Consider the following 72089-nt stretch of genomic DNA (forward strand, 5'->3'; position numbering starts at 1 on the left):
AGGGTCAAATTCTGTTCTGATCAGCAAAAACACATCTGTTTGTTGTAGTAGAAAACAGAGATGGTCAGGTGATTCGGACTTGGCCGTTGTTGGTTGAGGTTGAGAGTTGAGGCAGAGTGTTAGGTGTGTTGCTCTCTCTTTGAGGGTGAAAGAAGTGGATTATGTTAGGTCAGCTCTGGCCAGATCAAAGCAAAAGTCTGACAAGAACCGAGAAACCTCTGAGAAATATATGCAAGCAAGCATGCACACACACACAAATACGCACACACACACACTTTGGCAGAGGACTGCCTGTCAGAATGCCAAAGAAACTACTCTTTGAGCTCTCCATAAATTTACTTTGAAGGAGTTCTGACTGGGTAATGGCTTGTATGAAAAATACTGTCACGAGAGAAAAAATATACACACATGCCCACACTGCACAAACAATCTCAAAGCCCCTTATTTATAATCGCGATTGTGACAAAAGAATTGGAAGGAAACACAGCACCACTGGCATTAATTAAAGAGAATCATATTTTATGAAGCAATTCTCAGGAAGTAAGTGCAGCACTGACCCTCCAGCCCCACCCCAGACAGACAATGTCAAATAAACTAACACATTTAAATTAGGGCATAGACCAGACCAGTCTGGGCTAGGAGCAACATCACCCTACTAGCAACCCGCCTTAGCAACCCGTAAGTAGGCCTATAGTGTTGGCGAGGTTACTAGAGCAGAACTGGGCCTTGTACAATGGTGAAAACACACACACACACACTGGTTTCCGTGGGTATATGTGCCCTGTCACTGTGGTAGGATAAGCTTTTCGTGGTGCAACATGCAGACCCTAGACCCGGTGAGTACAACGTGTGGCACTCCTGTATTTCCTTGATATAATTCATGGCAGATGCAGCCAATGAAGACCCTGTTTGAATTCTGGAGCACCACACGTATTGCTTCCCAGGTAACGGGCCAATAGAGAGAGGGGATGAGCTTGAAGCTGCACCAGGATCTCTTACAAACTCAGGCACTAGACTAGCCTGGAGCACACTGCACTAGGCTGGACTGGACTGTTCAATGCATACCATTTGATGAGACAGTAAATCTGATAAATCAAAGCAGATTAGGACAACAAGGTAAATCAAAAGAGGAGCAAGTCAGCAAAGTAAAACAAATTGAACCTGACTACTCTAAACAGGAACTGATGGATCAGAACAGGACAGCGCAAAGCAGAGTGCAGGACTATATATATCAAACCCAAGGGACAGATAGCTCAGAACAAGCAGGACAGTTGTGAATGTATTTAACTTCCTTGGGCAACCAAATCTCTGAACCAAATTTTACACAAAAAACTCAAGAAGATTCAAGAAATTAGCTAGAGTAGCTGAGTATGTGGCGTGCATTGTGTGTGAGTGTTTGTGAGGCCACACGTATGTCTTGTGTGGGATGATCAGAATACTTGAGGCGATGCTTTAGATTGCAGCTTAGTGAGGGCTAGAGGAGGATGAGGATCATTGGCTGAGTGATGTGCGCATTGTGAGTTAAATATGCATGCACAGCAAAGTGTGTGCATGTTTTTCAGAAATAGCGGGAGATGGAAAACAGAGGGAGAGCGAGGGACAGCACCACAGAATCATGCTGCAGTGGGTTTTTACACATGATTAGTGCACATGCGATACACATACATGGCATGTACCCTCTCAACAAAAAACACAGAAATACACAAGTATAGACACAGAAACACACTTCTGTCCTGGCTGGTTTGAGGCCATCAGTGATATGAAGTTTTTGGGATAACATGCAGGGGAGCACAAACTGATGATTTAAAGATTAGGTGATCAACACGATATCAATACTTAATCATAGCCACTTCAAGCCAAACCAGTCCAGTCTAGATCAGCATAGCCAGCAGACGCGTCACAACCATGTTGCCCCTCAGCACTCTTCCAAAGTGAGCTTTTAAATATTTCACCTCCCACTGATTAAGGTCAGGATTGAGCAAAGGGGAGCATAGCAGATCTTTGACCAGTGCTTTGGGGAAAGTGAAGGACATTATACTATATTACCCAGCAGGCACCAGGTGGTGGCGGTGCAGAGGACACCATGGCAACGCCATGAAAATGCCATGGCAACACCATAGCAACTGTGGCCTCATTTGCCCGCTGGTGGTGTGGTACAGCCCAGACTTGCTACAGTGGCATGGTCGTCAGATACACACTTCAGTCACATCAGTAATAGTAACATTGTTCATTAATTATTTCATCAATCAATTAATTGATCATCATCATCAACAATCAGTCAAAAGGAGCAAGAACACAGTATCTACTGGTCTCTGTTTTTTGCTAAGTGAGAGACAGACAGAGGAATGAGCTGATTTAAAAAGGAAGTGATCAAAGGAAAAAAGCAAAGGTCAATGGATGGGTTAATTAACAAAGAGATGTGATCACCATATGATAAAACTTTAAAATAGGAGCGGTGGAGGATGTTCATAGCTTGTTAATGAAAACCAGGAGAAAGAAGTGCTGAGGAGAGCAGGATGAAGCAAAAGAGACAGCAGACTGTGTGAGAGAAACATACTGATGCGTAAAAGCAGTGAGTGTCAAAAAGTAATGTTAGGTAGTACGAGAGGAGTGACAGACTGATAGCTATAGTAGATACAGATGAATAGAGAGTTTAGACTTTTACTTGTCTTTTTTGTCACAGGCACTAATGTCTTCACAGTCATATAGGAGGAATCGAAATTCGAAAAATGATTTCAGTGTCTAGAATCGCTACAAAGCTAAAACATTTAAAACTATTTCATCTAACACTTCCTCCAAATATACCAAACTTAACTAATATATATATATACCTGTATGTATATATATGTATATATTTATTTGTACATATATATTTCTTTATAGATAAATGATAGAATTCAAATGATAATTGAATACAATAAAATATCTCAGTTAAATCACAGTATAACATGGTACATTCTCAAAAACATAGTATATTTTAATATATTCTTTTTTCTCAGCATAAAATAAAATAAATAAAACAAAATAAGCCAGAGGGTTTTTAAGAGTCACTTCTGTTCATGCAGTCACAGACTTAAGTATTAGCGCCTCAATAGAAATCAAAAATGCTCAATGACATACCAGGTTTAAGCCCTGTTGATTGGTTGAAAATGACAGTGTTCTACTACACAGGAAGCAGTCAAACTGTTGCCGTGGTTTCCACTGTTGGGGTGCAGAGTAGAGCGAGCTTACTACCTCACTGAAAGGTGGCTGCCCTGGGTCCTAAGCATTTGCTACAATTGAACTACACAACCCTCCCATGACAAATCTTTGAGATTTCATTCAGCTAAACATGCAATGATTCTGGGGCTTTCCAAAGGATGGGAAAAGACAAAAGCATTTCTCTAAAAACAAAGACAGATTGTTTTAAAAATTGCCCCACGCAGACCTAGAAAAAAACCAATCCATGTGCAGATAAAAGGTACAGTCTGCCCTCATTGAAAGACAAAGGAGTTAAAAGGGGAATTGAGAAGGTCGACTAACTCTTCGATCTGTGACGACATGCACAAACACAACGCACAGTCCCTCACATAGCAGGTCAACCCCCCCTCCCCTCCCCTCCTTCTAGCCATTATCAACAGCATCCAAAAAGCTACAAAGTCTAAAAGTAGGTGTTCTTTTGCTACATCATGTCAAAGCTACATTCAACTACAATAGAAGAAGAGCTGGGCTGTGGCTGGTCTTAGTGTGAGAAATGAGGTGGATATGTTGACCTTGTGAAAATGGAGAGTGTACGCATTGCAATGTTGGCAACATTGGCACAGTTCACACAGTAGATGGCTTTTGGCACAGTGTACAGAAGGTACAATGCTACAGTTCACTATTCTCTCTTGAACACATAGCATTTCGTATTCATGTTGGTCAGCCCGAGCCAGGTGCTGTGGACTTAAACTCATTTATTACAATCACATCTGACCAAATTATATGAAACCTATCCTACCTATAAGAAAATCATTGAAGATGTTGAGCAGCTGACTCCAGCTGAAACAAATGATCTCATTTTAAACTAGAGGAAAAACAATTACAATGTCGCAGATGCAAACAGATGTGCCATTGCATCCTTGTCACATTGAAGGTGGGAATATTGCTCAAAGTCAAACAGTCATCTGATAATCTTGATAACAGAACTTATTACTGACTGCCTTCAGTGAAGTCTCAGCTATTATATGCACCTCAAATGGGAACATTCACAGTATATCGCTCAGTTTTATGTGCCAAAAGGTAATAGTCAAGTAGTAAGTACAAGATAATTTCCTCAGCACAAGTATCTGTGTACTTTGTTATTTTAACCTTGGTTACAGTGAATTGTGTTGTATAATTGCAACATGAGTTAACATCAAGTGAATAGTTTTCCACATATCAGCAAAATATGTTACCTGTAGATTGTGCAGTTACAACTGTGGCACAAATGTCTGAAAAATACAATGAAGAATTGTGCTTCATATAATCCATCATCTACAAACTCTGCCAAGATACAGCATAGTAGTGAAGTACAATAATATCCTAAGAGAGCTTTTACAATACACTGCACTTGGTATTAATTCCGCTTACTTCCTCTGGATAAATCCTGACGGGCCACTTTCATAAAAATAATAAAGTTCATAGCTGCACACCCCTTGCTCTGCATCATGTGGCTACAATTATTCAACTCACCAGAAGCCTCTTGCACAATTGTCTCCAGCGCTTATTTGAATATTATGCAGCCATCTAGTGCCAATTACAGATATTGCACCAATCATCCTCTTGATCCACTTACATGATGGTGAATTATGTGTTGTTCACGTGTGGAAAGAAAAAATGGGGCTTTATCTATGGAAAGAAATTACTTGAAAACCAATCTTGCTTAAAAGCTCTTGAGTGGAAATTTGGCACTACTATTGAATCATTCCCACTTCCAACACTAGCCACATCCAGCCTCCTCTTTATTAAAACACTAACACAGTGAGAGAAATATATTGATAGAATAAAAAAGGGGTATGGGAGAAAAGTCTGAGTAAGAAAGAAAAGAAAAGACAGACATAAAAGAAAATCTGCTACATGTCTTTTTTGTTCTTATTGTTATTTCTCTTTTAAAGTTCAGTTTGTTGTTTCAAATACTTTGATACTCAACTGTGTTCGAGCTCTGGTTGGACCAGAGGTGACATGACAAGCTCCAACAGGGAGGAGGAGAAGTGGTTCCTGTTCAATCTGATTGGTTAAAAGGGTTTCTAGTAAAATATGACATCACGTAGATGGTCCTGGGGTAGAGCTAGATGGGTCTGATGGTGTCATGAGGTCACTGTGGGCAAATAAATAGCACTGTCCTTACTGCCCAGTGAAAGGTGATCAGGCAGACAGAGTGCATGAGAGAGCTGACTGCATTGCTTTTCATATCAACTGATTTACAAAAGGGAAGAAGAGGGGGCAGTCTCTCCAACACCAAGAAGCAGTCCACCAATCCAGTTCAAAAGCCAACAGCCAAAGAGGACAGGGAGCCAAAGGAGTCTATTGACCAAACGATGGTCTCTTTTGGGAGAGGGTGGGTCTCTCCACATCCCACCGAGGTGTGTTCTCAAAGCCAGAGGGAGGGAGACGTTTTGAGCATATATCTGTGTGTGTCTGTGTGTGCTCGTGCATGTGTGTGTTTGTGTGTACAAATATGACATCATTACTCACAGGTTGGAGACTACTCTTATCCATAGTTGTGACTCGGGGAGGGGAGGAGAACCGAAGATGACATCACAAAGCTCATTTCTGAGCGGAGAAGAAGTTCAGGAGCTGCAGTCCCCGGCGATGCAGTCTCACCTTCACTCTCGTCGTCATGGGAACCATCCAAACGGATGTAGCTCACCCTGGTGTGGCGTCTCACTGTCGCCCTCACTAGAACGCGTACAATGGAGCGGGTGGCGGTCGTGTTGCTCTCACACAGAGTAGTGTTAGCAGTAGAACTACTGTCCATATTAGTTCCCGCAGTGATGGTCGCTAATTGATTACCTATGGTCATCAAAGCAGCCATATCTCTGGTGTTATTCCTGGCTCCGGCTGCCATGGCACCACGGTTCTCAATAGCAGTGGTGCTCGCTCCCACGTCTCCCTCTCTCTTCTCCCCCTGTCATACCTCGCTCTCCAGGCTGGAGAAGTGGGCCGACCCTCGGCGTGAGCAAAGGCTCTTGGCTTTGAGTGGCAGGTGGGGGGAGTAGAACCTCCGTGGCTGTGGCACCGAGCGCAGTCTCTGATACTGGAGTTTGGCACTGGCCGAAGCCTGAGCCTGGCCCTGGCCTACCATCCCTACCCCTGCTGGTGGTGAGACAGAGGATGAGGAGGGCGGAGGCGGGATGGGCATCGGGAGGGAGGTGGGAGACATGGATGGTTGCTGGGGTGGCGACGGTGAGGGCTGTGGTGGATGGTCTATGGGTTGTGTGCTGAGGCTGAGGTTAGATTGGCTGCCTGATTTGGCCTGACTGGGATCTGGTTTGGGGGGCAGAGGCTTGGGGCGAGAACCCCCGCTGAAGCTGTGGCAGTGGGGGAGAAGCTCTTCCTGGCTATGGGAAAGCGCCGTGGCTCCTCTCTTGGAGTGGGAGGTGTGTGAGCGGCTGTGGGGGTGTGGGTAAGGATGGGGTTGGGGGTAAAGGCTACAGGAACACATGGTGGCCCGTCCCGCTTCTTCCCCTCTGTCCCTAGCTCGCCCCTTGCTCTTCCCACCTCCACTCTTCCACTTTTTCTCTCCCTTCACAGGGATCTTGTCCATAGACCAGTATCTTCTAGGAGGAGGGAAGGCTGCGGGGGGCGGAGGCCACTGCGAGCCGAGCCCTCCACTCCCCCCCCCTGATCCCCAACCTACTCCTGGCCCTGAGCCCCAGAAATCAGCACCAATCCATCCCTCTGCCCGAGTTCCTAGTAAGGAATCATCCCGACTGTTGATACTGCCCCCTTTCTCTCTGGAGGGGTAGGTACCAAAGAACCAGCCCCCTCCGCCTATGCCCCCTATTCCAGCGCTGCTTCCCCCTGCACCTCCTTCCCAGTATCTTTCAAAACGTCCAAACTCCCCTGATGAGCCCTCATCTGAATAACTGTCCTCTGCCCTGGCCCTGTCCCTCTCTGACTCAGATACTGCCCCCCGACCTGCTCTCCTTCCCCTCTCCTCCACCCGGTCCCTCACTCTCTCCCTCTCTTCCTCTTCCTCATCATCATCATCATCATCCTCATCATCCTCAGAGTCCCACTCATGGAAGGACAGCCCTTCTCTTGTCTGTGCTTTCTCTTTTTCATAATGCATTAACAAAGGACGCCTCTCTCCGAGCCTACCACTGTCCTCTCTTTCCATCCCTCCACTTCTTCTCCGCTTGGAGGACGGAAGGAGTGGGTGGAGGGATGTTGGAGGAGTATTAGAATCATCTCCTCTTCCATTTACCCAAAATTTGACTGATGCAGGGAGTTTGTTGAGGTTAGGGTAGCGCTTATTGGGGGTATGATGTCTGGAATGAGGGCGTGAGGATTTGGGACGCCTCTCCCTGCTTCTACTGCTGTCTTCCTGTTCCCTGTCGTTGCCCTCGTCTCCTCCTTCTCTCCTACTTCTCTCCCTCTCTCCTTCCCATGAATCCCGCCCCTTCTCCCCAAATGTGCTCCGGTACTGGGCAGAGAAGGAAGAGTAGTCTTGTATTCCTCCTTCCCTCTCTCCTTCTGCCTCTCCTTCCCTCTCTGGCTCTACATCTCCCTCCTCTGGCTCAGAGCGCCTTCCCCCAGTTGATTTCTTCCTTTTCTTTGTCTTCAGGGCCTTCTTCTTCTTCTTTTTCACCTTTCGCCGCTTCCTTTCTCTCTCTCGCTCTCTTTCCCTTTCTTCCCTCTTTTTCCTCTTTTTGTTCTTTTTCTTTTTCTTCTTCTCTTTCTCCTTCTCTTTTCTCCTCTTCTTCTCCCTTTTTTGCCTCTCAGCATCTCCACCCGCTCCACTCCTCTCTCTCTCACTCCAGCTCGCCCACCACTCTTGGAGCTGAGACAGTTGGCTTCCCCCTCTCTCCCTCTCCCGTTCCCTTTCTCTGTCACCCCAGGATGTGCGTGGTTTCCTGGGGGGTATGGGTGGTGGCAGGCGCCCGTGGCTGAAGGAACGAGGCCGGATGATTGAGCGTTCCCTCTCCCTCCCTCTGCCAAGGAGGAGGCTTGACTCTTCCGTTAGCTCCTCATCATCATCATCATCCTCTCCATCTAATCCTCCAGTCCTGTCTCGTGTGCTCCTGGAGGAGCTGTAAGAGTAGGTGGGAGAGGTGGAGCGAGAAGATGAGGCAGATGAGGACGTGGATGTGGATGAGGTGGTCGACGAAGAGGATGAAGACGTATAGTGCAAGGAAGCAGAAGGAGAAGGAGGGGTATAAGAGGGGCTGAGGGGAACTGGCACAGGAAGTGAGAGCGGGGGAGAGAGGGGGCGTGCCCTCCTCCCTCCTCCCTCCCTCACTCCATCACGTGCTCCTCCCCTCCGCCCCAGGGGCAGAATGTTCTCGTATAGTGGCCCTCCAGGCTCTTTGGGCTTCTTGGGCCTGCGCTTTCTCCAAAAGGATGAGGGGAGAGGGGGAGAGGGGTGTGGCAGCGGGGGTGTAGGAGGCAGAGGGGCCTGACTCTTAGAAGGCAGTCTGGGAGTGCCCAGAGGTTTAACGACCCCTTTCCCCTGACCTCCGCTGCCACCTCCCACCACCCTCTTCCCCACCCCGTGGTCCATGCCCTTCTCTGAGTAGAAGGCCACACTAGCTGGAGGGGGTTGGGGGTGGCCCCTGGGCATAGTCTTGGGGGTCTGGGACCCTGCTTGCTGCTCCATGCAGGGCCCCAGTCCCTCAGGGTCAATGGGACCATAGTATCTCTTATAACCATCAAGTCCCCCACCCCCTCCAGCAGTTGAAGCCCAGTTAGATGGGACTTTCTGAGCAAAGGGTCCCATGTCAGTGATGGCCCCCCTTACAGCCATTGGGTTGGTGGCTGTAGCAGATTTGGGCAGCCTCCAGCGATCCACCACAGCCAGTCTGCGGTCTGGCCGAGGTAGGAAAGTGGAGCAAGGGAGGGGTGCACCGGCAATGGGGGTGTTGGAGGGACCCAGTGCTGTCCCAGAATGCACCACGGTGGGAGGAGAGCCCGGTAGAGGTGTTTTGTAGACGGGCTGCGGTTGCTGCTGTTGCGGTGGTTGCTGCTGTTGCGCCATGACAATGGCTGGGTTTGTCATAGACGTTGAGACAACATGTGGCTGGGACGGGACTGTAATCATTGCAGTGTGGTGATGAGTAGGCAAAGATTTAGCTCCACCTGGCGCTGTTTCATCCTCAAAGCTACAGCAGCTATACATGCCCTGAGAAAAAGAGAGCACAAATCAGAAACACAGAATCAGAGATTATTCGCAGAGTAACATGAAATGAAATAGAATGAACAGTATTTCCTGAAATGAAAAATGAAATTAATAAAATTTTGCTTTAGAAACAAAGGTGCAGCATAGATGTGTACAGATGCAGATATCATGCTACACACAAAATAAATTGTATAACTGTACATGTACAAGAGAGATAGAGAGAGGGAGAGAGAAAAGAGGGCAGTGGATGAGAATAGAAATCATAAAACAGCAATCCAAATAAGTCCCAGTAATCAAAATAAATGCAAGATTGCTATTTTTCAGATAAAAATCCATTCCTATTTACAGTGCAATAGTGCATTGTTTGGTTAATGAAATTGCATACACAAATGCATAAATTACAACCACAATGGTGAAAAGGGACAAATTGTTATCAGTGAAGCGACAATAATCACATGCATATGGTGTGGGCTGGTTCTGTCAAGGTCACTGTCAAAGGAACAGGATATCCAGGGTGTGAGCAGAATTGAATTTCAATTAATCTCCCGAATTGACTGAGTGGAATTGAATTGACCTCGGACCTCACACTTTCTAACACTCACACTCAGTAACAGATAAGGGCACACACAGGCGGGAACACACATGCTGACACATGTGTGTGCATACGGTTACATGCACAGCATTTTGGTTTCAATCATGTTGTCCTGTTGTAGTGTAATGTAGCTTTAGTGCACTAAATTGTAGGACTTCTCCATGGTTGCCACAAAGAGGGGTTTTATTGGGATAAAAGTTAAAACATTAGCAGTGGACATAAAATTTTGAGGCGCTGAAACACTTTTCAGTAAGAAATTTAGTGTGCTAGTGCAGAAAAACATTGCACACACAGAAACAAAAGCACTTACCCTGCTGATTGCCAGGAGAAAGTCCAATTTGCCAGAACTGGTGGCCATGCAGTGGCGCAGCTTCCAGTAGACCAAGTGTTCCCAGGCAAACACCAGCAGACTGAGGCCCATAGCCACCAGTAGCATGTAGAAGACCCCAGCCATGTTGTCAATATCCAGTTTACTGCTCATCACCTCAATTTTGTCATTATGGCAGATACCAGACAGCCAGAGGCGCTCCAGCATTTCAATCTCATCTGGAAATGGGACAGGTGGGGGGCAAGGATGAGGAAAAGAGGCAGGAAAAGGGAAGCGGACAAGGTTAAAATGGGGAAAAGTAGAGAGGAGGAAAGAAAAGAGAGAAAATGGAGGGAGGATAAGAAGAGGATTGAAATGCACAACAAAAAAGATAGATAGATAGATAGATAGATAGATAGATAGATAGATAGATAGATAGATAGATAGATAGAAGGGCCAATAGATAGTGACAAGGGACACACAAGGAGACAGAAAGGCTAAAAGCTATAAGCACTAAAGTACAGGTCTACAGTATTGCTCAGTTTGCCCATTATCCAAGGTGACTCCTCAAGGTCAAAGGTCACTAATACCAAAAGCAGCACTGTGTCCAAAGTAACAAAGAGAGAGGGGACTGAGACAGAGAGAGTCCAAAACAATGAAGTAGCACTGAGAAGTAAAATGGCACAGACAACCTAATCTCAACACTGTAACCCAGAGTAAATGAGGAGGAGGGGAATGGGAGACGAGGAGCCACAGTCAGGTGCTTGGATAGGTTGAACAAGCATGGAAGAGAGGGAGAAAGATAATGAGAGAGTTGGGAAGAATATTTTGCAAAGAGAGAGAGGAAGCGGCATTCTTTCTCCGTCCACGAGCGCGTCAGGGGAAATGAGACAGACACAGAGACAGAGAGAGTTAGAGGGAGCTGGAACAAGGGAAGCAGAGATGGAGGACGAGAGGCTGAGATTGTGTCATTATGACAAACAGCGGGAACACTCCTCAGCTTGAAGAGGATGAGAGGAGAGAAAAAGAGGGGGAAAATGTGAAGAGAGAGAAAAGCGATAGGAAGGGACAGAGACACAGGCAGAGGGAGAAGATCATAATCATTTAATTGTGCTGGAGGGATGGTCCGAATCTCCATCAAGGTGGTAAGCTCAGGGGGATTCAAGATTCCCATCTGTTAACCTACCAGGAACCAGGCAAGACCGCTTTACCCACTACCCTGCCTTTTCATTTATGATCTCTCTGGCCTAATGAATCCGAGCTGCCCTGCTAAACCTGCGATTGGCTGCGGGGGTTGCTGGTGTAACCATAGTGATGGACAGCCAGAAGATGCAGCATATGATTCATGATGGAATTAAAGAGGTGTATTCTCCAACAGAACTGGTAATGAGAGCAGGATGAGCAGCACTGCAATAACCGGGTCTGAAGGTTGCTACTGTCTCTGAACTATTTCAAGTCAAACGGCTAAAGCTGGGTTTAAAAGCTGACAAGTCACGCATCCACTCACAACACTGCACTGCTCTGCGAAAAACTCCAGCTCTAGCATTTTCATTTGTGCCATCATTAGCCGTGCTTGCATAGCTTAGATGAAGCCGACTCAGTCATCTGTGTGATCTGGCTAATGTGTCTCCTGTAGAACATCATTAGCCAATCAGCCGTGGCCTCAAGCTACAGCAACAGATGGACACAGTGCTACTACAGCCCACTGGCAGACTCAGGTAACAACTCCCCATCTCAGATTCATACAGACATACATTCCAAGACACAAAGGTCTGCTTTTAACTCCGGAGTATAGCCCCATTGAAGAGGATTTATCGGTGTCATTGACCTTCAGTAGCAGCTGTGTGTCCAAACTGGAGCCTGATGTGAAAACAGCAAGTGTCTTAGTGTCGGGTACAGATAAACAGGTAGTCTCATGTCTGTCCTCCACTTCACAAGCCCCAGTCGAATCCTTTCTCTAAGCTCTAAGTCTCATCTCCTGGCTTTCCTGCCATTTGACTTCCAGTGATTCATCTTTGGCTTCTCCCTCTTTTACAATCCGCCTCTTCCTCCCTCCCGTAGACCTTTGTGATGGCAGTTGTCTCTACCTCTCAGTCGCAGCCAGCTCAGGCCTGCCAAATCTGACAGGTGTGTCAAATCCACACTCCACCTCTGTCGTTCCTGGCAGGTCAGGTCAGGTAGAGCTGGCACGCTGCAAACACAGAGCTGGCATGCACCACAAAGACATTATTTAATAAAGAAAACTGTATTTGTGTGTCTTCATGTGTGTGTGTGTGCATATGTAAATGTGCTAGTGCCTATGTGCATGTTCGCATTCTGCAGTGTGCCAGAAGTGGCATAATGCCAGACATGTCCTGAGACGCTGAGCTCCACAGTTGTTGAGCAGTAAACCATGACCCGTACAATCCCGTGCTTTTATCACAACATGACAAACCTCTCGGCATTCATTGCAAGACTTCTGAAAAAAAAAACACCCTGCCAGCCAAGAGCTGCAAATCCAGCTTCTCACATTTTTTTTAATATCTACTCACTGAATAATATATTCTTGGAATCAAAATCCTGATACTATGCAAAAAATAGAAGTGGATCTGATAAGAGTGGAAAAATGAAATATTGCTACTCAGCAGTTTTGCCTTTATCAGAAACAAGTTGTAGTGAGATCAATGGACCATCTCTTAAAGCCGTGGTATGAATCACCAGAGGCAGCAACAAGGAGAACAATACACTCACAGGGTTGACAAAGCAGTGGCGGACTTCTCTAGTGCCCCTCTATCCTCTAATGCAGTTGTAAAATGATATGACTCAACACGACATGGCACAATAATGATGTAACACTCTGACATGATTTAGCCCAGCTGAAGGTGTGATGCTGAGTCCTTGAGCCGCAGGGCGATTGTTGAGATGCAGCCTTTGAGGGCACGCTGAATGTGAGTCCCCCCTCCTCCTTCCCTCCACATCCAAACAAACTAATCCTCTTCCTTAGTAATCCACTCCAACAATGCCAGCCTACAACTACAACCCTCAGCATTCAACACCACCCAGTAACTAGATCCATCCTGGGTACACAGCTGATGTTAAGGGCTTTTGCTACACAGAAGAGAAGCAAGGACAAGGGCAAATACCAAGAATTAAAAGAAACAACAGACATAGCATGTCAAGGCTGTCTGGGCTCTCTGTTTTTCATGCACACACGCATCCTTTTCCAGGTCCAACTATTCAGCTCCAGACGCCAGTCTTATTTAATAGATCTTGGCACCAAATTGGCATTATCAGTGTGTAAGCAGCTAAAGTGTCTGCGTGCCAGAAACAGCTAAAGGGCTTTGTCCGCCACGCCATAAGCAAAGCTGATTTAAAACACGAGGAAAAGCCAAACAAGCAGCATCCGATTGAGACAATAAATGTGTGTGGCGGACTGTGTAAAATGACAATCAAGCATTAGTGTACTGACAACTATTGCTAAAAACAGCTTCTCTCTGTTAAACAAGGAACCATCCTCCAGTGGATTAATCCCAGACAGTGTGCAGCAGACAAACAGCATACTAATAATGCTCTCATAGCTATCAATTATTCAATTATCTGATCTGTTTTCTATATCTTTTTTTGCTTCAGTGCACCCTTTCCACACCTCATGTTCCAGGTGTTTTCAGCTGTTTCTCTTTGGTTACTTTTTCCTCACACTTCCTCACTCTCTGTGTCAGTCTCAGCTAATCTGTAATGAGTATAAATCTGTCACCACACAAGTTGTGATGATCCTTTTTTTACAACATTGACTCACACAAGTAAATCCTTTTTTTCTTTTACCAGCCCGAGCGGGAAAAAGGGGACAGAGAGAGTGAAAGTCAGATAGATTGAGAGGAGTGAAAACGGGGAGGGGCATGTGCACTTTCACCAACAGAATCAAGTCATTTCAGCAATGCTTGAAACGAACAAAATTATATTCCTCTTGTTTCCACCTCCCCTTTTCTTTCCCCTCCTGTCTTGCAGCCAATAAAGAGGCCAACAAACCTCTTAACCATCGCCATCAGCCCTCTCCTACACACTATTATTCCCTCTGTCACAATCAAAACACCTTACGGCCATTGCTCTCTTCACACCTTATACCCCCGCCCCAACCACTACTCAACATCCACTCATTCATCTACCCCCTGTGTCCTCCATCCACCCCCCACCCTCGTGCTACTCTGTCGCTCGTTTCTCTCTCCTGTCATTTTACCCATAACCTTCCCTTTGCCCCTCCATTGTCCTAATTATTTTCCTCTCTACCCTCCCCTCCCCACGGTTCTTACCATCTCCCACCAGCTGCAGCAGGGCCAGGTCAAGAGGACGTTTCCAGCGTGAGTTTTTGTGCAGGGCGATACCGTAGCCTGTGGTGGCAAAAACCTTCCCCGAGCCTATGGTCATCACCTTGGCAAGAGGACAATGTGCAGATATTAAAAAAACTGACCAAGAGGCAAAAATGTATATGTAGTTCGTGAGCAAAAGTGCCTGTGTGGGTTAGTCCTTACCTTACAACCTTCGTCCTTCCTGGCCATATAGTTCAATACTGCAGCATCATAAATAAAAGCATCCAGTTTCCTGTAAAGGGATCAAGGGAGAATTCATTCATCATTTAATGGGAGAGAGGGAGCAGAGGGATGGAGAGGCTGGCTGAGGCAGGGGAGGAAGTATAAAGGTGGATCTCTGCGATGTACCTGGGAAGAGAGTTGGGGTGCAAAAATATATGGCAGACAGGCGCACAGAATGATAGAGAGGGCATGAAAAGTTAAATCATAACAAGAAGAGGGAGGAAGGGTGGAATAGTAAAGCAGGCTTGGCGGAAAGAGTGAAAACACAAGGAGAATAAAATAAGGCAGAGATCAGGGAAAGATGTGTGAGTAAGAGGGAGCGGGGAAGGTGGTGGAAGAGGCGGAGGGGGAGGAGGAGGAGGAGGAAGGGGATTTATACGGTGCGAAGAGCGCAGTGACAGGGAGAGAGAGAGAGCGGGGGGAAAGATTTACACACTTCAGGAGGAAAAGACATGGGATAGAGCCAGAGAGTGATGAGGATTATAAAGTTTAAATACAGACACACCGAGAAGGCACACTGGGAAGGAGAAAGAATGGACCAAAAAAGAGAAGGAGAAAAGAGAGGAATGGTAAGATAAAAGGGCAGATGAGGAGTGACAGGAAGGGAAAGATAAGCACCGAGGAAAAGAAAAGACAGCAGGAGAAAAGCAAAAGTTTTTCATTTTTGTGCATGTTAACACTGAGTTATAATTGTGGTGTCAAGGCAATGGGGAGGGAGAGACGATGACAGAGGCTTAGGATAAAGTAAACTGGGATTATCCAACACATGACGGGTGATAGAGATTCTACTAGAAACTGAAGAGGGAAATGCTGCATGCACTGTGTGGGTGGGTGGAGATAGCGGTGAAGGTGGAGAGAGAGAGAGAGTAAAGGTGAGAGAATCTGTGGAAAGCAGGAAGTGTGACAAAAGATGTGAAATGTTAGTCAGAGTGGAAAAGAATGCCACTGTGTATGATGGTGCTAGTGCAGAAATGAAAAAAGCCTGGCAGCAGGTATGACTCCACCAAAAGCAAAATAATATAATAACTGTGCATATTAGGAGGATTTTCATTAGATGGTTTGATGTAATTACTGGAAATAGGTTTTGTAGAATGGACCTCGTGGTGAGGTTGTATTGTCAACTGCAGTTTCAAAGGTAAAGAATGGACTTTCAATCTCAACATTTAAGCAAACCTACTGTAGACAAGAAATCCTCTAAGTGCTAACATCTACAACTCAATAACAACAACAATGACAACATTATCTTCTCTAGGGAGATTGTGTGATACAGTCGCTCCAAAACAGCTACTGAATGGACTTTGTGGTGAGACTGTATTGCCAACCAACACTGAGATCTGATTGCAATAGGGCCAGAGTTTTTAGTTTCATCATGTTTCATCAGAAGACAAAAATTCTTCTTTTGACCATTTAGTGGCGCTACATTTACTTGCACCTTATCTGACGGCAGTAGATGGGGATGTTCTAGGAGAAATATAACATTTTAGTAGCCAATGCTGTCGTTAAGTCTAACCATGACAAGATTTAATAATTTATTTGACTGTAGTTTCATCACCACCTTTCATCAACATGCACAGCGACCTAAGGAGTCAACTATTTCCAAAAAAAAACATTGAAATTATGCAGATTTATTGTTGGAAGGCAACAAGTTGAGTTGACTTTTATTTATCTATAAACAGATTTTTGTTTTGGTTAAATTCATTAAGCATAATAAGAATAAAAAAAGCATGCAAGCATTTTGCATCCTTCATCATCCTTCGAAGGTCTATTCTGTTGTGTAAATTGGGTCTTTTTAAATGTTTTCTTTTCAAACGTTGAAATCTGTACTTTATCATTTGTTACATGAGCATCTTGGTTGTTGTTGTGTCTTGTAAGCCTATAGGGGCAAAATGGTTTTATGTCTCAAGCAAACAGCAATATAGTTTTATATTTGCTTGAGGAAAAGTTTGAACAATTTTAACAATTTCATAGATTTAACAAACAATAATTTGCAAAGCATGCATGAATGGAATTTCAGGTACTGGAAAATAAAAAGTAAGATGTGGAGAAAGACAAAGACGTTGTAGGATTAATGTAAATATGAGGGAACGAACAAACTCATGATGTAGCAGACAGACCCGGTCTTGAGGTTCATTATGGCGTCCTCCACTCCTCTCTGGTTGTATTTGCCCATGTACTGGTGCATGTCTGGGTAGTTGGAGCGGATGTTTTTTTCTGTGCTCCCGTTGGGCACCGTGCCAAACTTCAGAGGTGGGTATTGCTCCTCAGGATGCTGAAACTAGCGGAGCAAAGGGAGGCGAGGGAGGGAGACGGAAGGGGCATAAGACACACCAGGCTGTGCACCAATCTGTCTGACCTATTTCTGTCCACTTTCCAGACTAACTTACAACACTCCATGCACAGTCAAACCTTTGAAAAAAGGGCAGCCTGTGGACTTAAAGTAGTATTTAGAATTCTTTTAAGTATTCAAGAACTGTGGTAATTGAGTTAGGTTAAATGAGATTTTGTTCATTTCTAAATTCCTGTGCTTTAATCAATTTAACATTCAAATGCATGGGATTTGGCCCACTCTAAGACTTTAATTCTCCTTCTGCTTTCCCTACTTAATCAGTATTCAAGTGATGAGGTACCTTCTTGTCCGAGAGGCCTGACACTGTGTCAATGTACTCCTCCTGGATCATGAAGGCAGCCAGGTTAGCAGTGTAGGAGGCCAGAAAGATGACAGCAAAGAAGGCCCAGATCAGCACCATGATCTTGCTGGTGGTTCCTCTGGGGTTCTCCACTGGCACAGAATTATTGAAGACAATAGCCCACAAAAGCCATACAGACTTTCCTATAGTGAAAGTAGACCCTCCAGCTTCTGGCCAAAATGATGACGAGGGAAAAAGAGAGACAGAGAGAGAAAAGGACAAGGATTTTTGAGCGTAATGACCGTAATGGTCATAAAATGAACTTTTTTCTAGACAGCAATCCAGCCAGTACACGGCACAATAGTGTATTCAGTGGCGTCTGACTGCAGATGAAGCGGCCGATTCAAATTAAACTTCCCTGAGTGATCTGTAAAATGGGTTTACTACATATGAAAATACCTAGCAGGCTTTTTGACACCAAAGCTCATAACGCGGTGACTATACATTTCAAGGATGGCAGCTTTCATTTCAGCTGCTACGTGATCTTACAAATAATTAAACCACATGGTGAAAATCACCATTCAAAGGGCTCAAACACTCCTGCCTTTATACGACAGGAGTAAAGGAGGAAGGAAGGAGAGAGACAGCAGTGAATGAGAGGGATAGATGGGAGGATGACAGAGAGGTAAAATTATGTAGAGCACAGCAATCATGCAGTAAAAGAGGCGAGTCGGGTTGGGTATTGGACCGAGGCATCAGGCATACTGAATATCACAGGGGTACAAACTATGCTGTTGAATAATAAATGGCTGCTTCAATATCGAGAATACTTGGATGCAGTTCAACATACTGTAAGTATAACTTCCTCTTCACCACACTCACAGTTAAGGATTCAGGGCAGCACATTCAAAATGTACCGATGGACATTTTGAATGTGACAACTGACCAATCAGACAGCAAGAAAACAAATTCAATAGAAACAAAAAAAAAGTTCATTATCATACAAAAAAAATCATTTTGACTTTGAAATCTTTTAACCCCATTCCATGAGTGAGTTTGTCCATTTGACTCGTGCGGCAACAGCGATCCATCCATCAGACTGGGAAAGACAAACAGCTTAGATCCATCACTCACTCTTGCCAGTCTCGAGACTGCGGTTGTAGCCCACAGGGCTGAAGAACTCAAAAATGAAGACCGTCACAGCCACCACGGTCAGGCACATGACGAACATCATCACCCACACCGCTGGACTGTAGGGCTCTTTGAAGGGAAACAAAACAAGAAGAATTAAATAAACATAAGGGCTTATTAAATTGTTTTGTACTGCATTATTAAATTATCATTAGTATCATATTAGTATTGTCAATAGAAGGCACAAGAAACATTATGTACTATATACACATAGAGATGAGCCTTGTATACAGTGAAAATAGAAACCACTGGAGCAAACATATTCTCCAGAAGTCCATAAACACTGTTTCTCTTTTTTACAATCATCTCAAAGCAGTCTATAGGCCAATAACACTGTTCTCCCGCTGGAGCCCTGAGTCTGCTGACAGAGTGAAACTATAAGTTGGGAAGACATGAGCAGCTAAGAAAAAGTAACGGCTAATCTAGATGTAAGGACCAGCAGCCAAAGACTGAGGCTTTTTATGCAAACTCAACACTTTACAATTAGATTAGATTGTGTACATCAGCGAGCAGCCTCGCATAAACAGTCTCTTACCTAAGAAAGCGGATGGTGATACAGTTCCGTTGCTACGGGAGACCATTACACTGATCCCAGTCTCCACAAAAGGGACAGAAAAATCCACAACCTCTGACCTCTCCTCATTGATAGTCAGCGAGCCAATGGCCATGTCCGCTCGCTTGTATACCACCTAAAAGGGACAAGAATCGGTGGTAAGAGAGAAATCTAATTATGGGTAACTCCTGTCGTGCTTATAGACAGACAAAGCCAATCTTTTACAGTCAAGGTTACAAAGGTTTGTTTCCAGGTGAGATGGTGACATTTCTGCACCCTGACCCTGTGCACGCTTTCAAATTCAATCTGGTACAAATACTGAACACGTGTCTCCTGTGCATCTCTTTAGCATACACAATGAGCTAAGGCCCATCTCCTCCCTGCCACCATCTAGAAAAACCTGAAAACTGCTGTGTTGGCTGATTGTACAAGTGAAATGTTAATCTACATTAGACATGGCATATCCGCTCTTCAGAGCAAATCAGCAGAAAAATGAAGCGAAGCGGAAAGCAAGGCACCCTCCCCTCAACTCTGCCAAGTCTCTGGATTACCTGATCAAAGAATGGCAGGCTTTGGAACATCTGATCAAAAGACAGACATTAGTTTGAGAAAACAAAATTTGCTTGGCCTTTTGCATGTGAAAATAGATTCAACAGACAGCTCTGGCCGCGGCTCAAGTTATAAATGATAGAGCGGGAGAGCGCAGTGGAACTGTTTTGGAACCCGTGACAACTGCCGTTTGGCAATTTCCTTTGGGACAAAGATAGAAACAGCGGGGCGCTTCATTGAAACTGCGGCCCCCGTATCGATCACAGTAGCATGCCTGTCTGTTTGTGTGTGCCTGCTTTTTTTTTTTTTTCTGCCAGCATCTCTGTGTCTTTCTTGATAGGGAATCATGAACCTCAGCGAGTATTGCAAAGAAAATATCAAGGACTAATCGCAACTAGCCAGGGGGTGTCTGACAATGTGTGTATGCGTGTCTTTGTGCTTCTATGTGTTTGTGTGTACAAGGATGTGTCTCTGCAGATAAACATACTGTAGGGAAGTGTTTGCAGTAGAGTGTGTGTTCATATGTTAGCCATCATGCTTGTCCATCTAATTTGTGTAACTGTGCATTTTTTGCCCTCTAACACAGTGTATGTGTCTGACCATTTGTGTGTGTGTGTGTGTGTGTAATAAATGACAGCTGTCTGATTGCTGGCAGTGGTTAATTGGCCATAGCTCTCACAGCGATTAATGTGACACATAGCGTTTAACTGGTCACCCAGGACGCAGGAGCACAGGCTGAGGAATGCTACTATGCGGCTTGTTGACTGAAAATGCAACACAAAATATGCAGAGGCACAAATATAAACTCACACACACACACACTTTTCACACATACACAAGTGACACAGAAACGACATTGAGAACATATTGCTCACAAAGGCAGACAGGCAGAACCACAGGCACCCGCTCACACTCACATACACAAAGACTTGCCTCTCCAATCATGCCGTTCCAAACTCCATCAATTTTCTTCCCGTGTTTCCCATTGGTCACTAAGTAAAGGTCATAGGTGAAGCCGACAATCTTGGCCAATCTCTTGAGGATGTCAATACAGAAGCCCTTGCAGCACTGCTTCATGGGAGCCACACCCTCATGGATGGCACTGTGAAAGAGTCACAGGGCAGAAAAAATAAAGTTAAAGTGTCAAACAAAAAGCCTTAAAAACTGCATCCTGATTGGTGTGTCGCGCATTTCAACGTTGGATGAGTTACGAGAGGAAAGGAAAGAAAAGGAAAAGGAGCAAAACAGAAGAAAATGGTCACACAGAAGGAATATGGTGGCCAAGTCCTTAGTGACAGGTTTGATCGACCAGTGTAGAATAGGTGCTGTCATCCCTTCAGAAGCTGATGAACCATAAAGCTCCACTGTGGTCATATCTGATTCCAGACCCCTGAGTCATTCCACTGATCCTCTGGAGAGCAGTCTGTTATTGATTATGGCCAGGGAGTGAAGAGACCACAGTTTTGATAGGTGATTGATGTCTCCTCAATTGGATAGCATCATGAGAGCTTAGGAACTCCATTCTCAACACTGGTAAATATGGTGCAGAGGCTACTACTCTTTTTTCTTTTCATTTGATTTTTCTGATTATTATTTCCTTTCATTACAACTTGTGAAAATTGTAGTTCTGGGTGAAACATTATCATGTTTTTGAGGTTTATCTTAAATCCAAAGGATTCAAACCTGGCATTAAGAGGCCGTCTGCAGGGCACTGAGTCACGGATGCAGGTCCCAGATGCGGGGTCTGCCAGCTCCACAATGACAAATGGCCTTTCCTCCAGCGTGACAACGCGCAGGTGCTGGGCATCATCAGGTGGTTTAAGGAATGGCCCATAGCGGGACCAGGCTGGGTACCGAAGCCTCAGCACACCGTTCTCCCACCAGCCTACCTGGGGGAACAGACAAGAGAAACATTAGAGACAGGTGGAGTACACAAATCCACACATTTCTATCTACAATCAATATTTATCTTCTTGAAATAGATACCACCTTTGTTTATGGTGATAAACAAAACCAGGTAATCTCAACAACCCCATTAAAAACAAAGCAAGTACTAAAAAGACATAAGTCAACCCACATTCACCTTGTCTCAAGATATAGTAGAAATGTATTCTTTGTGTAATGAATAATACTTGCAATAATTACAGCAAATACTGCAATAACACGCAGACTGCGCGTGCACCTGCCGCGGCCTGCACAGCGGACTTGATTTAACGTTACAGCTAACATAGGTTTCAGTGAAGAAATAAGAGCCAAGCAAAGGGGGGAGAAAATATCAAAGGCCGCGAAAATACATTTGAAGACATAACAACTAAAGAAATTACGTTTTGACTGCCCCTTAAAGTTTGCGTAGGGATCGCTATGTGACCAAATCACGGACAACTGTATAGAGTGCTAAGGCCACAGATCGATGGGGGTTGGACATGACTAACGTTAGCCCCTTAAATGAAGATAAATCCTACCGAGTCCTGGTAATTCCAAGTTTTCTCATTTACGTTTTCTTGTAAGTTGGAGGTTGTGTGAACCCTGCAGCTTTACTCGAGGACGAGACTTGAGGAGTGCAGTGAGCAGTTACCGGAGCGAAGCTAGCTGCTGATGGTGAGTATGGCTAGGCTACTTGTTAAGTCTACTTTACACATTAAATGTAGTGCAGTGGTTTTGGAGTTGTTGGAAAGCATCATTGACAAAACTAGCTAATTCATAATGTAGCTAACCCATAACTGTCGCTGTTGAGTGCTGGAGTGTTTTCTATTGTGATTTATTAATTAGCTAATGTTGATAGTTGGTACCATTGCCTACAACCACTTTATGTTTGCAAACTCAAGCACTGTATCTATCAGATATTTTAAAATTAAATTCAAGAAAGCTTTACTTTGTCATGCACAACATTAATGCCTATACAACATAATACAGTCCCATAAAAATGCCCAGCAGTAATCATTGTTTTAGACTCCTTAATTTTGTACTGTGGTCACAAAATGAGTACAGAGATGAATGGACATCTTCCTGACAGTCTCACAAGTATAATAGGCTTCATAAAGGTTGTATTTACTGCAGGGGTATGGTACTGGATTGCATTATATTGTACAGGTTATTGTGCCCACTCGCTCTTTTTTTAGAGCCAGGCCAGGCCCTGAATATTCATTGTTATGTGGGTTGGGAGCAATTACCGGACACATTTGTGCATTTGCAAAGGCTACACTGATTGATGGGGTTACAGTGGTTATCCAGATATGTTTGAACTAGTCATTTACTCTAGTGTCAAATTGAGCAAAATAATAATAATTTACATATAATGGCTTTGAGTGGGATGAAAGCAGATAACTCACAGATTCATGCTTGCACAAAAAATGGCCTGAGGGAGCTCTGTTGACAGATATGGCAAGCAGACATCCTCATTTCTAACCTCTGGGCCACTGAATAGCCTGGAACCAAAGTTACAGTTTAATTTGACTTCGTTTGATTGAAGCATTTTTATGTGACAAGTTCTGGTCAAAATGCATTTCTAGAGGCGTTATTACACATTATAAAAGCACATGTGCAGAGGGTAGACCCATGGCTACAGATGTCATTTCAGTGTGATTTTTTAAAATCTGTTCGCAAATGATGCTGTGAGACCACATGGTTCTGTGTCCACTGTTGACCTGAAAATGTCTGTCAAGCATCCCTTTGGCTGTATCATTGTTTTCCCCTTCTTTTTGCATTGTTTATATGCACTCTGGATGTGTTGGAAGCTGGTGCCTGACATATTCAGACTTTCGAAAGCAGCACAAGGCAGAACCACACCCAAGAACATTCAGTGTAGAGTCTTTTTTTGTGAACCTTCCCCTTGCAGCATCACTTGACACATCTTGGCATGATCACCTGATAATAGTCTCGTCTAAGTGTAACTGAGGTGACACACAAAAGAAAGTGTACATACATACAGTATACTCATGCACACACATACAGAAATACATGAAGATATACAGTTAACACACACATACACACGTATATAAAGAAATACACATATATACAAACTCATGAATGTGAGTGCTTAAGCAGGCCAGTGGAGTAAAGTAAAGTTTGGCAGCTTCTTGCAGCCTGCCTGTCTGTGCAATGCAGGCGCTGGCAGAGAGAAGTGGAGGAGGTGGCAACAATGACAGTATTTCGACTGCACTTCGACCGCAGCTCCGCAACAGACATTCAATCAAAACACACTCAGGGAACACAGACAGGAAAGAGATAGAGCTTACAGGAGAACACACTACTCTATCAGACAAATACCCAGAAAAACGCACACACAAACGTCAGAAAAAGAACACCCAGAAAATACAGCTTCAGACTTTTCAAATTGCTGGATATTTTGACGCAGAGAAAGTATTCTGGCTAAAAAGTTTGAGGACTGGGAACCACTTCAAACTAAAACGTTATTCTTTAGTCACTGTGAGCAGTGTTAATAAACATTGATTAAATTCCAGTAATATCCTGGAACATCTAGCTCCCTGTGCCATATCTGTAGCTGAAACAAGCCTTGCTAATGCTGGACAACCTTCAGTACTAGTCTGCAGTGTTTCAGTAAGCTAAGCTGGGTGCTCCCGGGCTCTAGGTAATGGTGCAGTCATTGTAAAGAGAACATTAAATATTCAGAGAGAGCCAACAGCGTGGATGTGCATAATAGGCAGATACAGGCGTCTTATCCTCATTGTGGGTGTATGCAATAGGATTTATGCAAGAAGGGTGTAAGCATATGTGTGTAAGCATACAGTATGTGCCCTCATTTGTGTGCACACACATGTGGATGTCTGTGTGTAAGTTCTAAGCATGTGTGTGTGTGTGTGTGTGTGTGTGTGTGTGTATATGTGGGCGGGTTTCGTACCCTGGGTTTGCACAGAGTCGAAGGACCAGCGCAGGAGCTTCTAATTGAAAGGGATTTGAGGGATATGGCAGGAGTCAGCATGTTACGACACGCTGAGACTGGACTCTGGTGGGCTGTTAAAACCAGCAGGAGGCTGAGAACCACCAATGTGTGTATTTGTGCGTGTGTGTGTGTGTGTGTAAGCTTGTGTGGGTGCATCTGTATTTGTATTTGTGCGGTGTTTGTGATTATGTTCAGTTGCAGAGTGTATGTTCTGAGTGTGCTGTGTGTCTTTATGCATGTACAGTGTGGTGTTGAGGTGCAGGTGTGTAGTTGAGAAAATGAACATTGCTCTCTCCTCTGACACTGACAAGGGTAAAATCCCGGCGTATTAAAGGGAAAACATCTCCAACAGGTGACAAGGCTTCGTATTAAGGATTTCTGAACAAACCACAGCTTTATAGAATATGCATGACATGCCAGGGGAACTGGGGCTTGGTAGAGGTGCATGCAGTTATGTAGACAAGGCACTCAAACACACAAAACAATGGTGAGTCTACAACCAGATGGTAATGACACCCAGAAATCTGCAGCACTATTTAAATCTGCATTTCATTTCACAGCAAAAGACCTGAAGACACAGGCAGCAAGAGCAAATCAGATACTATTGATCAGAGCAACATCAGAACATTGATTTCAGCAAAATGACAAAGAATGAAATGTACGAGTAGATGTGTATGACTGCAGGGCTGCAACTAGTGATTATTTTCATTATCGATTATAGGAAAGGTCTCTCTAAATACAATTCTGTCATACCCATTATGTACATTTAAAGACTAAGTAATTCTTCCTCTCTATACTGGCTGTTAAGTATTGTATATAAATGAAAACCCACAGTCCTCATTCTGTGCAGAGATGTATTCCAAAATTCAGCCGAAGCTACAGTATATGAAGCTCCAACAGTCTGAGTTAGTCAAATCACGTGGGTTTCTTCCAAAGTTACACTTTTTGTGTTACTGTCCCTCTGCTGCATCTCAGCAAGTAAACACTGTTCAGGGAATCACAAAGAGGGAATTTTGTATTAAAAAGACTTTAGTTACTTCAGAGGATAATGTCTTGATTTGGATAACTGCTGAAGCCTCATATTAGCTTCACCTTAAAATTACTTATTATTACTCTGGATTTTGTCCTCCATCATTTACCACTGTTGTGGTAAATCTCACAACCAGTGAGGAGAGGAGATTACAGCAACCAATATGTCTTTAAAAGTACATGTGGGTTTGCATGTATTGAATAAAGACAGACTTGAAAACGTGAACTTATTCTTTAATGATGATGATTAATTTTTTTTTTTTTATTGATTAATTGATCCATCACAATTTCCCAGAGGCCCTGGTGACTTCCTGACATTACAAGCCTCGAGATATTCAATTTACAACGATGATCAAAAAAGCAAATCCTCACATTTTAGAAGCTGGAAACTGAGAATGTTTGTCATTTTGACTTTAACGAGTAATCAGTTATCAAAATTGTGATGATTAGATTTCTGTCAATTGACTTTCATCATTACAGCGCCATAAATGTGTGTGTGTGTGTGTGTGTGTGTGTGTGTGTGCGCTTTAACCAGGAAATAGCAGAGATACAGAAACTGAACAGGCACAGTAGGAGCACACAAAGCACGGTCAGATGGTCAGCAGCCAACTTCTCTGCTCTGCCTCGGGCACTGATAGCCATAGTGAACTTTACATGAGAATGAACGCATGTGACCTGACTATCCTCGCTGTCAGGTTTCTATTCTTATTTCAGACGCCATTGCAGTACGGATCTGCTCGTCTAGCTCACATGGACAAATTAAGATTCAAGAATGTTGCTCCAATCAGCACAAAACCTGCTCTGGGTTCAATTGCTAGGCGCTTTTGTCCTTGCAGTTGCTAACAGAGGACAAAATTACAGTTTCTCATGAAGCCCAAGATTCAAACAGTTTACGGAGACAACAATATACAATCAAGTGTGTCATCTTCTAAAGTGAGACTCAGAGCACGATTAGACATAAAGAACAGATGTCATGTCCTTACATCTTCCCATCCACGTCCAGGTGTCCAGGAAATTACATCCAGGAAGGGGTTGGCCAGGTAACCGTCACCATTGAAGGAGTAGTCTCGACCACCAAGCGTGATGTTGCTGAAATACCTGGATGGAGAAAAAAGTAGAAGGCAGACAGTAAGTGAATGACAGAAAACACATAGGCTACTTTTAGTAAATTAGCTAATTATTTTCTTTGAGGAAATGAAGAGAAAATTGAAATGTCGAGGCTGGTTTTGATGCAACAGTAAACCTGCTCTATTCTCTTCCCACTTGAAACTAAGTCACAGCACCTCTATGGTGACAGTGAGGGCTTGTCTGTTAATCAAATCTACAAACAAATGATCTGACACACAGAATTGTCAGGGCCTTTGAAGTCAAACAGCCGCTGCTCTCTGCATCGGCTGCAAGCAATATAGTTTGTCTGATAATCACACAGGGCAGACCTTCTAATTGTCTCCTCATGTCATCTTGCTGGCTTCAAAACACAAAACCTGAAAGCTTTTTTTGTTTTTTACATGACAGAAAGCCTCGTATGGTACAGCAGCTTGCAGTTACAGACAGTGAACAGCAGGTAGCAGTGCAAAAAATATGAAAATGAAAACATCTTCCTCTTCTGTTCTTAGACATAGTTTATAAACAAAGAAGGAAGAACCCATTAATCAATTCCCTTTAATTGTCATGCTGTTTGTGCAGTGCCTCATTTACAAAAATGACTACAAATAAACTAATTGATTACATGTTTGGCTCATTTCACACTGACCAAACTTAAGAGTAGTCTCTCTATTCAATATCATGTGGTGTGTATGTGGATCAAGAATGGCGTTAAAAATGAACCAACATGATAACCAAAACCACTTGGGCTACCTGTTAGAGTGTGCTGCTGCCTGTTTGCACAGCCTACGAGGAATATATTAAAGCCGGTTCATTAATATACATGAGACATGGTCCGCTTGCTACAGATGCTGGGGTAATTTTGCCAACTCACAACTACACGCACCAACAACATCTATTTTGCATGGATGATAGCCAGCTCCAAATTCAGATATCCCCTCTGTGCCTGCTCTCTAACACTGAATCTACCAACTCCACCCATACACCTTCCAGCTTATTCTGGCGTCGAACCAACTCATTTCATAGAATACACCTTAACCTGTCTCTGTTTCTTTTTCTTCCTATTTCTTCCTTTTTCACATATTTTGTCTGGAGCCTGCCAACTGCCTTATATTTACCCCCCCAACCTTGCATTTCTCTTCCTTCCCTCCTCACATTTCCCTTTAGAGCATTCCTCATTCCTCTTATCTCCCTCTCACCTCATCCTGCCCCGCAGTCTCTGGGTCTGATTGGCATCCGTCATGCAGTTGGTGACAAAGTTCGGCCCACCCGTGGTTCCATAATCCTTGCGCATTGCCACTGCCCCATGAGTCAGCACAGACACACCCCGAGCAATCCTCCGGCGAGGTTCGTCCCTCCAGCCCTGGGGCCGCACGGCAAACAGAGCCCGGGGCAGGTTCTCCATGCCCAAACCTGAGAGAGCTGGCCCCACAGCAAACCACATGTGCGAGGCTCCGGCCTGACCGGCGGCCCAGGCTGCTCGGAAGACCATCTCAGCCTCCTCCTGGGAGCAGTACAGCAAGCGTACCTGGAGGACAGTAGGAAGGCAGGGAGGGAACAGGGACGAGGGGAGACACACACACACATACACGCTAGTGAGATAAGGAGGGGACAGGGGAGACGTGGAGAGAGACAGAGGGTGGGAGAAGTAAGGGGAAAAGGAGAGAGCTGGAGCGGAGGTGCACCTGAATGGGAGGGGAGGAGGTTGGATAGAAAAGGCCATATCGAGAAAAAACAAGGATGCTGGGGAGGTAAGAGGAGAGATAGCTGTAAGCCGATGTGATAAGGTTCATGGGAGTCGAGCGTATGATTCAGAGAGAGAAGCAGACACACCAGAAAGAGGGAAGATTGCATGGCTGAATGTGATGTGCACTAACCAGGAGGTGCAGGAGGCAATGGGGGTCAGTGCTTAATGAGCTTGGGCCTGATGAAACAAGTTACAGTTATGAATAATGAAAACAGGAGTAAAACAAGAAGGGGGAAATGAAACAACTAAGTGTTAGAGCAGAGAAATAGAGAGGTAGAGGCAGGGGAGTAGGGGGGGTGGGGGGGTGGGGGGGGTTAAAGACCAAACACACCTGAGGGAAAACAAGGGGGAAGAGGTTAAACTCTGACATATGTTATTAAAAGCAGGGTGGAGAAAAGACCTGGAGACAACAGGAGATGGAGGGGGTGTGGGGTGGGCAAAATGAGCGGATGGAGGGAAGCAATCAGAGATGGGAAAACAGAAAAGTCATTCCTTGGAGAACGGGAAAGATGAGGGGGGATGGGGAAGAAAAGCAAAGGATGACATATTTTGGTGAAATCAGGGCCTGGAGAGATAAGAGATATTTGCGAAAGAAGGGGTGGGATGATGGAGTGAGGCTGGGGAGAAAGAGAGAAGAAAACATTAAAGGGAGAGAAATTCTACATAGAAAGACAGAGCAGTGACAGTGGATGAGCTCTCTGCTGCAAGTGCTGAGGTAAGGAGGGGTGATGAGGGAGAAGAGGGGGGTAGAAATTGACCAAAGGTTTAAGGGGTGAGAGGGGAAATGGAGAGAGAAGGAAGGGATCGACAAGAGGAAGATGGAGTTAAGCTGAGCAGTTAAAATGCTGACAAATACCGAAGAAGGAAAAAAAGAGTGAGAGCATTTAAAATAAAAGAAGTACATGAAAAATGACAGAGTGGCGAAAAGAGACAAAGGAGAGTCGAAGGACAAAAAAGAGGAAGACAACTCTTTCATGGGGGGGGTTCAGGGAAACAGACTGAAAGCACATTTTGAGAATTGCGCCTTCATTGAATTTTGAACTGTAATGGCTTGGCAAAACAATCCTGCCTGTATGCCAATAAACCTCCAGTGAATTAGGCAGGGAATGAGAGTGACAGAGGGGGAGGAGGAAGGAGGGAGAAAGAGGGCGACAGACAGAGAGGGAGACTGAATTAAGGAGGGAAGGAGAGAATCAGAGTTATAAACAGACACACACAATATCTAAAGACGGGAAATGGAGAAAGAGAGGAACATACAACAGAGAGAGAGAGAGAGCAGAAGAAATACTGACAAGGCAGAAGCTGGAAGAGGAATGGAACAAAAGAAAGACAGTGAGAGATCTGAATAGAAATTGACCCAGAGACCTGCATCAGGCCATCTACAATGTAGAGGACATTACCATATATGTGGCAGAGAGAGAGAGAGAGAGAGAGCATGTAATGCAAACATACACAGCATCACTAAGCAATCAAAAGCATTTATTAGCCCTGCAGTAGAGAAAAGCTAAAAGAAGGGGTTTTGTAGTGGAAAGCAAGAGTGTTAAAAAGCAAGCACTGCATATAGGCAACCCGCTGCAGGCAGTATGTTATATTAACAGTGACACTAGCACAGTGCAGTCTAAGGAATCCAATACACATGCACACACTTACAGACGCAAACGCACACAGTCACGCACACACACATGCAGAGCTGCAGTGGCCATGCTGGGACATTAGTGATGACATTGAGACCCAGACTCAACCGAGCCAACGGAGAGCAGAGTCTGTGGCCAGGAAGACATGCAGCAAGAGGGAATGGACGAACGGACTGAAGGAATGAAAGATAGCCATACAGAGATGGAGGTGAACAGGAAGGCAGCAGAGGAGAGTGAGCTTGTCTCTAGGCAAAGAAACGCAAGGGGGGGGGGGGGGGGGGTGTAAGCATAAGAACACGGAGATGAGTGAAAAATTGAACAGGAGGATCAAGGGGTCAAAGAGGAGGTTTAAGGGAGGATGACAGGGTAAAAAAAAAAGATAAAGATAGTGTGGAGGAAAAAAATATTTAAAAAAGTTAACAGGAGCAAGGGAAGTGAGAATGGAAGTTTGAAAGAAGTTAGGAAAGGAAGGGGAGAACGAGCAAGCCACTGGGGTAAGAGAGGGAGCATCCAGTATGAAGGATGAAACAAACCAGAGGTACAAGCCAAAACCACAAGTCATTCTGGTCATTCATGAATCAATGTGAATTTGAAATGTAGTTACACCATCAAAATACCAAAGAAAAGATTGATGCTATTAACAGAGAGAGAAGGTAGCTAAAATAAAGTTAAATTAAAATTAAATAAAGATAGACTGAAGAAATGGAAGAAATTAAGTTAGGTCTGGATCCAAATGGAATCATGAATTACATAAGGTGAGGTTCGGGTAAAGAATCTCCAGAGGTAAGGGTTTACAAGCCATGTTCATCTCCTTCAACAAGCAGCGGCCCGCCAGTGGGTCACATTACTAACTCAAGTTGTGCAGCAAAATATTGTTAAAACCTGCAGACCTTTAATTTAAATGCTAGTAGAGATCTCAGAGTTTCCAAACATACCAACTAAGCCGAGCTAAATGTTGGGGAAATGTGCGTAAACTACTGCACAAGACATCTTGAATATTCCCATTTGATGGAATGGTGCAGCCATGAATATTTCACTTTGTGTAAACATCATTTAAAGTATCTTCAGTGAAGAGCTGAAACAGGCTGACACAGTATATATGATATATGTGACTGCTGTTTTTTCCAACCTTTAAGCCACTTAAGGGGAAAGCTGTAAGTTAAGTGGTTAACTTCTTGAGCACTTTGCACATAACTCTTCGCACAATGCCATGCGACAACCAGCCAGCAAATCAGATTGACTCGTGGTTTTTGTTGTACCGTTGAACTCTTTATGTCTTGGCAGATGGGAGGGGAAGAGAAGAACAGAGGGATAGAGGAGAGAGGGGAGAGAGAGATGTGGAGGGACAGAGGGAGAGACGAAGAAGGAAGGAAAAAGCTGGGAAGCCACCTGTCAGAATGGGGGCCCCCAATGACACTCGCAGCACTTCCTCCCCTTTCCTCCCCCCTTTCCCCCCTCCCTCCCCCCTGTCTCACCTGCGCCTCGTTCTCCTTCAGCAGCCTGCGTGTGCGTGACCCCCCAGGGTCGTCGGTCACGTTCAGGATCACCACACTCTTCTTCTCCCAGCCGATGAACGAGCCGTCCGTCAGGCCCTCCACCACAGACAGGAAATCCTGGTAGCCATGGTGACGTGTGGACACCACGGAAAAGGCTGTCCAATCATACTCCTCCAGCACCTCAAAGATGACCTCTAATTGGAGGGCAGTAGAGGAGCTGAACTGGAGAAAGATGGAACCTGATTCCTGATTTGGGAAAGAGAGCAGCAGATTTGGTTTAATATCTCACTTTGGCTTGGTTTAATATCTCACTGTAAAATAACTGTAAGATTCATCCTCTGTAGTTGTACTGTGCCTAAACTGCAGCTACAATACAGTGAATAACTAACAGACAGCATTTTCACAACAAAGAACTACAACTCTCCGGACTGTTCCATCTTTATGCACAACATCGAGGCATCACGGGGCTTGAAGTTTTTATGGAGCAGCAGCACTCGTGCAGCCGCAGGGCTAAAACAGCTAGGATTGTTGCACAAATTCTCCTATGACGTCCAGAAGGGAGTGTTTCTGAAAAGTCTGTTCAGGGGATGGGAGGGGGATGAGAACTAGGCGAGGGTACATCTTCAAAGGAAGTTCATCAAAGTGCTACAATTTAATTCCTCAAGAGTAAATGGTTAAAACAGTTATTTGTAAGCACAAATGCAATGCTTTTTGTTTCTTGTTTGGTGGTGAAAAGCATGTGACACGAGTTTCTCTGGTGCATACACACTTGCACTCAAATGTACAGTACACACATACACACACACACACACACACACACTCATATTCACTCATACACACACCCATGTCTGCTCATTGCCTCCCTCCCAGGAACATCAGAGGCAGAGCGGCAGCCCCAGTTGGTGCCATTTACAGATCAAACACTGCAGAGTTTCAGCAGATCAGTGACCCTGACCTTCAACTTCCCCTCCGTCCCACCGGCACTTCCCCAAACCTTTTCTTCACAGAGAGGATGCGCGACATTGTGACATTGTAAGTTGTTATGGCAATATAAGCGGCTCTTCCTTTATACTCCCTTCATAGTGCTGTCAATCTGTACTGCTTCAGTATACAGCACACATCTAATTAACATTGTTCCATTCGCCAGTCGTCACATTTGGAGCTATACAATCACACGTCTGGGACATCTGCCCTCTTGTGTTCCTCTGATTTTCTCCTCTCTGTCTCTCACACACACACACACACACACACACACACACACACACACACACATACATAATCTGCAAACACTCTCTTCACTCTCCCACCCCAACCCCAACCTCCCTCCTCCTACCTGTGGCATCCTCCCCAGCCCCGCTCCCCCTCCTACAGCCACTATGGGCAGTCCTGTTTGCGCAGAGACAAACTCCAGCATGGGGGCCAAAGGACCCCAGGCCGTGCGAGGGGGCCTCTCCTCTTCATAAACCAGACCCTGCAGGGGCCGCGCCGCCAGCAGCTCACACAGCTGGGACAGCACAGTCTTAGGACTACTGTCGTTCACCTGGGAGATGATAGAAGGAATGAAGAAAGGGGGGGAAAGATAGAGAGGGTTAAAGACAGAGTGACAAATAGAGTTGACCAACTAGGTCAGTGTGCCTTGACTTTGTGTTATTCATATGGAAAGTGTCTGTAGTATGCATGACATGTCTGGCTCAATACAAGCTGTGGTCAAAGAGCAGAGCCAGACGCCCGCTCATTCAGCAGGGCCCACACAACGGCTGCAGTCTGCTGCTCATTCAGCTCAAATAATGGGAGTGAGTATGAATAATGGATGGTCATTGTTATTCCCTTCCTTCAAGTAAGGCTGAATGAGCAGTAGGTAGAGGAGACGGTGTCCAACCTGTAGCCAGATGACGTTAGCAGAGCCCCACTGGGTGACCACGCTCTCCCCCAGGGAGCCGTATACCCGGCCGAAGCCAGGGTAGAGCACCCTTCCCCCAGGCCCCGCCACCGCTGCCTCTGCCTGCACCGTAGCACCGGCGTGGATCACGGCGATGTTGAAGTTCATCATGGCCCCTGCATCACGCTCCCGCGGGCTGGGCCGGAGCAGGAGGTGGGGGGAGGCGTCCACCAGACCTGCCCACTCTGCCAGGACCAATAGGAGAGAGAGAGTAGGTATGGCGACCATGGCAACCTGCCGAGGGGGAGAGGCAGATATATATCGCACTAAGAGAGGGTGCCTGAAAGAAAGAGAGACAGCAAGAAGTGGAAGAAGAAGGTGAAGAAGCAAGAGAAGGAGAGAATAAGTTAGACTCAGGTGTTTGTTGTTTTTTATGTCTATAATGTCCAGTACAGAGGACATCAAATCAAATCAAGAGAGAAAAAGAAGGGGAACAGAGGAAGAAGGTAGCAAGAAAGAAAATAAGGAGGTGTAGACAGAGAGTGAGAAGGAGAAAGAGAGAAAGACAGGAACTGATCAGAGATTGCATACTGGCAAGACAGAGTAATGAATTCCGAATCCAATAATGGGGTAATAAAAGTTAGCTTTGGCTGGAGAAAATACTGGACGAGGAGTACGGAATGCAGTGGGGGAAAAAAACAATAGAGGGAAGGAAAAGAAAGCAAGACAGAAGATGAAATGGGTGCTATTTAGGCTGCAGGCTGAGAGGGAACAATATGAGGAAAAATAGAAACTGGCCGTTAGAGGGAAGGAGGGTGAGAGGGAGAGAGAGTTAATAGCAGACAGAGACAAAGATGGGGGCGGAGGTGGTTATTGTGCTGCATGAATGATAACAACAATTAAGATCACTGTAAACACACTCGCCCTCACACAGCTGCATCCACGCACAGACACGTGCATGCAAGCGTTTGAATATGCACACACACACACTCGCAAGATAAATGCATGGCTACACTATGCCCGTAGAGCAGCTTAATGATAGAGAGATATGAGGGTTAATGCAGTACGCACAAACATATGAGCGCACACTCGCACAAACAACCACACGGAAAGATAATAACTACCTGGGAGATAGCAGGGTTAATATGTGAGCCGCACACACACACAAAAAACACAGCACATCATTTTCAATTTACTTCTGGTGCCAACTGCCCTCCCTCCCTTTCTCCATTTCCTTCTCACTTTCTCCCCGCTCCGTCTCGTGCTCTGTCTCTTCATATTCCCCATCTCTTCTCCCAATTTTCATGGCTTCAGGTACCAAACACAATTGCATTGATTAACAGAGGCCTGCTGACATAATATTCCCTCTAAAGTCACTCTCCCTTTCTGCACCTCTATTTCCCCTTTCCTCCTCTCTATGTGTTTCACTCCGTCTTCATCCGACTCTCCTCTCTTTGTCACAGTCTGCCGATTCTTTGACCCTGATCAGTCTTTTGGATAGAAAAAGAAAGCGGCAAAGAAAAGAAGAGAGGGGGGTGGAGAAGAGGAAGTAACTGGAGGAATGAGAGAGAGGGAGCAATGGTGGGAGAAAGCTGTGAAACGAATAGAACTGTAAATAAAAGGCATATGACTTAAGATGGACTTACTGATTGATTGAAGGAAGGAGGCCGGGTGGAAGAGCGGGAGAAAAGGGAGAGGACGGAGAGGGGTGGGAGGTGGCGTAAAATATGTAAGGAGAGCAGCAGGAAAAGAAATATTGATTACTGGGATGTGTATACGTGTTTGGCCTAAACAAATACACTGCCAAACCCCCTGTTTTGAGTGACAGGGCTGTGGGTATGTGTGTGTGTTTGTGGTGGGGGGGCCGCAGAGAAAGAAAGAGAGAGTGGTGGAATGAGATGGAATGAGAGGGCGAATGAGGGAGGCGGATAGATGCGGGTAAGAAAAAGAGATGGAGGTGTGGAAAGATAGGGAGAGACAGACTTGTTAGCAGGAGAGAAAGAAAAGGAGAATGTAATAATGAAGGGGAGAGAGAGGGAGAAAAACAGGGCTTTGTTGTTTTTGTTTTCTTTAAGGCGAGGAAGATGTGGTAGGAAAGAATAGGAAGGACATAGAGACAGAGACGGGGGGCGAGAGAAAATGAGAGAGAGCCTGAGACGAGAAGCTGCAGGAATACGGTACATATCATTTGGTGGAGCTCTGTATTCTACGGTGCTGAGCTCTGAGCCATTAACTGTTAGGCCTGTCACTGTATTTCACTCTCATGAGGTGTTTACGTTGCACTGCTCGACCAGCGAGTGCCATTCCATCACAGTGAGCCTTGTAGAAAGTGTGAACACAGTGTATTACTGTATACAGTATCCACTTTTCCTGCAGGGTGTACTCTTGCCTGTTATCGAACGTGCAACATCTCACAGAGGAGCGCTAAAATAAAACAAAGCGCAAGTAAATTATAATCAAATCCTCATCTAAATATATCTTACTATATAGTTCATTATGTGTTCCAATTCTGCAAACTGAATCATAAAAAGCGTGCAGTGAGGGGGCTCACAGCGAACACACACTCAAACACACACACATGCACAGAAAAGGGAAAGGAGAGTGGGAGAGAGAAAGAGAGAGAGATTACTGTTTCATTTGATTTGCTACCGTAAATGAATCTTTTGTCAGAATGCAAATGTTCGCATTTTAGTATATTTTTTTCACCCTCCCAGCTTTAAAAAGCGATCCTCTCCAGTCTTTGGAGCCGCTTCTAATTCAGTAGAGTTTATACTGCATATATATTTAGCAATGGACGGCCCACAACCCAGGGAATGTTTAAATTGGGATCAATTAGTCAGAAAGTATAAAGAACAACATCAGTTATCATCAGAATCAGTTAGTTATGAGACATGAATAGTCATTTCTTAAATGTGTGCGCTTTATTAGGAGCATTGTCAGGATCTGACCATCGAATTATTGTATTATTTGGAAGATGTGTTAATTTTGGTTATTTGGGACATCAGGATTGTGTTCATCACCAGATAAATATTGTAATGTATTCTTTTCCTGAATGTGACCGCACTGACTACAAAAGAAGAAAAGATGGACTTGAAAACCTTTCAAATTTTATAAGAGTACTTTCTTTGATGGGTTTTTTTTAACTTTAAAACTTTGAATTCGTCATGGTGCATGCACCTTCAATCATCATTTGCTGTCTAAATCATTATATCAGCACTTACATTTAAGTATTTTTATTGTACATTGTTGATCTCTCAATTTGTCAATCACTGTAATAAGCAGCTTACTGTATCTACAGTATAATTATTTTTCCGCTGAGCCTGTTTAGTTTGTCTTTTTAAACAAAGGAAGTGGCATTTACAGCGCCACAGAAGCTGGCGTACATACCAGCGACTGTTAGAAGCAAACTAAAAACACCTTCAGGAATATTTACCGAGTACTTAAGAGCAGGAATATTCTCAGGCTGACAGAGACAGCTAATCAAGAAGATGAGAGAGAGAGAAAACATTCAGGCAGGCAAGCCAGTCCCCTCTTTCTCTTCCAAAATTGCCAGTACTTCACAATCAAAACACATCTTATCACATCTCTGCTTAAACATTTCATTCACACTGAGTAATGTGCTCACTGTTATTCCATATGATTACCTATAGGAATGAATGGCTACGTATGTGCAGCTTTTGCAACAACTTCCTCATTGGTTTGAAGAATAACAAAACAAGTTTGCAGTTTTGTGTTGCTGAAGGCAAATCAACTACTTTGAAGGTACATCCTTCTGTAGAGGATTAGAGTGAAGCCCATATTATTTTTGCGAACACCAAAGAGACAAAAGAACTCGTATAGCCTCTAAACACAAAATGAAAAATTGATTCTTGGTGTCAGAGTGATGATAGGAAACAATCACGATGTTTTAGGGTATCAGATCCCCTCCTTCCCATTAGCTGTGCATGCTACAGCTGCAGCGAGCGCCTGCGGTGACTCTGGAAGAGTGAGACGCGAGAGAGGAGGGAACCGCTCGGGTTGAAGTCGGTTGCTGGCATCCACGCCTCTCTGAGCCCCTCTTCCACTGAACTCCAATGGAGGCAGCGTGCCAGACCCTGTGCTGCATCGGATCTGCTGGGGAAATGTGAATGGGGAAGGAGACTGTGGAGTTGTGTTGGAAGTGCAGTGTTCAGCGTTGTGTTTTGCCCACATCGGGGCTCTGCTGCTTCATTCCAGTCTGTCATGCAGAGTAATGGACCTGCTCCCTGCTGCCTATGGCACAGGCTGCACTGAATCAGCCTGGGCAGTTTCCCACAGCCAACCCAAAACATCTGAAATATATGCAGGCTAATATATAGTCTACTGTACACCATTAGAAGAAATTGCAGCATCTCTGTGAGTCACTGTAAGTGCCTAGAATAAGAAACCCTCCCCTGAAGATGAAGACTCATTTTTTTTCTTTTTTTCCATTCGTCCACATTTAAGACCGCAGTGTGCTCGAGAACACTGCTGTATGTAGCCTCTATAATTTCCTTGGGTCCATGGCTGTACTATAGTAAAAGATAAGATAAAGTGCCAGCACAGTGTGGTGCCCACAGTGTGCATATATGTGAGTGTATCAATGTCTGTGTGTGTGTGTGTCGTGCGGGGTAATATGGCAGTGTGGGGGAGCGGAGGAATGAAGAGAAGAGTGCAGCTGGAGCTCAATGCTCCTCGTGTTAATTGGCCCATACTTCAATCACAGCCACTGGAGTGTGTCCTCTCTGACGGAACATATCCTCTCTCCCTCTCTTTCTCCCTTTCCCAATCTCTTTCTCTCTCTCTTTCTCTGTCCTGCTGCACTTGTTCACCCACTCATCCACTCGCTCACACACTCTCACTTGACACACACACACACACACACACACATGGACATGAGCACGCTTGCTGACACACTCCCTCCCTCAGTCTGTCTCACTCACTCACTCACTCACTCACTTGATTTGGTCACTTGTTCATTCATCCTTTCATTCATTCATTCATTCAGTCACTCTATCACCTCACTCTGCACCATCTCACTCTCACTAACTCCGCTTTCCTCTCTCTTTCTCCCACAACTCCTTGCCTGTTTTCCCCTTCAGCCCTCCCCCATTCTTTCCTTCCACACACGTCTTTGTCCTGTACTTCTTTCACTCTCTATTTCCTCCCCTCCCTCACTTCCTCTCTCTCATTTCTCTCTCGCTCCCTATCGCTCTCTTTCTCTCTCTTTGATCCCTGTTGAGCAGAAGAGCCACCAGGCAGGCGAGCGGTTCTTGTTCCCATTGTGCATAGTGTGCAGAGTGATCGGCGAGTAGCGCAGCGTGCAGCAGCAGGGCGTACAGTGCTGTGTGTTTTTACTGCATGGCTGTAAACAGCAGTAGTAAAGCCTGCTGCTGCCGCCGCCGCTGCCTCACTCGGACTTGATGGCTGTGGCTATCATAAACCATCTATCAAACCCTTGTGATACCAGGTCCTCACAGGGAAACGCAACACACAATATTTGTAAATTACACATGCCACAGGCTGATAACTAGATCAGAGCTGGTCGCTTTCATAAACGTGACACAATTTTTTATGTGGAACAGTTAAATTTGAGGCGCGAGCTGATACGGAGGTTTACAAATATAAGATAAATAGAAGACATTTGCACACACACACACACACACACACAGAGGAACACAGATATTAGAAGGTGTGTGTTTTTTGTCAGAGAAGAAGATTAAAATTACTGTTCCGCTCTTCTTTCTGTTATTCTGTTTAACAAATAAATACTTTAGAAGGAGTAAAATGAAACTACACTGTTGTACCTCTAGGCCTTCACATTTTCTACCATATCTAAAAAATCGGGTTTTATAAAGTGTACTATTACAGGAGAGGGGAAAGTGAAATCTCCATTGGCTCTCCATGACACTCATTCAGAGCTGGCAGTCTCCATTTGTCCTTTCTGTATTTTGTAACCTTTTACAAGAGCATAATGAAACAGTCACCTTGACATCTCACTTTGATGTTTCTTCACAGCAAAACGGCATTTTATTCTGACATTTCAGGTCCCTTTAATTTCCATGTGGTCGCACAAAACGCGTCTCACTCCAAGGTTCAGAGTATCTTGCCTTTAATTCAGATATTTTTTCATGGGTTCGGATTAAACACTTTTGCCAAGAGACAGTGTCAATTAATTGGACTTCACTTCCGTACATTCAGGGGATGAATTTCATTACTTGAATGGGAGGACACTCCTTGTTTCTCTTCCCTCTATGGATTGATGGAAATGAGATGAAGCTGACCCTGGACCCTGCCACAGTGTAGCACTACCAATTCTCTGACCTCATTTTTTAACCAAAAAAAAAAGAAATGTCTTAGTCCTGCCCACTATGGTTTCTGGCACACCAGACACGAAAAGCAATGACTGGAAAACACGTCCATTACGGATGATTATTACTGAAATATTTGACATTACCACGTCTCATCCCTCTAACTCATAACATTCAGCTCAGGGTATATAATTACCTAAGTGGGGAATGTGTTTAATTCTGCTTTAATATAACCTCACACATGCCTAGTAATTGCAGTAAAGCTCGTATATGAACTCATGTAACCTGAGAGAAAAATCAGCTGATAAAAATAACAGCTTGTCAGTTGTTTCACTTTGCTTTGTAACACAGCCTGGGCATCTTGAATTATTCACTTTGTTTATGTGTGAGTGCCTGTGTGTGTGTGTGTGCGTGTGTGTTATCTTTCAACCCCCTGTCATTCATTTAATCCTCAGGACATTGCAAGCTCACACACACACAGACACATATATACACTATATTTTTTGTTGTACAGACTGTATAAACAACATCAATTTGTGTATGAAAGATGCAGAGAAATATTTCAATACTGTCTCTCTTTCACTTCTCTCTCGCTTACACATATAAACACACACACACACACACACACGCACCCATTCAGAAAACATCAGCTACAAATGGTTTACTACCCTCATGAGTGTTCAGACATAAATATCAGTAAGGTCATATGCTTTCATGTGGAAAGGCCAGTGTCTGGGGATCTTGGATCAGGAATTCACATAACAGAACGCAGGGTATTATTTCAATGAGCCTAACTGGCATATACTAACTCGACTTGAATGAATAAAAATGGTTTTGTAAGGAGTCTACACAGTTTATATGCCCACTGCCAATGCTTGTATAATATAAGTGCTTACTTTAAGGCCAGCCAAGGAGCAAGAATATTTCATTTCCCCACCTCAACACCTGACATCCAATACAGCGAGGAGCAGAGGTCTGCAGCGCTGCTCCCTGGCCAGCCCCCTCTGCTCCCAGGTTGACAATAATACCACATAATTTACTGGATTTAATGTACATATAAATTGTTTTCTGTAGTTGCTTTTCTTCTCAAATCCTCTGTCCTTACAACGCACGACCTGGGGGATTATCTTATTATGTTTGTTTTAAAAGGAATAATTTCTCACTGCTCAACCTTTTTACAGGCATCCAGAAACTCTGAGGGCTTTGTGTTTGGGGTAAAATAGGTTCAATATCACAGCGCTATCAATGCAGTGCAATCATCTAAAAAGAAACATGCATTCACACTGTGCATTTACATAATGTACTGTACATCCACGAATGAAATGCTTGGCTGATTGTTGTTGTTTTTTTTAAACAAGCATTGAGATTGAAATCAGGAACAAATTGGATGAAAGATTTTCAGCAGATGGGATGAGACAGTACAAATAAGTCTGGGAATATCCTGAATTTAGTGGAATCATGTTAAGGCACGGAACAAATGCTCAGTTTTTTAACAATAACATTAAATTGATTCTTTTCTCGAACCAGTAGTTGCAAAGCCACAGCGTTGCTCCACTCTGCTTGCACCAGCGCTTCCATTAATTCCCTCATTGATTGGCCAGACACTGGGATCACCTAGCCAGATTTAAATCAGTCACTAATTAAAAGAGCAAGATGAAAAGCAGCCGACACTGCAGCCCTTCAGGACCTGTAAGGTGAAACATTCTGTAACAACTACAAACTAGGAAGCTGCTCAAGACTCTTAGCAGAAAAACGCACCTAGCTCTGCATAGTGATGATTCACAATCTTATTCTGAGGATAAACAGATTAAACTGGTGTGGGAAACGTTCACTGATAGCTATCGCGCCTTTGAACAAGGTCACGCACAGACAGGTGCGCACACACTCAATCACACAAGCAGATGTTTACACATATCGATTAATGTGTACAGATACTCTGTCACTCTTACACACACACACACACACTCACAAACATTTAACAACATTTAGAAATGAAGAGAAACTGTAAACTAGTCTCTTTGAGAAGCAGGTGCCACATGTTGCTGAAGTGAAGCCGGATTCTGTCTGCTTAAAATCTAACGTTGCAATGTTACAATGTTGTTCACAGGTTTTAGCTGCGTTCACAGCACATCTGGCTCTGCCCCCGCTCATAACCAAAGGTGTTAGAAAGACTTCTGTCAGCCTATCCTATAAACGTTGGTGGATCAGTTTGGCTCAGGAAATGCACTCCCATGCAGACAGAAGCCCAACAGGGGAGAGGAATTTGAGGATTGGGACCAGTGAAGGTTTTTTTTATGGCGTCTCAGATGATTCTCGAGAGTAAAAGGTGGTGAGAGGTTAGTGAAGGGAATGTCAGAGCCCCACTGTGTTGTCTTCACACAGACAAATCTAGAAGCCCACTAATCCTGTGATGTTTGTTTCACAGGTTTTTTCCCCCCACAAGTCTTGACACATGAAGCCACAGAATCTCATCAAAGAGGTGTTCAGGAGTCTGAGATGGCCACAGCTCTTTATGATGGTTTCACATCATATTGTACGGAACGTAATTATGAGCCGCCGGGAGGGGAAAACAGTTCATTTCATGAGATATAAGAAATTTCTGACGGATGATTTTCTACTGGGACAAAAGATCTACACAAATGTAAAAAAAAACAAAAAACAAGTGGCAAAATGGCTGCAAAGCCACCAGCGCTGACAGTTACATCTGAATAAAATGTGAAGACTTATTCAATCGATTTATCTTGTTAAAAATAAGCTATACGCTGTTTGTTTGCTCCTGGTTTACTTGTTAATAAACCGCTAAATATACACAGCACAATACAAATAGTTAATTTAGGCTTAAATTTATTTATCTGGTGTGACTAACTATCTTGGAATAATGCGTGAACGCTCGTGAAATCGGAATAACGAGAGGTTTTCCCTTTCTTACCACTCTGCTAATATGGCAGCGCTAACGCATAATTGATGAGTCAACATTATCAAGTCTCAGAACACACATGAGCATGATACATTAATGCATACATACAGTGCGTCCTCAAAAAATAATGCATCTTCACAAGTGACTACCTACAGACAACTGTGTGATGTTACCTTGCATGTTGAATATTGAGAGTGCTGATTACAGTAATCAGCACTCTTAATATTTGGGTATAGATGACACAGAGCATCCAGTGCCAACAATTGATCTCCGTGCTATTTCCCATCACTGCTCAGTGCAAAATGTGTGACAGAGTGTCTCTATTTCCAAAAGCTGAAGCCTGTGATAGAGAATATGCCACAGTTAACACGGAAGAGATCACATAACAATCAACCTGATGAGCCCGATCAGCACCAGACCAAGGTTGGGGTCATTTATTGGCAAATTAGATTGAAATTGCTATTACATAATTGAAAAGAGAGCATTCACTCCTAATCACCTTTCAGGAGACTAAAGAAGGCTTCGATGTGAAAAAATGTCCAATTTGAATAATGAAACCACACAACCAGAATTGAGAACAAATTAATCCCGACCCTGAGTCAGGCTACCTGTATTCCAAGCATATTGTACATTTCGTTCTTTTCAGCGTCAAAAGCCAGGAGAGGATCTGCAAGACTGTCTCGAATCACAAGGCCAGTTTTAGAAGCCGGAGCTATTTACATGCAGAGATGAAGCACATTAAAAACAAGCCCAGGAACATCAAACTATCTTCATCTGAGGCTTTCTTCCATCTCCTCGCTGACGTTCCCTCTTCCTTCCTTGTGTTCCCCTCCTTGCTGTACTGTAGATAACACGCTGTGCAAAATCCATTCAGGTGCAAACACACACATTTGCATTTGTAACAGCTGTATAGTCTGCACCTGTTTATGAAGGAATTCCACATTCAAACTTGAAAGAAAATAGAGCAAAGCTATTTTTATATGAAGTGATAAGGCAATAAAATAGGTTCAACTTTGCACCTGGTACCTGCACCTAGTAAATCCGGCACAGTCACTCCAGTACAAAGCCTGCTATAAATGCCAGCTGCTGGCTTCTTTGAGAAGAGAATGACAAAGGGTTTTAACAAAGCTGGCCCTACATGCAGCGCAGGGAAGTCTCACAGATCAGGAGGCATGACACAGCAGCCCAGGGTGACATGCGACATGGGCCGCAGACACAGGCTAACATAGTTTTTATAAATGCCCCCATTTCCTCTTTTTAATAACCACTTATGCTGTCATTTCCTGCCCCATCCATCATTATGAAGGACCGCACCACACTGCTGCAAAACGCTGCACGCCACAAAACATTCCTGCACATCTCTCCATCCTCTTTCATTATTTCTCTTCGTCCTCCTTTCCTCTGTTGTGTGTGTGTGGTGTGCACTCAAATGTATATATACAGTACAGTGTCTAAGTGTGTGGATCCCATGGGCAAGGTCCCAAGGTCCTCTCTCATCCAAAACTGTGACTAGTGTGTGTGTGTGTGTGTGTTTGTGTGCAATATGCTATTCATTGTGTGTGTATTTTTGGGTATGCTCTTGGTGCAAGTGTGTGTGTGTGTGTGTGTCTGACTGCATACCCATGGGTATCTGCCTGAATGTACTTTTTGAGAGTGTGTGTGTGTGACTGTGTATTGCATGCAGCCATGTGAAGCTGTGTGCCTGCTAGCTGCCTCCAGACTTGTATTCCCAAAACAAGCCGCAGGGCTTCTGCTCAGGTTTGTGTGTGTGTGTGTGTATGTGCTTGTGTGCGCACCTGTTTGATAGCAACTGTGTGCAAGGAGTGCACGCTAAATTCTCCCTCACTGTTGTGTGCGTTCATACCTGTCTGTGTGATTTTGTTTATGAACGTGTCTGTCTGCCAGCCTGTCCATCTGTCTGTCTGTTTCCATCTGCACCTGTTTGTTAAATGACTTCCTGTCATTCCAACTACCGTACGTGTTTGACTGTCTTTGCTAGTCCTGGTCCAGAGTTGGGCCGTAACTGGGCCACCATGGGCCCCTCCTCGAGATGCCAAACCATAGCAGCTGCCCCCTTACTGAAAAGATACCCTCCGATATGAAGTTTAGATGATAGTTCAGTGATTTCTAAGTTTCTACATTATGATAATTTTGTTTTGATATTTGATATTGATTATTGCTTCATTCTTGAAAACTACATTTTAATCACACCCGAAGCAGCACCTCTCCCAGCAATTGGTTACTGTAATTCAGCATGTGAATGCAGCTCTTCTGTCTCTCCGAGAGACACACAACTCTCTTGTGAACCGAGCTACACAAATGATGACCGGTTTCTCATCATGGAACTAGATCATTTTTGTTTTTCCAGCAACTTGTCATAATCACATGCATCATAATGTCACTATTACATCTAATTAGTGGTAGGTACTTTGAGTTGTCACTGATAGCTTGGCAGCTGTGACAGAAGCCATCAGCAGAGATTTGCTGTACCTTCACTAATGTTACCAAGAAAGTTTTCTGCTAATGTTGGCAAGCAGATACTGTTAAAATCCAAATGTTTTAAAACTATTAAATATAACTATTACTGAGATCAACATTATTTCCTTAATTTAGCTTTTTTGTTTTTTCAACTTGAAATTGAAATACATGCAGTCAATAAAGGTATGTATGTAGGGCTGCAACTGACATTTGTTTCATTATCGATTAATCTGCAGATAATCATTTAGTCATTTAGGCATAATAGTCAAAACATGCCATCACAACTTCTCAGAGTCTTTGTTTGGTCTGACCAACAGTCCAAAGCTTACAATGATATAAAACAGAGAAAAGCATGAATGAGAAGCATGCTTGAAAAATCTTCTGTCGATTGACCAATCAATTAATCAAAGAATAGACTCCAGGTGTCTCCACAAGGTCTGCTTCACTTGACACACATCAGCAATCACACATTACATGGCTGTGTCACTCAAGCAACCTTTACCCTTCTGAGTTTTTTACACTTTTAGAGAAAACAGGTCTTTAAAACAGGCAGAATATACTGCCAGCTGACTTTTACTTAAACTGTCTCTTCAGTTGCAGATGTATGAAACTGTATTGTATTAAGTTATAAAGGTTAAGTTTTAAGGCAAAACTGAACTGCTGGTTTTGCCTTTTATTGATGTTTACAATCATTTAATGTTTAAAAGCCTGCTTCTCTCAAATTAAAGTCAGTTCATGAATTAAATAAGACTATGGTGTGCAATTTGGACTTTAGAACAGTTTAGTAGCCTACTTAATTTTAGAGAGGAGTCAATCTGACAAATTGTGTCCCCTGCTGATTTCAATGGAGGGCATTCTTTCCTGAAATTATATGGATGTATTTAATGAGCACTAGTCACAGATGTTATCAGAGGAAATATAGATTTGCAGTTAATGAGTTTGCTTCTTGTTGTTGCTGTGAATATTTTAATAATAATAATTGTATATAACATAATAATACATTCAAATAATTGATCAAAACATCCCTCGTCACATGACACCCCACTGCTACCACATGTATACAAGTCTTGGCTCGCCACTGCTCCAGGCCAAAGTGAATATGCAACACATTCATCAATACAACCCGGAGTCCAGAGAAGAACGTTGGGCGAGTGCTGTAATCGCTCCAAAACACCAGCCTCTGATCTCGTTAAAAGACTAATTGATGTTCTATGTTAACGAGCTTTACCTTAATTAGTGGTATTAAAAAGAACACTGGGTGCAACGTGTGGAGAGGGTGGGAGAGGGGTTTGGGTGGGCGGCAGGATTGAGGAAACTATCCACTAATGTTGCATCAAACAAATGATGAAAGGGGAGGCGGGAGAAAGAGAGGGAAAAAGGAAACTGTGCAGAGGAAGTCACAGGTTGCAGGGGTGAGAGAAGAGACGGAAAGGACTGAGGCAAGAAGAAACAAGGGGATTGGCAGAAGAAAAGAAAGACAAGTGGGGGGGGGTGCCAAACTTGAAGGTTTTCTGTGCAAAAGTCAATGAATCAATGAGGTGAAATTGATGAAGAGCAGGGGGTTGGAGAAAACAAGCACACAAATGTTGACTCTATTCCTCTCATCTCTTCTTCTGTGCCTCCCAACTATGTCCCCCTCTGATATTCAATTCCAGCCACCCCTCTCTTACTCTCCCCTTCGTCCTGCTGCCTCTCCAATCTCTCACCCGGCTCATGCCTTCTCTCCACCTCCTCTTCCTCACACCTTCTCTCATCCCTCGCTCTCTCCTCACCTTCTGCCTCTCTCATCACCTCTCCTCCCCCCCTCCCCTCCTGTCTACCCCTACTCACAGCTGGTACAGTACAGATCTCTCTGGGCAACTGTACGACAGATCGGCAGAGAAGGGGGCTCTGCCGACACTGAAGGCAACACTTTACGGGCAGCAGCGCATGCAGTACGCTGCTGCAGTACGCCTGTGTGTAAATTTCACAGGGCTTTGCGAGGGGAAAAAATGATAAACTGAACAGAGCACGTCACCTGTGGGTGAAAGAGCTGATTGAAATGGATATCAGCTAGAGACTTCAGCCAAGAGAGGAGAGAGAGACACCAAACACCCCACAGAAATAGAAAAGCAAACAAGACATTAATTCTAATTTCCATCTGGATAAATGCATTCAGTGGCCTCACATTGCAGGCCATATAAATTTGATCTTGCACTCCCAATCACTGCAGCAAATCTGTAAGAGAAGCAACACTGTGCTTCTCCATTTTACAGGTCAACAGCATGATCTTCTCCCTCAGTGGTCTCTATGGTCCAAGGCCTTTCTTGTTTTTTTTGGTGGGGGGGGTCAGAGAAAGCAGTGGTGGTAGTTTTTGTCTGTTATTCTCTTCTCTATTAAAGTACTGCCAGGCAAAAACAAAAGTTATTTGGGCACCCAAAGGGGGTGCAAAATTAGAAATCTACCTACAAAGTGAAAATCTCTCACACACTCCTTCACCCAGCTGGAAAAAAACACAGCAGCCTGTTCCAGCTGTCTGAGAGTGTTTGAGGCAAGTCAGCCCGTTGGGGAAGATTCCTCGGTGGCAACAGAGGGATAACTGTGTGCTGCCATACGCCCAAATATTCAGCGTATCGGGATATAAATAGATCAAGAGGAAAAACTGATCGGCAATCTTGCGGGCTTAGCGGTGGCTATATAAGACGAGCAAGCAGACACACACTCACGCACTAACATTGACCGCGCAGCCTGAGAAAATGAGCATCAACAGATATGATCACCTCAATTAATACATCCGCAGCAGCGTGAGGGGGAACTGCAGCCAGCGCCGGTGTTTAAAGACTTAAACGGAACCCAAACTCTGTCTTTATCAATAATGCATAGAAAATTCCTGGCAGACAAAATCATAGCCTTAAGGTTTTAGTCTATATGATTAATTGAACTGCCGGTAATCTGTGCGTGTGCGTGTGTGTGTATCATCGGACTATCTATACCGGCTGCTGTGAGGAACATATGCATTAAGGAGCTCAGAGTTTTCAGGCGCAGCAATGACAGAGGGGTCAAAGCCCCGGTGCGCCGGCCGTTTCCACCTCTCCATCCCCGGCCATCCATCTCTCCATCACGAGCGGCCGTACAGATGCCGACACCCGAGCCCCCTATTCCTGTCTCAATGACGCGTAGCACCCTCTCTCACTGCCCGAGCCGCAATTAATCTTTACAGAGTCTGTGTGCGTGTGTGTGTGTGTGTGTGTGTGTGTGCGGGGAAAAATGCCTCTGCACTGCAAATATCATTAAAATAAATGTACTTACTGTTTTTCACCAGCCTTTCCCCCCTCTTTTCCTGCGTCCCTCCATCCTTTTTCACATCCTTCCTTTTTGAGGTATCCGTTTTGCGGGTGTCCCCCCCCCCAACCGCCGCCGCCGCCGCCGCCACCACACACACACACACACACACACACACACACACGCACACACAGGCAGACACACACACGCTGGGAAAATATATCTCTAAATATATATATGTTCTACATGTATTCAATTTCTCCGATCTCTCTCTTTACCTCTCTCCCTCCCTCTCTCCTCTCCTCTCACACACACACTCTCGCTCTCTCCCTCTCCCTCTTTCCCTGTTCTTTTGTTAAAATTCAGTATATGCGCCCCGTCACCTAGCAACCGTCAACCTCTCTCTCTCTCTCTCTCTCTCTCTCTCTCTCTCTCTCGTTTCCTCCCCCCTCCCTCCCTCTCTCCATCACTGGCGACACGTGTTGAATGCTAAACTTAGCGGTCCGGAATAAAATTAATAAAGGGATGGATGCTCTATATCTCCCCCTTTCTCTGTCTTTCCCCCTCTCTCTTTCACTCTCCCGCGTATCATACTGCAATATAAATATTTACTAGAGCCACTCAGCCCTCTCATTGCACCCCCCCCCCCCGCCCCCGCCCCCTCCCTTGCTTCCCTCCGCATCCCCCCACCCCCCATCCATCCATCCATCCATCTCTGGCTCCCTCCCTGCATCCCTCCCTCGCCGTCCTGCCTTTTTTCCCTCCTGCCTCCTATCGCCTCTTTCTGCTTCTCCAAGCAAAACGGAGGCGCCACACCAGCGTCTGTGGATCCACATGTGAGTGTCACCCTGCCCGGTGTGTCTTTGCATGGAGAGCTGCAGTGTGTGTGTGTGTGTGTGTGTGTGTGTGTGTGTGTGTGTGCGTGAGTGTGCCAGAAATCTAGTAGCATGTCAGTGACCATGTGTGAGCAGCTTGCAGAGAGTGGAGGAACATGCAGTATCATAACACTGTTAGTGAACTCCTCTTGTTGTGGCTTCAGAGCTGAAATGAAATATTTATATTCAAGTAACTTTTTTAGAACCATTTGTTGAAGAGAAATGCTACTGTAGGGCGTGCTGGATTATATTTTGTTTACAATTCTCTTTTAATCAAAGGTGAATCTCTGCAGGGGACGCAGACGGTGTAAAGTACATTAAAATTGGGAAGCGTTGTTGTCTTCCCCTCAGTCATCCTTCCTTTCCTTTTTCTCTTCCTCTCTGTGTAATCTGGGATCAGCACTAATCAATGAAGCAATAGTTAGCCTCAGATCATCAGCAGACGGTGCACCGGGCTACTCAGTAAATGGTCTTATGATTGGGGTTTAACCTTTTCAGCAGACCTTGGGTTGTCTTTCATGATCACACACAGAGAAATACACACACACAGATATAGACCGAGTGCTTAAATGTAACAACTGCTTTAGGACAAGCAGGGCAAAGGTCTCGCTGTATTGATAGAAATGTGTCTTGCCCCCTGGAGGTTTGGTAAATGATGGAACGCACAACTCAGTTCCATCTAATTGAACAATCATCAATATGAGACTGACTCCCAGGCGCGCACACACACACACACACACACACACACATGCAGGAGAGAACCACACACAAGTTGCAGTATTGTGTATGTACTGTATGTGTGTGTGTTGTGGTGTGAACTCGGATCAATGCCTAGAGGCAATGTCCCCTTTATCAGTATTTGAGAGATCTGTCCTGTGGAACCTGCATCGCTCTCCCAAACACTCATCATTAGACTCACCTCTAGATACCTACAGGTCACTGTGTGTGTGTGTGTGTGTGTGTGTGTGTGTGTGTGTGTGTGTGTGTGTGAGTGAGTGAGTGTGTGAGTGAGTGAGTGAGTGTGCCCATATCAACATCCTTAAAGGGTCCTTTCACTCAAATTAAAAAGGAAAAGCATATTTCCAAACATAAAGATAGTTTTGGATTAATTTGCCCTGGTTTTGAGATACAGTATCATCTCTGAGATGTCTGCCTCCATCCGACAACAGAGCTGAATGGAATTTTATTTGTGGTGCTCACAGCATTAAAAACCTAGATTTAAAAAATTCAACAGCAACATCTCTTTCCCATAATCAGTGTCCTCATTACTCTGGATAATCCACACAACAAGCTGTCAACAGTTGTCAAAGTTTTCATATTTCCTCAGTAGAAAGTAGTTCCAATAAAAGGCAGCGAGGCAGAAATCTCAGAGATGAATATCTCAAAACTTGGACATATAAAACAAAACCTCTCTGTATGGCTAAATATCAGTAGAGGTGAACAATAAAATGTGTTTTTTAGGGAGGACATTTTGGTGAAATTGAGAAAAGTTGCACACAAACAAATGCAAACACGTGGGCCACATACAGCAGCAGCTAAGGATTACTTTCATTATCGATTCATCTCATCCGATTAATTGTGAAAATAGTGAAAGGTGTCCGTCAGAATTTGCTAGTTTTGTCCAACCAACAGTTCAAAACCCAAAGATATGAAAGTTTATAGTACAAGGATGTAAAAACACACACACAATAAGCCACACACATTTGTTTTACCACACACAACAGTTTCCACCTGGTTGTTTCCACTCAGGAGGTTTTGTGATGGAATGATGCTGCATTAATAAACAATTAAGAACACAAACTGCTGCTAGATACTCTGTGTGTACACTGATCTATGGTCAGTTTTAGGACTCAGTCCATATGGCAATAAAGGTTAGGATGTAGGGCGATTAAGCTGATCTGTGCGTCCCGGCCCCAGTGATTAGGCTCCAGATGGTATAGAAAGACCGGTGGCCGCTGTTTCTGGGCCATACGATCTGTGATAAGGGATCCATATCTGGTTCAGTGGTGCGTTCACTGTCGCTGCTGTGGTATTAATAGACCAGATACACATCAGCTATTCATATTTTCTGCTAGGGGGGAAAAGGTGAACCAGCCGCTGTACTCTTCATATTCTTCTTGTTATCTGTATTTGCCACATGCATTCATCTTCATTTGCATTCATCAATCAATTCATCATCACACAGCTCGCCCGTGTGCTCCTCTCCCTCTCTCTCTTCCTTCCTGTCTCTGTGGTGGTCTCTCTGTTTTGCCTGGGGCCTATGGAGATATTGGAGTGGTAACATTAGGGTTTATGAGGCATGTGATGGTATGCGTCATCACTGTATTTACTCCACAGTGTGTGTCGGTATGCATCTATAACACACAAAGACCCACAACCTCTGAGTACATTTACATGATAGTTACAGTGCGGGAGCATGCTTTCCTGTTGTGGTTAATAAAGGTTGGACATATGATTGAGGCACATTGCTTTGCTGATGTCTGTTTGTTTTTTCCACTTACTGTCTGTGAGAGCATGTGTGTGTTTGTGTGCAGGAGAGTGAGTGAGTGAGGGAGACAGTTTGATTTTTGTTGTTTGGTCTAATCTGATGTGACCGGGCTCCACTATCTCTATTTACGCATCTGTTTAGCTCTGAGCTAACAATCAAACAATAAGGCTTTCTCTCTCTGTCTCTCTCTCTTTCTGTCTCTGTCTCTCTCTCTTTCTGTCTCTGTCTCTCTCTAACACACACATACAAATACACATATACTGTGTACACAGATGCACAGAAACACAAGGGTGCACTTGGAATTCTGGATTCCATGACAACATTTCTATACCCACATTTTTAAATCCTGTTTAATGTTTTGTTGAAATACATAGCAAATGTAAATGTGCTAGATTTGTAAATGAATATTTATTGTTGTTGTTTCTTTTTTATAAATATATAATTATCCTGCACACAAAAGTTGATGGAAGAATTATTTAGATCCTTTACTTAAGTAAAAGTACTAATACCACACTGTAGAAATACTCTGTTACAAGTAAAGGTCCTGCATTGAAAATGATACTTAAGTAAAAGTATAATGAGGAAAATGTACTTGAAAACAATATAATAAAAACATATAATAAAATACTCTATTGAACTATTTAAAATAAAGTAATTACAAGGAAAAGCAGCAAATTCTCACATTTGAGAAGCGTATAGAACCACAAAATCTCATTTTATCCTGAAAAATGACTTAAACAGTAAAAAAAAAAAAAGTTGCCAATTAATTTTCTGTCAGCTCTATCTCAAGTACCTCAAATTTGTTTTTAAATAAGAGTAAATGTTTTCATTAATGATTTATCTGTCGATTATTTTTTCAAATAATCAATGAAGTCTTTAGTCTGCATCTCCAGAAATAGTGAATGATGACACAACAATTTGCCGGAGCCGGAGGTGATGTCCTTGTTTTGTTTGAAGAAGAGTCCAAAAAACAAAGACATTCAGTTTATAATTTTACAGACCAAAGAAAAGCAGCAGATCCTCTCATTGTAGAAGCTGGAAGCAGAGAATGTTGAAGCAGAGAGTTTTTGCTTAACATAACATAACATAAATAATTGATTGATTATCAAAATTGTTACTAGTTAAGTTACTAGTTACAAGCTCAGCACCTGTTGATGAAGCTTTTGTAACTGTATTTCTGTTTCGGTGTATTGCTGCTATGAAACAGACACTAACACTTTGTACTTCTACTCCATTACAACTGTGTGCATGTGCCGACCGTGCATGCAGCCTGTTACAGTTGCTCCTGTTTGTTTTCTTATTTTGTCTTACTTTTCTCCTTTATTCCTGTATCATAACTGCGTATTTTTCAACTACTGACTTTTGAAGTTGCGCCCTCTCCAAACATGCTGGTAGAGACAGTTCTGTGGTATATAAAGTATTTCTGATTCTGATCTGAACTTAAAGGACAATTCTGTGCTTTTTACATAAGTACATTTATTTGAGACTCGGTTAGTTAACTAGTAACTACTTACTTTAGAAATTCATATTTTATATACAAAACAAGTAATGGGCTCATAAAATATATTTTTTCTATTTTATTGAAAATGATAAACAGAAGTGGATGGCCTCCAGCTTTAACAGCCGACATAATAAACATAACAAATGCTGCTTAAGACTCAGATTACCCACAAACTTAAGTGATAATGGTACATGTTCTTACAAGAGTTGTTTTTACTTTTGAGTGACATGAAATGTGAATTTTCTGGCTTGGTAAGATGCCTAACTGTTAGTTGTTGTATTTTGGAAACCTTTCCAAGAAGTTGGAAACTTCAACAAGTGAAAGCAGGGAGAAGCAGGAGAAACAGGAATTTCAATTCACTTGGTGTCCCAGGTGGCAAATGTTTTGAACATTAAAATGCTAATTTTACTGTATAAATTGATATTTCCAGTATATTAAAGCTTATTTATATTTACCAGCAGTTAATGAGGTTGATTAAGACAAAGAAATTATCCTTTATAATTGTATTATTCCTGCCATTTCTGCAGTACTTTTGTCAGGTCCCACTGAAATACAATAATACGGATAGAAAGAAATTGACCACAAGGAGTGAGAGACTGCGAGGTTGTGAGGAGGCTTCTAGTGTCTCAGAGGAGTGGTGTCACACTGGCACTATACTCTACCTGAAATTGAATTTGGCATGTTCCCACAGGCCAAATGGCGGCTCTGAGTGCCACATTTGGCTTTGATCGCTGCAAAGTGTGAGGGCTGGTCCGCTGAACTATCCCATCGCCTTGTTCATCGATACAAAAATCATGTAATGTTTTTGTTTTTTTAGATTTCCAGTTCTGTTGTTTCCTCTCACTGTGACTGGAAAGTTCCTGCATCTGCCGTGGATGTCGTTAAGCAAACAAACCTCGAGCCGCAGGGAATAAACTGATATTCCACACGGTGCTGCATTAAACAGCCGTTTGTGAACTCACCAAATTTTATTTCTTTTGGAGAATAGCGCTGGCCTTAAAGCTATCGGGATGACTCTCTGAGCCTGAATGGACTGTGTGGTATTAACGTTAAAGACATGGAGCTGGAGAGTGGGGAAGGGGTACTGCCAAGTTTTTAAAACAGCTAGAGATGCCTTTTCCCCCAATTTGCATACTACACTATATGTGTGCGTTTACTTTGCATTCAGTTGCTGAGTCTATCTCTCTTTCCCTTTTCCTCCCGCTCTCACATGCCAGGCAGAAAGAGAGGGAAAGTGGCAATTGAATTTCCTTGTGTGTGGAATAGGAAAAAGTTCAGGGCCACAGTGTTCGCCTCTATCTCACGCAGACACTGAACGCAGCCTTAATCCATTCCTCTGCCCTTCCCCTTCCACACATACTTGTCTCCAAATCCCCTCCACTCCGTTCCTGGAATAAATTATTTCATTTCTTTTCGGTCCGCAGCATTTTTATTCGTCTCTGTGGTGCGCCTCAACTTCGGTCCCTGTGGAGAGCCCTGATGAATGTGTTGGGCTCACACCCTCTGATCATCCCTGCTCTGAACGCCTTTAGATACACACTGGCTTCTGGCTGCCTCCAATGCACATAAGGACTCTCTCTCCTTCTCTCTCTCTCTCTCTCTCTCTCTCTCAGACTCACATATATACAAAGGAATAATGCAAGCTATAGAATAGATCTGGATCTTTTATCTTTTTCTTCTTGCGCACAAACTCTGCAGAGACAAAAACACATTTTCACTCTCCTCTGTGGATATGAGCCGGTGCTGTTGTTCCTTGTTTCAGATTAATGATGACATTTAAGAACACTGAACAATTTCAAATAACATCTATAATTCATCTGGGAACATACGTACAACAATGTATGGAATTCAGTCTATATTGCTGAGCTCATGAATATGGAGAAAAGCTGCAAATGAATTATTCTTTTTTATAATTGGAGTCTCAGGACTTGATTACCAGAGCAAGAAGCCGGTGTGTGCGTAATGGCATGTGTTAATATGGGTGCATATGTGGGGGGTAATGTGAGTTTGTGTGCATTTGTGTGTGTGTGTGTTTGGAGGAATTAATGAAAGCAGTTGCATTTTCTCTTGCGCCAAGTTGTCATGTTGGGGTGCTGCACTGATTGCCGTGGCCTGGAACGCTGTCTGGAGCCCCTAACGATGTCGGATAAGACCTCATCTTCCTCACTGGCGTGTGCGTGTTTCCCAACGGGACACAGCTTGACAACAAGAGATTGGGATTCGATAAGGATAAGTGAGCGCTCTGTTTCATCCAGGTCACCGGGGAATCACTTCTAACTTCTAACACACCAAAAAGCACACATACACACATAGAAAGCACATTCCCCCTGACGGGCAGTCCTCCAGTGGTATCAATTAAGGAGCTGGTCCAATCAATGTCTTAGCACCAGCCTGATACTCAACTACAAGGAGATTAAGACTAAGCTTACATCTTAACACAGAGGAGCCAGCCACACAAACATACATACAAAGACCCCCCCCTACTCACCACACATAAAACACACAGAGATGTTAGCACAACAACCAGCCTCCTTTTTGTCTGCTGTGTCAGTTGCATCTGGCGGCGTTTGTGCTTTGAGACACTCTATGAAAAGAGGACAATAATGGAATATGTACTTTCTCTTTCTCTCACTGTTATTTTTCTCTCCTCTTGTCTCTCCCTTTGCTAGGCTAAAGTCTGACCTAAATACTTCAGGTTTTTGATGATTGGACCAAAACAGAGATCAGAGGCGTCCGGCGGGCTTGTCGTGATAGTGGAGGGAAGGGAGGGAGGCTGAGGATCCGGACACACTCACAGAGAGATGCTGGTACTTACCACACTTCATAACTGTACAACACGGAGCTCATAAACCAGTCAAACCTTATCCTCACAGACTGCTGAATTCATCATCTTAAATCTTACTCAAAGCCTTACCTTTCACCCTGCCGTGAGATGAAAAAGCTGCAGCGTATCAGCTCTGTGCCCTCCACCAAGCCACTGCTAATCCAGGCCCAGGCGGGAGGGGTCCATCATTCACACGCTTGGAGGGGACACCAGTCAACCTTTGACCTTGGCTTGTGACCACACCTTGAGATTGAAGAGCCGGTAATGCAGCGATGGCAGCCGGCCCACCAGTTAATGATCTGCTTCTTCCTTTTTCCAGCTTAATACAAATCCATATTGCTCACCACCATCGCAGCGCTGACACATAGCCCCATGCACACGCACGCACACACACACACACACACACACACACACACACACACACACACACACACACACACACACACACACACACACACACACACACACACACACACACACACACACACATTGTCCTTCTACCAAACACACGCACGCACATGAACACAGTCGGGGCAGGAAACATAGAGGTCAAACAACGCCTCACCAGTTTTCTAAGTGCACCCATTCATTTTTCATTTAATGATGTGAGAGGATGTGATAGGTGTAAGCACCGTGATGAAGTCCCCTTCAATTCCATCACTTCCTGCTCCTCCATCCTGCAGGACACCGAATAAGGACGGGCAGCTCTGACCAGAAGTAGAGTCAAAATGTTTCAGTCAGGTTAAAGTACTGCACTGCTTCCTCGGCTGATTCTTAGTCACCTGTGTTGAAAGAGGAATTTTCTAGTTCACCACAAAAGTAATACATTTAGCTGTTACACTACAGTAGTGACATTTTTGCAAGAATATTAATTTTAATTTCAAAGAATGAATCGTCAAATTAAGGGTTGTGTGAAATCATACAGAAGAAAGTTTGAATTACAGCACATTGTCAGCTTTAAGTTTATTGAAAATGCAACATTGCTGTCAAACACTTCCCTGATCCTTAACGAAGGTCTAAGATCGAAACATTGCATTTTCTTCAATTGCAAAGAATGAAAATTATAAGTGTACAGGGTAACAAGAACTGCTACTTCCTTTTTTACCCCATTTACACCAGGTGATATCTTCTGGCTCTTACCTGGGTCAGTAAAAACACATGTTAATTTAGGGTGTAAATGCACACAGAGCGCATCGTATCGGCCAGACCACATTAAGTTAAAAAGTCCCCTGTCGCTGCTTCATCCTGCCAGCAAAGTCTTGCCCCGCTAAAAAAAAAAGATAGATGATGAATGATGATGTATATATATCTCATAATATATGAATGACGCCCATCCATTGCCTTGCTTTCCTTGACCTGGAACGCACCATGTTTTTTTTGACAAATCCGCCAGCCCTGCCTAACTAATCTGCATATTGAGATCCGATCACAAGGCTGGCAGAATCAAGATAATGACAACGCTTATTAATGCCAGGTTCCGTTGATCAGATGTTAATCCAGATAATGTATCCAGATACAGATCTCATGTTAGGACCAGGTGTAAATGGGGCCTTTGTGGCATATCTTCCCCATCTCTCTCCCCTCATTTCCTGTCATATCTCTACTGTCATATCTCTAATTAAGGCATGAAAATGCACAAAAATACTTTCGATTACAGACTTTTCAAAACAGTGTTTTTCTGAATTATTCCACCTCTGACTTTGATCTTTTAAAGAAGGCACAGGATAAGCCTTTGACTACAGTAAACATCTTTTTCATCCATTAATCAATCAAGAAACCAATCTCTTGATCAGCTTCATAATTTGCAGGATCAGTCATCCGAGAGCGCTGCCATTCATCACCATGGTTACCATCAACCCAGTTCCCAAACACAATTAAATAATCAATCAAAGTAATCAATTACTAGATCAACTGCTGAGTACACATCTAAGTCGCCACCAATCATCCTTTACACTGTGGCGATGCGCGTGCTGTCAGAGCTCTGTGTGCGTTGAGTCCAGGGAGAATCCAGGCGGAGACAAGCAAAGCACACCTCAGCTCTCTGAAGTGGCTTCCCTTCTCTAAACACTGATCTGATAAGATAGGAGCGAACCCCACCTGGAATTTGTTTTCACCGCTCTTTCACTGCGGAGCGGATGATAGCGAAGACATGTGGAGAAGAGAGACACTTTGGCCGCCGTCTCAAGGCACACTAAGAAAAGCAAGTGTATTCCACCAGAGAAGAAGAATCCAGGGCCGGTTACTGGTTTTGGCCCCCACCAGACTGACCCTGACATCTGCTTCTCTTATTTGATGGGGAGGCAACAATAAGTGCTTGGCCGTTAGCTCTCGCCCACACAAAAGGAGAGTGGTCCCGTGACTCAAGGACGGACACAGGCGAGAAATTATGACTGCTTCGATCCCACTACTCATTGACTAAACACAGATTCAATTAAACCCACCTGAAGGTCATGAAATAATACAATGTGAGCGAGTCTGGCACTGTGCTTAATGGAAGTTCTCATGGCTCTGGTAATATTTAATCCAACAGCTCACCCTGACTACCCCAGTGTGTCTCATGTACCCCGAGTGCTGCCATGAGTGTTGGGAAGAAGGTTAGGGAGGAACGTGCTTCAAATTCAAAGACTGATGTTAACAAACTGTGCTACTTAATGTTTCCAGATATAGAAAGATGATAGAGAGTGTTGTTGTTGAAAACAGTGTTGGCGACAGAGAAGATAAAGATCAGAGAGGGGGAGGGAGGAGGGGGGGGTGACACAGGTGAGGAGGTAGTAAAGTACAATGGGCGGAGAGTGGATACTAAGGGAGGGAGGAGGGAGAGAAAAAAAGGAGATAAGGCGGGAACAGGCGAAGGAATTTGTGAGGAACTGAAAGCAGCGGAGGGCAGTTGAGGGGAAAGGGAGGAGCGCAGAGCAGACAGCAAGGTTACACATGAGAAGTCTGAGGGGGAATTAAACAAAGCACAAAGAGCCAGAGAAGGAAAAGAACAGGTAGAGTTGGTTAGGTTGCAGTCTTACCTCACAGCTAATTACTACTTTCTCACTGTGGTGAAAGAAAGCAAACAGAAAGTAAGTGAAGGAAAACAGCTAACAGAAAGGGCAGCTGAAGGCAGGAGAAGAGAAAACAGAAGTAACAAAAAGGAGGGAGAGACAGCAGTTAAAAAGTCGTGTCCAGGAGATTAATTGAGGAAGAGGAACAGAAAGGGAGAGAGACGAGGCTGTAAGGAGTGAGCGAGGGGAGGAAAGTAAGAAAAACAGCAGATACTCATTGACAGAGAGGACTGGACTTAACTCCATGGATTACTGACATCAGCAAAACAAAGGAAGAAGAGCGTCAGAAAAGAGGTCACTGCGGTCCAGCAGCAGTGTAGCTTGCCTGGGCCTGTCTACTATGCAACCAAGACAGTTGAGATAGACACAGACACAGTTCACAAAGACAGTCCTATCCGTAACAGCACCATGTTGATGAAAGAGTACCGCATATGTATGCCACTGACTGTGGATGAGGTAAGTGTGTTTGTCTTTCCCACGCTCACACACACAGAAACACAACACACACACACACACACACACACACACACACACACACACCACCCTCCTACAACTTTAAATTGAAAGACAAAAGAGAGGGCTTTATTTCAAATGTGGAAGTGTTGTTTCAACTTGTAATCTTGAAAGTGTTAATGTGCTGATAAGAAAAGTGCCAACAGAGCACACAGACCTCCTGCGGCTGCTCTGTGGGAGCTTTGGCACATCGGGTAGCGAGGTATGTTCAGCACCGACGGGCTCGGGCCAATCTGACGGAGCCAATGCACAACACCTGGCCAGCAGCATCATAGCACTGCTGTTGTGTCTAAATTATCTTCCCATCTGTCTGCTTCTCTACTTCCCTCGCTTTGCTGTAGCACACCTAGCAGCGCTCAAAACTAGTTGGACTGGTTACGGCTCCGCAGGACCTAAACTCAAACAAAGGCATTTCGGCCTGCACATTTATAAACAAAGGAGATCCCGCTAGAGAGACAAGGTGGACGGACGAGGGAGTTATGCACCAAAGTGTCCTTCAAAAGAAATGTCCTCATCAACTCCTACACAGCCCTCCCCCCTCCAATTCTACCTGTTACCACAACAATGACAGTGACAAATAGCAGTCCAAAATAGGATTTACAGTATCACTACAATGCACACAGAAACTTGAGCTTGCAGCAAATCCTCTCTTCGCCTGAATGTAATATAAGTTTAAGTGCAGCGTATTTGAGGCGGTATCAAATTGTGACAGTTGACAATGTCCTAACCCTTGCTTCATTTTTAAAGGGAATAGCGTCAGGTGTAAAATATAGAGTAGTACGTCTGTAACACAATACAGCTCCACTGTGTTAAGGAATGTTCTCTATTGTACTCTGCTGTGGGAAAAGGTGGAGGCTGCAGTTCAGGTGGTGGGGTGGGTTCATAGGGTTGGTAGGTCAATCTCCAGCTCGTCATATGCACTGCTGCTGAACGTGTCCTTGAGCAAGACACTTAACCCCAAATGTCTCAGTGTGTGTGTACAGTGTGTGTACAGGGACAAATTCAAGTCACTTTGCATAAAAGCAGCTGCCAAATGAATGTGCTTATACCATCATCCAACCTGTAATGTACAGAGCTACTGAACAAAAAAAGATCCTAAAAACGGATCTCTACAAAGTCATCTAAATTGCAAAATACATGTTTGTAGTATTCACTGCCTTTAAACAGGACAGGCCTGTGTCATCACTGGTGCACCACTGGTCACACAATGAGTTGGATGGAGATCACCTTGTGCAGCCAAGGGGTTTCAGTTGATTGTAGTTTAAGTACACCTGTATTTGGAAGATCCAACCTTTGGTGAGTCAGTATTGTGGCAAAACCTGCGCCAAGATTAAAAAGTAAAAGTCAGGGGAAACTTCCAACATCCCATCACTCATTATGAAAAGAAAGACCCTAAAACATGAAAACTTCCAAGGTGGGTGAATACTCTTTATAGGCACAACACCACCATAAAGAGAATTAGGTTGAAAGGCTTGATCTGTGATGATTATTATTTAGGGATGAGGGTAAATGTTATGCTTTGGGGCTGAGTAGACAATCAATTGCAAATATTTAGATAAGGTATTTGTATGTGTCTCCTTTTCATTGTCAGTGGACAGAAGCAGGGTTACATAACAAATTCAAGTCTTTGCTCAAAGTATTTTATCACTGCTAAAAAAAAGTTGCTTTGAGCTGTGCTTCATTTTAATCGTAAATTCTTTCATTTTCAGTTGCCGTCACACTGACCTTATCTGCAGATCTCCACCCCACAACAATGAGCTATATTTACACTTCTCAGCAATTTATGACAAACTCACTGCTTGTAAACCTATTCTCGCCTGTTTTTTAAAAAGACAGTATATAAATAAATACGTGCCAAAAGCCGTCAATGAATGAGTTTCTCAGCACATCACTCATCACAGCCATTCAGAGTGCATGATAATGATTTAAGGACATACTTCCTGCTAAGATTAGTTTTCTAGAAAGTGAAAAGATTCACAACCTGTGTGTGGGAGGAGCTCGCTGCTCTGTAGTCTAAGCACCTATCGCTTTGATTAATTAAGTCTCATGAATACCCAATAAGTAAATATTGAATGTTGACATTCCACAGTAATTGGAACAAGAAGGAGGAGTGTCACACTGATGTCAACAGAGTACACTGAAGGATGGCGAACTGATATCTGCCCTCCTCTTTCTCTCTTCCTCCCCATCTTTCTCTGTTTCTGCTTTTAATTAAAATAATGCTTTAGCAGCACACCGATATAGGGCAACAAAATGAATTACATTACAGTGGCCACAGCAGAACAGTTTAGTTGTTTACGGTATAATTTTATTGCTTCTTCATAATAACTTTAAAAACAAAGTTCACCAAGTGAACCGCAATTAAAGCAAACAAAATACTGTACGTAGAAACAATGTAGAGGAAGGAAAAGACAGAGAATGGCAGCAGTATGAGGGCAAAAAAATGGTATTATTGTGTAAAGCATGTGATTTGTGAATAGTTCAAAAGAAAACACTGATTCTGTCAGGCTGAGCTCGTCGATGAGGCCGCTCCAGATGCCCAAAGGCCTCGTCCTCTTTAGAATATATACTCCCGCCTCATCAGCACTGAGCACAAACTGGGGCTGCAGCAGAGAACAAAGTCCCATCCCCCCGTAATTTAGACACCATGCATTCACCCTCGCTGGCCAAATTAAGTTTTGATGTCTGGTATGGTCACTTGAGGGAAATCTTTATACACAGCAAGTGACTATTTAAAAAATGAAGAGCAGATACAAAGCTTGCGCCTAAGCAGCACTGAGTAAGTGCCTGTCGAGACAAAATCGGACTCAGCAACTATGGCTGAACCTGCTGCCAGGAGATTTTTTCTCTCCTCACTCTCACCAGCTACTTCCCCGTAGTGGCTGATGGTGATTATAATTTCCTCAATGGGGTGTGTGGTTTATTGATTACACTTCACTGGATTTCCCAGTCCTCGAAATTCCTTATTACCTTGTGGCCACCGATGAGAGAAATTTTGTAAGATATCTTTCGATTTCAACCCCATCTTAAATGTCAAGTCAAGTCATTTTATTTACATAGCCTGAAATCAGAAATTCAGGGCTTCGTCACGCTTTATCCTTTGACCCTCTGTTCGGGTTAGGAAAAATTCCCAAAATACTTTAAATGGGGAAAGAAGGAAAAAACCTCGGGAAGAGCAGCAGAGGAGGAATCCATCTTCCAGGACGGACAGGCATGCAATGTGCATGCAATGTGCATGTGCAAGCTCGAAAAGTTAAATCAAGACTATATAACTTTTTTCAAATAGCAGCTACAGTTAACCTATGGGATAGTGCTGAATGCTAAAATGTAGTATAACAATAGCACAGGTGGTGAAGAGTCCTGCTGTAATGTCAATATCTACCCAAACTTTACTGACATTAGCTACCATTAGCCTCCATAAGCTACTGGCTGTAACTGCAAAACCTCTGAGAGAATTTAATACATGCATTTTATTGTTCATGAATTCAACTTTTTATTTGTGAGAGGGAAAATGTGTGAGTTCTTTCAAAAGTTACCTAGCATCACTTTAAGATATTAGAGATAAAGACGAGGGCCTACCTGTTCAATTTAAATCTTCCCTGATGCACGACCACAATCAACAAACACTGAATTCAACTAACACCACACTTATAATGTGTCACTTGAGGATTAGGAAGATGATTTTGCTTTGTGCTTCAGGTATTCTCACCACAGTTTCTTTTCTTTCTCTTTCTTCACCCTATCCACATCATCACTGCCATGAACTTCATCCTAACCCTCTCCGCGGGCTCCAGTACAGGATTGGCCAGCTGTACATGATCAGTAAGCACAGCTGTGAGCAGAGCGGTGGTGGAGAAGGGGTGGAGGTGGTGAGGAATGAGTCAGATACTCACCCCCAGCACGGCCCGGGACAGGCGACCGAGAAGCGAATCTACCTCAGCAGGTAGAGTGCAACTCGCTGTACTAATGATCCACTAATACTAATAATTCTGCCTATTTGCAACCTGAGCCTTATCCTCCAGATGTCAGCTCTGTCATTATGATGACTGATTGTGTTCGATCTTTGATCTCTTGATCTAAGTTGCAGGTATCACTACTGACAAGCAATAAAACATAATTTCAACACAGTAACACCCACACTGCAGTGTAACCCGCCAACATCCAAAGTCCAAGTCCACCCTGCCTGAAACACGTTGAGGCCAGTACTGGTTACAGTGGAGATGTTATTGTACCAGGAGCTCATCATCAGACTTGACAGCTGAGAAACGTCCACGTCATCCTGCTGGCCACAGGATATGTGGGAATTTTTAGGCTCTGATATTTCCCTTGTAGTGTTGAAAATATATCTCTGTTGTCACACTATAACCAAAAAGCCCACATTCTGAGATATTATTTGTTAATAGTTAATACTAAGTTCATACATTAAAATGACACTTGGCGTTAACACCCTCTTAAGAATTTATAAACAGTTAATTCATGTTTTATAACACATTATAATGTACTTGTTAGCAGATAAAAGGACATTTTTATCTCTTTTTATTTTTATTCTTTTTTAGTTTATTGAAGGAATAGTTCGACATTTTGGGAAATCCACTTATTCGCTTTCTGGAGCAAGTTGGATGAGGAGATTGATATCCCTTTCATTTCTGTACATTAAATAATGTAGCTGGAGCCAGCAGCCAGTTAGCTTAGCTTAGCAGAAAGACTGGAAACAGGGGGAAACAGCTAGCCTGACTCTGTCCAAAGGTAACAAAATCCGCCTACCAGCACCTCTAAAGCTCACAAATTGACACGTCATATGATATCAATTTTAGATTAGACTAGACAGATTAGACTAGATATGACTCATATCTAGTCTAATCTGTACAAAAAGTGTTTGCTGTTTTAAAAGTGTTTGCTGTTTTATGGGGGGTTATTTGTCGTACTATTTGTTGGCTGGGAGCAGTTGCCAGGCAACCAGAGGAGACTCTAGTAAGTTACTACTTCAACCCTAGATATAGTCCTGCACATAACCCTCTGTAAAAAAGTTTCCTTTGGACAGAGTCAGGCTAGCTGTTTCCCCCTATTTCCAGTCTTTATGCTAAGCTAACCTAACTAACAAATAAGCACATTTAATTTAATTTAATTTAATTTAATTTAATGTATTTGTGAACAACTATAACTCCTTATGATGTATTAACCAGGCGTGTATAATAATTATATTAATTGATTATTTATTTATTTATTCATAAATAAATACTTCTTCACTCTCCATGACAACTGACAAAACTCCATACACTCATGAAGGACGCGAGATGTAGCTGAAAGCTCTACAAGAAATCCAGCAAGGGGACATTTAGTTAAGAGTTTATTTGTTATATTGCTGTTTTCGAAGGTCCAGAGTGCTCAACAGTTTTAAACCTGCCTGTCAATACATTAATGGACACTTATAAATGTCCTTATATCCAATTACAACTATATTATGATGACTTTTGAATTTGCTTCAAGCTGAAACGAAGGGATTCTGTTTTTCCAATGTGATTTAAACACAGCAGAAGATCTGCAGCCAGTAAAGTAAACAAGGAAGTGTGTGAGAAATGTTGACTGAAATATTGTAATGAATGTTAACTACTGGAATTTGAAGCTATGCGTGACCGTAGTGTCCATGTTATTGTACTGAAAGGGTGTGTTTTATATATGCCTGGTGCTCAGGGTGACAGTCCATTAATCAATGAATTGTGATTATGCTGAAAGCCCAGTCTGAAAAACATCCAGAATTCTCTTTTAACTCTAAATTCATTTCCTAACCCTAAGCTAACCTCACTCATTACCCTAATGTAACCTCAACTCTTATTCTAATCACCACTATAAACCCAAGGCCTAATCCTAAAATAAACTCTTAAAGAAGTAAAGAAATGTTCTCACTGTGGAGGATTTTCCTAATCTTTCTGTGCTTGTGGGACATTTGGTCCTCATTAGTAAAGATATGCTGGAACACACACATTCCACACACACACACACATAAGTACAGTGAGTGTGAAATGTATTCAACCTCAATCATGTTCTGACATGTGACCTAGAAGCTACAGTAACAATTCATCACCACAGGTGTAATTGGGAATGAGTCATACAAATGAACGCTGTGGTGAGAGTAGCCTACAGGTAATCTGGCTATAAATGGCACAAAAACCACTTAGGATCTCTCTGTCTCCCTCCATAATCTCTCTCTCTCTCTCTCTCTCCTACTCTTTCCCTCCCTGACTGTGATCCTTCTTTCTTTTTGTTTTTGCTTTTCAGTAAACTGCCTTCCTGGGCAAAAGCATTTGTCCCGCGATTCTTCTATGTGACAGAAAAGGCCTGGAACTTCTACCCGTACACCATCACAGGTGTGTGTCTGTGTTTGAGTGCCTCTGTTTGTGTTAAACATCAGGTTACCTTCACCTCAATGCATTATACAAAACTTATTTACTTTTAACAGCTGGTTTTCCAAGTGCCATCAAATATTTATCGCTATGTTTGCATGTATTCCCCTGTGGTAACGTGTATGTGTGTGAGAGAGCAATTGCGTGCTCATGCATGTATGAGTAACTAATGCTGTTTCTCCCTATCCATATTGAACGTCCCTGGTGCTGCAGAGTACTCAGTAAGTATTCTCACACATAATTTACTGTACATGAATGCAACAGAGCTCATCTCTTTCCAGTATCAGTGGATCTAATCTGCAGCCTGCTTCCACTCTCTCTCTCTATCTCTGCCCTCAACCCCTTTTTCTACATTTTTACCTCTTTTCACCCCGTAGGTATCATTCCTCCCCAAGTTCAGCATACGCATTGAGACGAGATTTGAGAACAACAACGGCGATAACGACAACGTGAGTATGTGAGAGGAGAGGGAGCGAGAGGTGAGAAAGATGGAGTGATTAGGGAAGAGGGGGAGGAGAAAGACAAGGGGAGGGAGAGATATTGCAATTTTCTCTGCAGCATAAAGAAAATGTTCATCAAATTGATGTGCCCATTACAAGGAAAACAAGCAAAGCACAAAATGCAGTATTGGCAGATCTATTAACCAGACATGCAGCGGCGGTCAGCACGGCTGCCTTGCTGCATTTTGTCCACACACACACAGAAATCAGAAACAAATAATTGCAACTCTGTCTGGCCCTTGCGTCTGCACTGTGTAATCAAGGTAAGAACAAGAACCAGCACGTCAAAATATGGAGATCTACAGTTCTGGTTGGGAACAGAAATGTGGTGAATCTTGTTTCATGTCATGTCGTTAAAGGTTACATAAGTTTTTTCCAAACAAACACGCATTCACAGAGACCTGTTTATGAGCTACGCACATCATCAAATCAGCTTCAAGGCTCAGGGGTAGAAAGCAACTAAGTATATGTATTCAAGTACTGTATTTAAATACAAATTTCAGGTACTTTACTTGAGTATTTTCTTTCATTTATTTATTTGTGTAGTTACGAGTTACAAGGTTTTACATACAAAAACATATGGAGAGAAAATATGATGCTTTGTTATATATTAAACTACCCAACAGTGTATACAACTAGAGCTGATATTATTAGCCTATTAAAATTAATTGGCAGCTAAGCAATGCTAGGTTTTACAAAGCAAACAATCAATTGATTAATTGAAAGAGTATTCAGCAAATTAATAATAGTAATAATAATAATGAAACTAATCTTGAGTTGCAGCCCTGTATGAAATACTACAAACAAGTTGCTCCAGTTCAAGCGAGTAAAAACTGTAAAAAAAAGTAAAGTATGAATAATAATAAAAGTAAAATAGTCACAGGGGCCATTTTTCTGCACATTGAGTATTTATACTTTTACTTGAAATGGAGTATTAATAAGTAATGGATGTGAGTGTCTCTGTATAAATATCTACACCACACAGCAAACAGAGAAAGACAATGATGAGGAAACCATGAGAGCCTCGTTTCCCGGAGCACATTGTAAAAAGCAACACAATACATCCAGCTAATGCAACACATTCCATAAGAGGGAGCAAGACCTTGGGTAGACACAGACCAACAACAGCACCACAGGAGCATAGCAGGCTATTATCTAACAGCAGGTTTTTCTTATTTGTTAGTTTTCAGCTGTGAAATGAACAACTTCAACGGGGCATTAGAACAAATTTTAAACAAGGTCAGATAAAAGTGCACTCTCCCAAGCTTCCCTCCATTCTCTCTCAAGGAAAAGTGTATTCCACTCTCATATCGCTTTTAATATCCCCCATACGTCCTTGATTTTTTTTTCATCTCCCCCTCCTCTGCTCTCTCCTCTCTTTGCTCCAGTGTGATTTGCTCCAAGGGCCTCAGGGTGGGATATAGTGAGGGGTGTTATGGTGTGTGACCTCAGTTTTCTACACAGTTACTCATCTACTCTCATCCAGCTCTCCACTGAGTGAGTGACTGTATCTGTGTGAGAGTATGTGTGTCTTCTCTCATTATACTGTATGACCTCCCCCATCTGTTTGGATGTAGGTGTTTGGGGACACGCCGTCCCCGGCAGAGAATGTGAGTTTCCTGGATATCCTGAGTGACCCCATCCCTGAAAAGCACTACAAAGAGTCAGAGGTACGTACTGTACTGTTATAAGCACACAAACATGCACATGTGCAGCCACAAAAGACAAAAACAAATGATTGTGTGTAGATAAACTTTCACTATATTGAGCCTATTTTGCAGGTTTTGCAGAGGAAAATCTGTGTGTTTATCATTCATTCAAGGAATAGTTCGACATTTTTGAAAATATGATTATATAATAAATACAGTTACATGAGAAGATCGATACCACTGTCATGTCTGTGTTTTAAGAGGCAAGTAGCGTAGCTTAGCATAAAGACTGGAAGTGGGGGGAAAGAGCTAGCCTGGTTCTGTTCAAAGTTAAAAAAATACACCTACCAACGCCTTTTAAAGCTCCCCAGTTAACACATTGTATCTTGTTAGTTTAATTCACACACAAACAAAAGTGTAAAAATGAAGTTGTGGTTTTACGCTATGCCAACCAGTGGCTAGTTACAGCACATACCTCCCCTTAAAACCACAACTTGTCATTCTATATTTCTGTTTTTGTACAGATAAATCAAACCGGATACAAAGTGTTAATCAGAGATAGTAGCCATGTGTCTTTTTACTTTTGATTGAGCCAGGCTAGCTGTTTTCCCCTGCTGTACATCTTTATGCTTAGTCAAGGTAAGTTAATCACCTTCTGGCCCTAGCTCCAAACTTTGTGCACAGATATGAGATTGGCATGAATCTTCTCATCTAACTCTTGGCAAGAAAGCAAATAGAAAGAAATAATGGTTCATAATGCATGTGTGGACATGGGCACACAAATTATACAAAAACACCCACCTTTTCCTTTATTTGCTTTGCTTTACAGGCTTGTATTTTGCTTCTGAAAGAGCATAAATCAGTAATACACCCACACACCGCTTTTAAATCTGCCTATCTTCATTCCCTCCCTGCCAAGGTTTTACACTTCTTTACTCCCTCAAAGTCCTCAGAGACAAAAGGTCAATTCACAGCGTCGGTACACAGAGGCATGCAGACAAGGACACATCAACACACATGCACACATGCATCCGCACACAAACAAAAAACAGCAAACACACCTATCTCATAAATCAAGTGACACGGTGAGAACATAAAATCACAAACACAAACACTTTCCAGTCATCCTTTGGCCACAGATGCATAATGTGTGTTATCACACCTTCCTCTTATGGGCTGTGTTGAGCAACAACCTGCTTGCACCTCCACACATGTATTGTCACACACACACACACACACACACACACACACACACACACTTGCAGTACACACATACACATCCATAGTTTCCCCCTGAAGACGCCTCACAGGGCCAAGGTTTCTGCAGACTCAGCAAGTAACATATAGACCCACTGTGTGCTCTGTGCAGGACCTGAGTCGCTGGCAGTCAAGTAAAACTGGCCGAGGGCCTCTAGAGAAAGGCTGGAGAGACGACCACAAGCCCATTATGTGCTCCTATAAGAGGGTGAAGTGCAGCTTCGAGGTGTACGGCTTCCAGACCAGGACTGAGGAGTTCATACACAAAGTGAGTCAGAACTTTTTTTTCCCATCATGCCTTTTCCCTGTGCTGATGTAAAGAGAGTTGGATCTGCAATTAATGTCAAGCCTTTTATAGGTGTAATACAAAATTTACAGCTATTAAGATTTAATAAAGTGCTCTGCTTCATTCAAGCATTGGTTTCTGTGTACATTTACAGTAAAATGAAGGTCTTCAACAATCCTGACTGGTTATTTGTTATGTGAATGTGCCATGTGTTGAATTTTGACACAAATAAATCGTTACCACATTAAATTCCAGACATTAGTATAATTACAGAGACCACCGCCAAGAAGGCTGTTCGCCTCAAAAGACCTCTGCACTGGGTTTTATATAATCCACCATTAGGTCAGATTTATTAGGACATTTTCTGTATTGTTTTACACCACAAAACAGTTAGAGGGCCTCTGATCTTCAGGTGCAATCAAAGCAAAGGTTTTCAGAGTTTCTCACAATGGAGGTTTGGGAACAAGTTAAACAGCCGATGAAAAGAACACTTTCAACACGTTTATCCTCCACAATGAAGCATGAAGGAAAACCAAAAGCACTAAGAACAAAACTAGCAAGGCCCTTTTTGCTACATTGTTACTGCAAAACAAGAGTGTTTCTGGGAATGTGGCTTTAGTTTTGACAAAGGCTGGCACAAATAATACCGCTGACATACTTTTCCACTTACCTAAGATAAGTTATTACTTATCTCACGCATGATATCATTTGTTTAAAGTAATTCCACAAAAGGTATCGCAGTTATTTTGACATTGACGCACTGTGACATAATGCTAAATGTAGCATTTCACACACACACACACCTGCACACTTCTAAATTCAAAGCACTGTGTAGCATTTCTATTTTTCCAGCCATGTTTTTGTTTCTGGAATTATTTCAGAACATCCGGGACATTCTTCTGGTTGGCCACAGGCAAGCAGTGGCGTGGGTTGACGAATGGCACGGTGGGTCAGAAATACAGTCACAATATTATAGATACATGATAAAACATTCAGAACAATACAGTTGTACTTTGACTTTACATCAATATACGACCTGTGAAATTGAATACATATTTCATACTGTTGTGATGCTTTGTGTGTGTGTGTGTGTGTGTGTGTGTGTGTGTGTGTGTATACACTTTGCTTTCCCCACAGGGCTGAGTTTGGAGGAGGTGAGAGAGTACGAGCAGGCGATGCAAGAAAAGACCAACAGCAAAGTCAAATCCAGCCAGAACAACACAGGTGAGGTTGCAGCTCCTGACCTGCACTGTACTGAAATACCACAGACGATGGGGAGGGGAGACAGATGGTGGGGGGGGGGGGGGGGGGGGGGGGGGGGGAGAGAGATTGAGGTGAAAACAGGGACAGAAATGAGTACTAGATGAAAAGAGCAGTAAGTTTGAAATGTATATTTGTTCTCCGCAGTAATTATTCTTGCATTTAATTTCAGCATAATAAGCAGGCGATACAGCAAAAAACATTTTTAGATCATTTGAATAATTTTACAATAAATCTGAACAGGTATTTTGTATTTATGCCATCCACCGTATGAGTGAATAACTCTGTCATGCTAACAGGCTTGAACAGAGGCTGGTTGTACCACTAGTGCCTTAGCTGTGCCCTACAAGTACCCAGATGGCTGGTGTACATCTGTGGGAGAAAAATGGGAGAGGGAGGAGCAGTCAGGAGGCATTTCACAACACAAGGAGCAGTGAGGAGGGAGAGACAGAGGGTGTGTGCCCAGAAAAGGACGACAGAAAGACAGATGTAAGGGGGGGGGGGGAGTAAAGGCTGGCTCATGAAGTGATAATGCCACTGCGTCGGTCTGATAAACAGTGTAATGCAGCCACCTGCTGAACTCTCCCCATCACCAGCCCTCTCAACATAAATAACCAGCCATTGCAGCACTTAGCTGCAAATGTCAGCCCTGGTGGGGGTCTGTGTCTGGGCATATGTGTTGTGTGTGTGCGTGTGTGTTGTGTGTGCGTGTGTGTTTGGTCACCCTGCCCCCTGCTGGTTAGTCTGGTGAATCTCAGCTGGATGTGAGCGATATCAAAGGTAGAATTCACAATGTGGTCTGTAGCATCTTGCTGCCTCTGCTCTCTCTCTCCCTCTCTCTCTCTCTCTGTGATGATGAGGGATATCAAGCTGCAACAAATCTGCAGTCATTGCTCAACCTGCTGCAGCTCGCTGCACCGCCATGACCCCCTACAGGCCAAATGCTGCTATTGCATTTATCTCCACAGACCGAATAATAGTTTTCATTTCATTCATCTGCTGTAATAA

At 43.5% G+C, this 72089-nt stretch overlaps 2 protein-coding genes across 2 annotated transcripts in view; one reads left to right on the plus strand and one right to left on the minus strand.

Moving 5' to 3' along the window:
• Positions 1-6130: 6130 nt before the first annotated feature.
• LOC139290130 (glutamate receptor ionotropic, NMDA 2D) lies at positions 6131-33801 on the minus strand. Its single transcript, XM_070911823.1, has 16 exons — positions 33514-33801; positions 32968-33174; positions 31614-31880; positions 27957-28285; positions 26637-26751; positions 21408-21613; positions 20658-20826; positions 19158-19311; positions 18566-18691; positions 17432-17661; positions 16919-17079; positions 14745-14814; positions 14526-14643; positions 10243-10478; positions 8776-9343; positions 6131-8667 (listed from the first exon to the last, which is right to left on the minus strand). Exons 1-16 carry the CDS (start codon positions 33799-33801, stop codon positions 6131-6133), a joined length of 5781 nt encoding a protein of 1926 aa, XP_070767924.1.
• A 25275-nt stretch (positions 33802-59076) lies between these two features.
• The window catches only part of pitpnc1b (phosphatidylinositol transfer protein cytoplasmic 1b), a 14901-nt gene continuing 1888 nt past the window's right edge, over positions 59077-72089 (plus strand). The window contains exons 1-9 of the mRNA XM_070911534.1: positions 59077-59671; positions 63523-63671; positions 66005-66093; positions 66343-66350; positions 66507-66578; positions 68207-68299; positions 69648-69803; positions 70703-70766; positions 70959-71045. Coding sequence (XP_070767635.1) covers positions 59624-59671; positions 63523-63671; positions 66005-66093; positions 66343-66350; positions 66507-66578; positions 68207-68299; positions 69648-69803; positions 70703-70766; positions 70959-71045 — 766 coding nt within the window. The 5' untranslated portion in view covers positions 59077-59623. The remainder of the gene's footprint in view (positions 59672-63522; positions 63672-66004; positions 66094-66342; positions 66351-66506; positions 66579-68206; positions 68300-69647; positions 69804-70702; positions 70767-70958; positions 71046-72089) is intronic.

This window comes from Enoplosus armatus, chromosome 9, assembly GCF_043641665.1.
Source record: "Enoplosus armatus isolate fEnoArm2 chromosome 9, fEnoArm2.hap1, whole genome shotgun sequence".
NCBI classification, from domain to species: domain Eukaryota; kingdom Metazoa; phylum Chordata; class Actinopteri; order Centrarchiformes; family Enoplosidae; genus Enoplosus; species Enoplosus armatus.

Excerpts from the sequence above, each read along its gene's own strand:
- LOC139290130 (XM_070911823.1), bottom strand. The coding sequence starts at position 33,801 with ATGGTCGCCATACCTACTCTCTCTCTCCTATTGGTCCTGGCAGAGTGG. Across the intron at positions 17,662-18,565 it reads CAGTCTCGAGACTGGCAAGA|AAGCTGGAGGGTCTACTTTC; the intron begins GTGAGTGATGGA and ends CATTTTGGCCAG. Across the intron at positions 17,080-17,431 it reads CAGGCCTCTCGGACAAGAAG|TTTCAGCATCCTGAGGAGCA; the intron begins GTACCTCATCAC and ends TTGCTCCGCTAG.